Source organism: Chanodichthys erythropterus, chromosome 20 (assembly GCF_024489055.1).
Source record: "Chanodichthys erythropterus isolate Z2021 chromosome 20, ASM2448905v1, whole genome shotgun sequence".
In the NCBI taxonomy this organism is placed as follows: Eukaryota; Metazoa; Chordata; class Actinopteri; order Cypriniformes; family Xenocyprididae; genus Chanodichthys; species Chanodichthys erythropterus.
In genome coordinates, this window is record NC_090240.1 from 38,413,202 (window position 1) to 38,474,149 (window position 60,948).

Below are 60,948 nucleotides of genomic sequence, written 5' to 3' on the forward strand. Positions count from 1 at the left end.
CAGCGTCCACGAGGCGCGTGTCTGGAAATGTGAGCGTGATCTAGAAATATCTGCTCTTCGTGAAATCAGAGGAACACGTCTCGTTGCCCACACTTCCTGAAGATCTCACTTTCAAATAAATCTGCCCACTAAAGTCTGATTCAAAACACACAGGGGAAATTAAAATGACTATATTAAACTTTGTTATAATTAAAATTCATATCTGTGCCATGAAACAAGCTAAATTTACACAATAAAGGTCATGAGCGTTCATCTCCGTCTGTGGCTGCACACACACACACACACACACACACACACACACACACACACACACACACACACACACACACACACACACACACACACACACACACACACACACACACACACACACACACACACACACACACACACACACACACACACCACACACACACCACACACACACACACACACCACACACACACCACACACACACACACACACACACACACATACACCACACACACACACACACACACACACACACACACACTTATTCAACTATCTAAATGGTGAGAAATCCCTAACAGAATTTTTTCTGAATTTTTAGAATTAAAAAACTATTTACTTCATTATTCTAGTTTCTGTTGGTTTTATATACATTTATATATTTTATAATTTCACAGTAAACATTCTGCATTTTTAAATAAAAAAGCTGAATTTAATTTAATTCATATCATGTTACTGTTGTTTTTATATACATTTATTTTTATAAATCCTATAGCACTAACCCTAACAGAAAACTTTCCAAACTTTTACACTGAAAAAAAGAGAAATATTTACTTTTTTATACAGTTTTTCCTGTTGTTTATTAAAAAATATTATAACCCTAACATCCTGTCAGGTTTCTACAATAAAAAAAAAATTATCTACAAAGATTCTTTTACATTTATATATATTTATAAATACTATAACCCTACAAGAAAACCTTCTCAATTAAAAAAAAAAAAACCTTATTTACTTTATTTTATATCGTTTTTTTGTACGTTTATATATTTAATAAACATTATAACCCTTACAATCATAGAAAACTTTGATAATTTTTAAAAAATAGTATCTTTATGCGGTTTTTACAAACAAAGGCATCTCCAAAAGAAGGTTTTGAGAGGTTTAGATCACTTCTGGGTGCAAATTTGTCCCCAAAATATGGTTAAGTAGGTACAAAAACACACACTCATGTGTCCCATTTCAAAGCCAGCGGTGACGCTCAGCGCTACACAAATAGATCTTTATAGCGGCTCAGTTATATTCATTAAATCACGCAGCGTCTCGCCTGACGGCCCCCGCGCACTTCTGATTGGTTCAGCATGTTGGGAAGTTTGTTTAAATGCTGTCAGTGTGTTTGAGGAGATCCATAGAGAAACTTCAGCTCACAATCTTCTGTTTCACTACATTCACGTGTTCAATCACAGGTAAGACTGAATCACCTGATTTACTCTGTTTTAACTGCAACTGAAGAAATTGTGTTAATTGTGTTCATTGTTCGTACAGTGACTTTAAGAATGAAGATCGCTTTGCTGGTTTTGTGTCTTCTGGTCTTCGGACATGCTCTGCCTGTAAGTGACATTTTAGTTTTTCTAAATTAAATGTGCTGTTTAAAGTCTAATATCAGAAATATTTCATCTTCAGTTCACAAACAAAAATTCTCAATATTGTAATGTGAAAAATACTTTTCATTGTTGTTATGCAAAAAAAACTATAAATTATGGTAAAATGTATTGTACTCTACACTAAAAATAGTACATAGTTTCTGAACATAAATATTAACTTTTTCCACTCACAGTAAAGAGAATTGAGGGTGAATCATCTTGAAAACAATGTCATTAAAAGTGATGAAACAAATATCTTGACAGATATTTCTGTGTGAGATTCAGCCCAATGGACTATTTGCACGCAGCGTTCTTTAGAACTTCCGCATTAATATAATCCAGCTGGAGAACTTCCGGTGAGAGTCATGTGCTGGTGTGTTGAGCATCAGCAGTGTCATACTTAGTTTATAATCAGAATATAGTCACTTAAATATTCAGGAATAGCATTAATGTAGTTATTCAAACGTAAGACGGCATAAAAAATAAATAAATAAAGACGTTCCTCAGTGTTCCTCCTCGACTAAATTCAATTCGACCATCAGTTTCCACACTTTTATGTGCAAAAAAAGCACTTTAGTTAGATGAATTGAATAAATGTGTGTTTTCACAAGTGTGCTGAAATCATTGACTGACAGCTGCTGTGATTATAAAGAGAGAGCGGCGCTCGCTTTCTGTCGTTCATTCACAAGAAAAGTTATTGTTTTTCAGGAGATTTTCTGAGTATTTCATACTTCACATTGACAAAATGTATTTTTAAACCTAGTTATTTTATAATGTTTAATATTTAGTCAAAAGCGAAGTGAAAAACGATTAGAGGAAATGGCTGATATATGCACAAATAAATGCTACTTTGCCGCCACCTGCTGGTTAAAGTGCTAATTATTGTCTTTTTTAAATAAGTATTTTCTATCTAATGTTGAATTTCCTACATTTTTAAACGTTCGGTTTTACAATAGGGACAATCTCAGAAGGATGAACAAGTAATGTTTGTGGTCATCACATTAAAATAACATTTGAAGTGCTGGAGAATAATGTTTGTGTGTTTAATTACAGACAGCGTTTATAAACGATCCCAATAACTTCGTCTTTATTGCAATCAATAAAACTGGTTTACTGGCAAATTAGGTAAATGTGATAACTGCATTAAAATATGAATACAACATTATAAAGTCAACCATTGATAGTTTTGTGTCGATGTACAGCGACTACAGAATGAACAGCTGACAGTTCACCGGAAACACTCGAGCTGACTTAACCACAACCAGGAAGTAACCGTGCATATAGTCCATTGCTTGATGTTGTATATATACGACACATACATATTCTACTGTTATATTATTAGAATTTGAGGGGAAAATCAGAAAATGTTGCTTAATAAACTATTTTTCCCATGATACATCTAATTAGATGCAGCGACGGAGAGTAGTGCGATCAGAGAGCTCAGAAGATGACGGGGTACGAAACACACACACACACAACTGTGTAATCTAAATGGATGGAAATGTATATATGCAATTCAAATATTATTAATTCAAATCATAAATGTATAATTTTTTTAGTGTAGATTTGAATCAAATTATCGCACAAATCTGAGTTTCTGATGGTTTTCAGAGCGATTCCGAGGGAAACAGCAATGAAAAGAAGAAAGCAGAGGATGAAGAAGATGGAGGAGATGAGGAAGAGGAAGGAGATGAGGAAGAGGAAGGAGATGGAGATGAGGAAGAGGATGGAGGAGATGAGGATGAAGAAGAGGATGGAGGAGATGAGGATGAAGAGGAAGGAGAAAACGGAGAGGGGGAAGAAGGAGTGAAAGATGAGGAAGAGGGAGAAGAGGAGGGAAACACAGAAAATGAGAAAAATAAAGAGGAGGAAGAGGGAGATGGAGTGAGCGAAGATGAAGTACAAAAGAAAGGAAAAAACGAGGAAGAGGATGGCAGTGAGGAAGGAGATAGTGATGAAAGTGACGGTGGTGAGAGTGAAGACGGGACCAATGGAGATGAAGAACCAGCGACAGGGAAGATTTCAGACGTCAGTCATTCATGTGATAATTTCATACAGGAATATTCTGGCTTATTTTCATCTGAACGACTGTCGTGTGTCGATTCAGCTGAAAATAACTGAAATATTACAATAACACTGACTTAGTGCTGCGACCTCAAAATCGAATCCCTCTCTCCCACAGGATATGACATCATGATGGGCGGAGCTCTCACAGGAAGACATCATGAACACAGTCACTGTGAAGAAGATCATGATCGCTGATCCTGGAGTCAAAGAAGAAAATTACTGCAATTTCATATTTAACTTGCATGTAAATATAGACTGTATGAAATACTTTATACTCACCTCATGAATCTGAAGGAAACGGATGAATCAGATCATTAACATGGAAATAACTAAAAGTGTAAATAAACTAACACTTTACATGCTATTTTAAAGGTCATTATTACCATGAATAAATTGAAATTGTAATTTAGTATTAATTTTCACTTTGTCATTCTGTTTTTTGTTGTTTTTTAGTAGGCCTAACGTATATACCGTTTTAATAGACCTTCAGGGAATATGCCATATTAATTTGAGGGGCATATTTACGATCTTTACAATGGCACACACTGTATAATGGTCTAATATCACATACAATTTTCAAAACTCACAACTTTCCCAAATGTTTTATTGAGATTTTGTATAATAAAATCTTAGCTGAACAAGTGTTGTTAAAATCAATTAACGGAAGTGAGCTTGTCCCTCAAACACTCGTTTTCATTCATGACAGATGTTAAACATGGCACTACACTACTATTTTAGCGGCTAATTCATAATTAAATGTTTTTTAAATCAAAATATCACAAATTTAATTCGCCATGGCATGAAGCAACGATGTCTCTTACCCATAGCTCTTACCTCAGAAACTCTCCTCTCTTCGCGCGCTCATCGCACTGGCGCGAAAGTGTTTGCGCATGCGTCTTGTGTGCTAGTTCAAACTTTTATTATTATTATTATTATTACTATTGATAAAATAAAACGTTTCACATTACTGTCCTGGTTTTGAGTTCGTTTTTAAATACGCTAAGATTACTTTACCAATTTATTTTACAGCTGAACTTTTTCAGAGTTGCAGTTTGGTCCATTAGTAACCAGCAAAGTGGTTGTTATTTATCCATATTCAGAGTGTATTCCTTCGAGGAAGTTAGCTATGTTTAAAAAATTTATAAAAATAGTATTTGAACCGCCTCCCCTCAAAAAAAAAAAAACAGTTACCCTGACTGAGGAATATATTAACGGCTATGATGACGTTTATTTACATTATAAAACTCATTTTCACAATTCATTGTCTTATTCAAAATGTCACTAATGTATAATTAAATTAGACATGCTTTTGACTAAATAAAAGTCAATAATCTAATTTGTCATGAAGCAAACTGGATTTACCCATGGATTTACCTCAAACTCTTTGCGCGCGCTGTGTTTGCGCATGCGTGACTGCTCTGGTTTTGTATTCATTATAAAATACGTCGAGACTGCTTTAAGAATTTATAATTAAACTATAACATATTTCAAAGTTGCAGTTTGGTCTGTATGCTTCGGTAAAAACCCTCAAACTGCCTGTTAGTTACCATAGTGGCACATATTTTAAGATGACGTCTGATGTGTTTGAAAAAATGAATAAAACTGGTATTTAAGAGAGGAAAAACATTTTTATTGAAATGCACTATACAGCACTGTCTAAATCCCTTCAGAATCTAATGTCTTATCAATACTGTACCAATAGGTGACATATGCTCAACACATCACTCCAGTTTAACATGAGATGCACCTGATCTACAGGTAAAATGCTGTTCATGCCATGTCGTAATTACTGTAATTTCGAGATGACAACATGTGACGCTCTATGTAAACAACTAAATTAATCTGCATGTCAGAGTTGCCACATTTTCACAACAAAACCCTCCCAATTGCTACTCAACTAGCCCAAAACTAGTACAATCGTGTTTTTAGGGTAAAATCCGCCTGTTCTGGTTTCCCCTGGTAAAATTCATATTCCAGGGGCTAAATATCATGTTACTTGGGGTCGCTTCAACGCGCGAACATGAAAACAACCCCCGGCAACAATGTTAGCCTAATTCCGCGGGAAACTGCAGACTTGGCAACTGTATAAGTCGAAGCTCTCAGAAAATTCCTAGTTTACTGCATTTTACAAGTTGGAATCGCATTATTACGGTAATTACGACATGTCGTGAAGGCACCTTTATGATGTCACAGCCTGAGGGGTCATGTGACATCATAGAGTTGATTGAAAGCAGATGCTGCTTTTTGATTGGACGACAGTATGACTGTCATAATTATGAGAGTCACTGCTCTCGATAATTACTGCTCACATTCATAAGAATCTCATTATCACTCAGTAATAAAAAAAATAATCTCTTCTCAATCATAACTGTTAATTAACAAATTAATTTACGAGGAGATATTCAGTGGTCGCTTAGAGATCACCGGAAGAGACGAAAAAGTAAATCACAGTTGTGTTGAGCAGATATGAAAATACACTCAGAACCAGAAGCGATATTTTAGAGACGCTTAACGTGAAAAACGAGTAACAGTTTAATGGACGACTGGGGAAGAAAACGCTTGAAGGATTAGTTCACTTTCAAATTAAAATTTCCTGATAATTTACTCACCTCCATGTCATCCAAGATGTCCATGTCCTTTCTTTCTGCAGTTGAAAAGAAATTAAGTTTTTTGATGCAAACATTCCAGGATTATTCTCCATATAGTGGACTTCAATGGAGCCCAAACGGTTGAAGGTCAAAATTACAGTTTCATTTTCAAAACGTTCTACACAATCCCAGACGAGAAATAAGAGTCTTATGTAGAGAAACCATTACTGCTAAGTGTATTACTGCCCTCCACAGGTCAAAGTTTGAACTAATTGTTATATACTTGCACTAGCATATTGTATATGACAATTTAGTTCAAACTTTGACCTGAGGGGGGCAGTAATACACTAAGCAGCTTCTACACTGCCGGAATTCAAATAGAGAAGAAGAAGAGAGCTAGTTCAAGATGAGCATTTGTGGTTAAAATGTATATAATTTTTTTTTTTTTTAGAAAATGATGGTTTCTCTAGTTAAGACTCTTCTTCCTCGTCTGGGATTGTTTAACGCCCTTTGAAGCTGCACTGAAACTTACATCCATTGAAGTCCACTATAAGGAGAAAAATCCTGGAATGTTTTTCTCAAAAACCTTCATTTCTTTTCGACTGAAGAAAGAAAGACATCTTGGATGACATGGAGGTGAGTAAATTTTTTTCAGGAAATTTTAATCTGAAAGTGAACTAATCCTTTAACGTAAAATGATTGTCTTGCCACTTGGATTAATGATGTCCACTTGTGTTTATGACGAAAAATATGAAGCGTTTTTCACGTTAAGCGTTTTAGAATATCCCACTTTTCCGGGTTGGCTGGATAAATAAATGCTGAAGTTGAATGTGGAGCTCTAGAGAGGGTTGTCGATGTTCCAGACGTCTCCGCTGAGCGCGTTGGCGGCGCCCTGCAGCGTCCAGGTGAAGAGCGCCAGCTGCCGGCGGAAACGGGCCTCGTCAAACTGCTGCGGGTCGGAGTTCAGGAGCGACAGATGATTGGCCAGCGCGCTCAGAGTGTGATCTCCACGACCGTGAAACACGTGACGGAACGGCGTCTCGACCACCGAAACATACTGCGACAGGAAGTAATATTCCACCTGTGAACAATAAACAGCCAGTGTTTGTTTTGATTGTTCTGTTATCATTTACTCACCCTCACGTTGATTCAAACCTGTAGGACGTTCTTTCTTCAGTGGATAAACAAAAGATATTTTGTGAAATGTACAGTAATCTGAGGCTGTCCAGCTCCAGAAATGGACCATATAGTTGTGCACCGAAATTGCGGCAATTAACCCTTATAGGGTCTTTTTAGACCCCAAACAATGTTTGCTAAAATTAAAAAAATGTTCTCTTCCAAATGACATGAAACTTTGTACAGTTGTTAACACTTTCTAGATCTACAAATAAAGTAAATAATTGGAGCGATATCTTGTTTTTATGTTAGTGTAGAAAAAAAAATAAAAAATCACACTCAGAATCTGAGACTCCAGGCAGCAAAATGTAATTTTGTTACAAAATAATTGTTTTTTAAAAAACAAATATAATTTTACTTTGTTTATTAATGTTTTTACTTCATATTTGTGCAGGCTTTGGAGGATTTATCATATTTTTTTAAATGTATATAAATAAATAAATATTTTGTTGAGTAGGTTTTTTTGTGTAAAATTCACTTTTTGTGTAAAATTCACTTTATAAAAGACCCACATTTCTAACTTTCATTCATGGGGATCACATGGATAATTTGACATGGTTTAGTGTGAGATTTGTGTCCATCTTTTGGAAAATGCAGTTTTAAAAGTAAAACAATTAAAAGTAACGTAAAACAATTATCACTTTTACCAGTAAATGGCTACAGAGCTCCACTATTTGCTATGTGCTATTTTACTATCACAATTATGACAATAAAAATTACTTTTTGTCAAAGTTTAGCATTTTTTTGTACTAAAAAAAGTTTTTCAAAAATGTTGATTTTGAGGATGAATTTTGTCCATTTTCTAAGTGGGGTCTCATTATAATGTAACTATTGAAAAAAATGATTTATTTTTATTATAAAAATACTAAACTTTGATAAATACTTTGAAAAATACTTTTATTGTCATAATTGTGATTTCATAATATTTAGATATGAATCCAACAGAAAAAACTTGTGAAAAGACATCTTTCAGTCAGTCAAATAGCAAATAGTGGAGCACTGCAGCATCTACTGTTAAAAATGAATTTTTTTTTACTTTTAAAAGTGCATTTTCCAAAAGATGGTCAAAAATCTCACACTAAACCATGTCAGATTATCCATGAATGAAAGTTAGAAATGTGGGTCTTTTATGAAGTGAATTTTACATAAAAATCTTTTTTTGTATAAAAACTTACTCAACAAAATATTTTTTAATGTTCAATGTCGAGTAAATACATTGATAAACAGAGTAAAATTACATTTGTTTAAAAGCAAAAACAATTATTCTGTTACAAAATTACATTTTGTTGCCTGGAGACCCCAAAGACCCTGAGTGTACTTCCCAAACGAAGACCGCACAAGAGTTAAAAATATTCAGTAGAATCAGAAAAAAAAAAAAAAAAAATTGGTTTTGGACAAAATGGTTTTAGAGAACCAAAATCATTGACAGAAACATTTAATGATGCATTCAAGTTATTGTGGGAAGTCATATTTACGAGTTGGAAAGTCAGAATTACGACTTCAGGTGTGTTCAAATCAAGATGGACTCTGGACATGCTATAAAGTGCCTTTGAGTTTGGAATGACATGAAGGTGAGTATATTATTCTTTTTCATTGAATTTTATAGTGAATTATTCCGGTAGCTGTGTTCACCCTCATAATGCGTGTGTTGTAGAGTCTGGCCAGTCTTTCGTCCTGAATGTCGCTGTTCTTGATGGCCTCTTGCAGGTTTTTCGCCGCTCTGCTGTAATCGCCTCGTGCGCTGAAAACCCACTGCGGAGACAAACCGCGCGACTGACAGAGAGGAAGACAGAGATGGGCAAATCAGCTGAAAAACTGGAGTTTCCTTGGTGTAAATGTAGATTTACAGGAACAAATTTGCTGAAACTTGTCAATGTTTCCTGAAGCATTTGGGTTATGTACGTCATATAGGAACAATACAAGTCTATGATATGTGCTCACTGTAAACATTTTTGTCATTTTTGCAGAAAAATACTGTAAAAATGCTACAGTGTTACCAATGTTAATTGGTGAAAAGTAAGTTACCTAACCATACAGGATGAAAACTATGTAATTTTACTGTAAAATACTTTCAAATTTATGTTTCTTTTTTTTGCAAGTAAAAACTATGAATTACCATGTAATTTATGGTAAAAAATTGTAAAAGGACATTCTGAGAAGTCCCTGTGGGACACATCAGACATGATTATATTTTTTTAACAAATAATTTTGTTTCTTCTCAATTTTATCTATGAAAGCTCGTTTCCGTCACTTAATTAAAAACGTAATTGCAACTTTTATCTTGCAATTCTGACTTTATTTTTAAAATTCTGAGTTTATATCTCATAATTCTGAGACAAAAAAAGTCTATGAACTTGCAATTCTGAGTTTATAACTTTTGGTCTCTGAATTGCGATAAAGTCAGAATTGCGAGTTTGTAGACTTTTTTGTCTCAGAATTAAGAAATATAAACTTGGAATTGAAAAGAAAGTCAGATTCGCATGTTTATAGACTATTTTTCTTTAAAAAAAGAAATAAAAGTTAAAAAAGAAAGTCAGAATTGCGAGTTTGTAGGCTTTCTTCAGAAATAAGAAATATAAACTCGGAATAAAAAAGAAAGTCAGAATTGCGAGATAAAAAGACAATAACCTTTTTTATTTTTGTACTGTGGCGGAAAGAAGCTTCTGTAGTTATCAGTAATGTACATTAGTGTGTTTTGGGTTATATTTTGTAATTTAGTGAATGTTATTATAGCATTATAATATATATATATATATAGCATTATTTTAGTGTTGTGTTACTCTTATGGTGTTTTGTGTTTTCATCTATAGATGAGTATTGGCCGCTTACGATGCTTTCTATTGTGGCGGTTGTCAGGTGTGTACCTGTAGCTGCGCGGCGTGCAGGTTGAGAGTGGAGCTGAGCTGCAGTGCCGTGCTGCTGTAGCAGGTGACGTCCAGCGGCAGAATGTGCTCATGGGAGAGTTTCAGCACCATCAGACCCACCAGCTCAGTGACGGCACGACCCACCGACCCCAGACGCCCCTGCAGCAGCTCCTGCAGCCGGTCCACGCTGTCCAGCTGAGTGTTGACGAACGGGTACGAGCGAGCGTCCTGAACACACACATCACTGCTGTTCATAAAACATGCAGGTTACGAGAAATACTGCTCACATGCAAGATTTTAATGAAGTCTCTTCTGCTCACCAAAGCTGCATTTATATACAGTCTTTCAGACAAATAGTTTAATATGTGGTTGCTAAGGTATTCTGGGTGGTTGCTAGGGTACTCGGATGGCTGCTAGGGTGTTGCTATGCAGTTGTTAGGGTAAAAATATCGAACTTTCGAACAGTAGTTTGATTTGATTTCTGTGTTTTAGTCATTTGTTTCATGTGAATCATAAAAATACGCAGTGGAGTTCTTCATTTTACTTCGTTGAAATGCAGCTGCATGGCAGGAACTCCTCCGAACGTGGTGAAACTGTAGGCGCCGCTGTTCAGATACAACGGCTTCACTCTGCAGCACAAACACACACAGAATCAGAGCGAACATCTGGAGAACAGACTCATTAAGAAGACCAACGGTTTCCTCACATGTTCCTCCAGCTGCCCTGACGCTGCACCAGAGACAGAATCGACTGGCCCGTGTGTTTGGGATGCTCAACCTGCAACACAAAGTCTTCTCAAAACACTGTTCACGACTGTTTTCAGGTATGCCATAAACACTGTGAGAAGAAAGCGTAAGACACACAAACTTGTTTGATGGCTCCTTCGACGAGATCCGTGAGCAGAGGACTGGAGTAGACGGAGAGGTTATCATCACCTACACACGGGTTTAGATTATTCTGCTGTAGAAACACTCTCCCACGTGAGTGTGTGTGTGTGAGTGTGTGAGTGTGTGTGTGTGTGAGTGTGTGTGTGTGTGTGTGTGTGTGTGAGTGAGTGTGAGTGTGTGTGTGTGTGTGTGTGTTTTACCCAGGATGGCCTGATCCAGACTGAAATATGCCACAGCTTTCAGGTGCAGCATCGTCAGATAACCCTGAAAATACAGAGTCAAACACACATTCACAAGAGTCAACATGAGCCTCTATCTATCTATCTATCCATCTATCCATCTATCCGTCTATCCGTCTATCTATCTATCTATCTATCTATCTATCTATCTATCTATCTATCTATCTATCTATCTATCTATCCATCCATCTATCCATCTATCCGTCTATCTATCCATCTATCCGTCTATCTATCTATCTATCTATCTATCCATCCATCTATCCATCTATCCGTCTATCTATCCATCTATCCGTCTATCTATCCATCTATCCGTCTATCTATCTATCTATCTATCTATCCATCCATCTATCCATCTATCCGTCTATCTATCCATCTATCCGTCTATCTATCTATCTATCTATCTATCTATCCATCCATCTATCCATCTATCCGTCTATCTATCCATCTATCCGTCTATCTATCTATCTATCTATCTATCTATCTATCTATCTATCTATCTATCTATCTATCTATCCGTCTATCCATCTATCTATCTATCTATCTATCTATCTATCTATCTATCTATCTATCTATCTATCTATCTATCTATCTATCTATCCGTCTATCTATCCATCTATCCATTTGTCCGTCTATCTATCTATCTATCTATCTATCTATCTATCTATCTATCTATCCATCCATCTATCTATCCGTCTATCCATCTATCTATCTATCTATCTATCTATCTATCTATCTATCTATCTATCTATTTATCTATCTATCCGTCTATCCATCTATCTATCTATCTATCTATCTATCTATCTATCTATATATCTATCTATTTATCTATCTATCCGTCTATCCATCTATCTATCTATCTATCTATCTATCTATCTATCTATCTATCTATCTATCTATCTATCTATCTATCCGTCTATCTATCTATCTATCTATCTATCTATCTATCTATCTATCTATCTATCTATCTATCTATCTATCTATCTATCCATCTATCCATTTGTCCGTCTATCTATCTATCTATCTATCTATCTATCTATCTATCTATCTATCTATCTATCTATCTATCTATCTATCCGTCTATCTATCTATCCGTCTATCTATCTATCTATCTATCTATCTATCTATCTATCTATCTATCTATCTATCTATCTATCTATCTATCTATCCATCCATCCATCCATCCATCCATCCATGTGTTTGTTGTATTCGGTGTAAATGTTTGTGTGCAGTTCTGACCTCCAGCCACTCGGTGGCACCAACATTCCCAAAGTCTCCTCCATCCCAGCTGACGAAAAGCAAACTGCGTCTGGGGTAAAAGCCTGAAGACCATCAGACAGGTCAGTGTGTGTGTGTGTGTGTGTGTGTGTGTGTGTGTGTGTGTGTGTGTGTGTGTGTGTGTGTGTGAGGGTCAGATGCGAGGGTCAAATTTCTGACATTTTAGAGACACACCAATAATGGAAATGACTCAAAAGTTTATCATCAATATGACTGATTTATTTTTTTTGATAAATATCAATATCAGCCACAATTTTGATTCAATTATAGAAATTTGCCTGAACTCTGTATCAAAAGATCAAGTAAAAACTGACTCCTCGTGATCCGAGTCCTTTAATCTGTCAATTATAAAGTGTGTTTACCGTTTTCCACCATGTTGCTGAAGGTTCTTGCTAGCTCCATCAGGAGGGCCGTTCCGACTCCAGACTTCACGGCTCCGGGGCCCCAAGAATCCCTCTGGGCCCCGACAATTATATAGTGATCTGACAGAGAGAGGCAGGGATGACATTGTAACACACTCATCTGCTGATCCGCGGCTCACAAACACTCAACATGACGTACCGGGTTCGATTTTGCCCTCTATGGAGGCAAAGATGTTGTTGAGCAGCACCGGCTTCATGGTGTTATAGACGGCCATCTTCACCCTGCGCTCAGACGGCCCCGTGAAGCTCGGCCCCAAAACACACTGAACGTACGGCAACCGGCCCTGCCAACCCCGCGGGCAGTCGGGGCCGGACAACTGACTGACACACACACACACACACACACACACAAATACATCTCACTGTCACATACTGCGAATAAACATGAGTGAGGAAAGGGGCGGGACTGACCTCAGCAGCTTGGAAGCAACGTTGGCACTGATTGGCTGAGCAGGAATGATTGGCAGGCCGGAGGATTGGGTGGATGGGAACTGGGTGTGGTTAAAAGAGGGAAATCCAGGTGTGAACGGGTCGCCGGAGCCCAGATGCACCTGACAGGAAACAGAGCAGATGACATCACTAACTCTAAATGGTCCGGGAAACGTCTGATGTGACAAACTGCACACATAAACTCCACATGAAGCGAAAACATGATTATTTTTCTTATGAAAAAATTGCAAAGTTTAATTTATATGATTTTAACATTTTGAAATGTATTTATTTAACATTTATTGTGTTTATTATTAACATTTATGCAAATTTAACATTTCACCATTAGGGAAAAAGTGGCAAATAAAAAAGTTTGAAGCTCTTTTAATCTCTACTTTAAAACTAGAATGAATATTTTAATAGACAGTAGTATAAAAAAATATAAAAAACTGCACATATAAATACAGCATGACGTGAAGTATAATTTTTAAATATTCATATGAAAAAGTGCAGATTAAACTTCTTTTATAAATGTATTTATGAGGAGTAAATACAGTTTTTAATAATACATAATTAGGGACAATTACAGAGAAATTCTGGCAAATTTCAGCTTAAAAATCAGGAAAAAGTAACTAAATTTAAATCTTTTTTTTTTCATTTCTTTTCCATTAAAATAGATATCAGTATAAAAAATTAAATAAAACAAAAAAGACAAACAAAAAATCACATGACATGAAATATGAAGTTTAAACATTCTTCTGAAAAAGTGCTAGTAAAATATAACTTTAAAATGTTTCTATGAATTTAGTAAAGGGGTAAAAATAGTAAGAAAGGAATCAAAGTCAAGGGCAAAACTGAGTAATTCTGACAAATTTATCATTTAATTATTTAATTTAATTAATATTTAACTATAATTATTTAAAATGTTTGTTTACTTAAAATAGACAGCTGTATAACCAATGATTAAAAAATGCAAACTGCACATAAACACCACATAAAGTGAAATATATATTTTTTAATATTCATATGAAAAAGTGCAGATTACACTTCTTTTATAAATTTATTAATGAGGAGTAAATACAGTTTTTAATAAGAAATAATCAGAGACAATGACAGAGAAATTCTGGCAAATTTCAACACGTAAAAATTAGGAAAAAAAGTAATAAAAAAAAGTTTAAATCTATAATTTAAAACTAGAATTAAAATTGATATTGGTATAAAAAATTAAAATAAAAAACTGCAAACAAAAACCACATGAAATGAATTATGATTTGTGCTAGTAAAATGTAACTTTAAAATATATTTACAAATTTAGTAAAGGGGTAAAAATATTAAGAAAAGAGAAAGTCAAAACTGAGAAATTTAATCAATTATTTAATGAACTAGAATTATTTTTAATTTTATTACTTAAAATAGACAGCAGTATAAACAATGATTAAAAAAAACACAAACTGTACATAATTACCACGTAAAGTGAAATATGAATTTTAAACACATCAAAAAGTGATAGAAAAATTTAACTTCAAAATATTTTTATAAAATTAGTAAAAAACAATATTAAGAAAAGTCATCTGAAAAATCAGGCCAAATGAAGTATAATAACTAGAATGACTTTGAATCATTTTAAAAATGACGTTTTTACATACGTGTTCTGAGATGACGGCGTTGCTATGGAGACCGAGTCGCCGTGGATCCTGGGGTACGTCGGCGGGGTCGGGGTAGATGAGGACGCCCACATGCCCCGCCTCCTGCGCGTGCCACACCTTCTCTGCGAAGCTCACGGCCCCGCCCACCCGCGCCACGGCGATGGAGCCGTTGAGGGACACGCCCATCGCGCGCAGCTGCTTGAAGTCCTCGCGGCGGCCGTAGTTCACGTACACCACGCCTCCCTGCAACAACAACACACATGGAGGAACACACGCTCGGCTGCGCGGGTTTATGAACGGCTGCGGTCGTCGTGGTTACCGTGGCTGTTCCCGTGGCGCTGTAGGCGCAGTATCCCTCGCTGTCTAACATGATCTCTTCAAGCTCCGCCCCCTCAGAATCGACCAACCAGAGAGTGTTCCGCTGCGTCCTACAAGAGCAGAACAGTGCGTCAGAGAGAGAGTGGGCGGAGCTAAAGAGCTCCTTTGGTGTGATTTGCTGGCAGATACTCTCTGATTGGTGGGACTTTCTGAACAGCATTGTGGGTAATGTAGTTGATAGGTTGAGAATGTTGCGCTGACCTGGAGGGAAACTGCAGCGTGGCGTAGTGCGAGTCGGTCCAGGTGTGATCCATGCGGAGGTTCTGCAGGTTCTGCAGGATTTCTCTGGCCACGGCGTTCCCTTCTGAAGATCCCGGAGGATGAGACACCCGGCTCACGCGCCTGAACCAAACCCCCACAAAACACCATCACGGGTCAGAGGTCAACTTCACATTCACGTGTTCACGGGTGTCTGATGCTGGTTAGTGGTCACATGACATGTAGCCAAACTCATTTTTGAACATTTTTGATAGCCATTTAATAATTGATTTTTAGAGTTTTATTTTAAAATTTTGATAATTTTTAGTTTTATTTTAAAATATTTATTTGTTTTAATTGCACATTTTTATTAATTTTATTAGTTTTATTTTTAATTTGTTTTTCACTTCATTTTAATTTGACATTGTTTTGATTAATTAACGTGTTTTATTTTATCGTTTTATTTTTAAATCCTTTACTTTAATTTTACATTTCATGATTTAATTGAAATGTTGTATTTTCAGTGTTTTATTTTAAAACCATTTATTTGTCTTAATTGGATATTTTACAAATTACACTTTTTAGCAATGTTTTATTTTGATTTGTTTTGACATTTATTTATTTGACATTTTTAGTAAGCTTATAATTTTTGTTTTATTTTAAAATTATTTATTTTAATTTTCTATTTTTATGATTTAATTTTAGTAAGTGTTTATTTTTGATAGTTTTATTTTAAAATAATTTATTTATATTAAGTTCCCATTTTTATCATTTACTTTTAGTAAATGTTTATTTTTTATGATTTTATGATTTACATGTTTTTAACATTAATTTATTTGACATTTTTATGACTGAATTCTTTATTAGTAAGCATATTATTTTTAGTGTTTTATTTTAAAATTATTTATTTATTTTAATTTGCCATTTTATGACTGAATTCATTATTACTAAATGTTTTATTTTAAAATTATTTATTTAAATTTTTCATTTGCATGATTTAATTTTAGTGTTTCATTGTGATATTTCCTATTTTAAAATCCATATTTTAGTTTGACATTTTTACGACTGAATTAATTATTACTAAGTGTTTTATTTTAAAATCATTTATTTATTTTAATTGTACATTTTATAATTTCATTAATTTTATTAGTTTTATTTTTAATTCGTTTTTCACTTCATTTTAATTTGACATTATGTTTTGATTAATTTAGAAAGTGTTTTATTTTATCGTTTTATTTTTAAATCCTTTATTTATTTTAATTTTACATTTTATGATTTAATTGTAATGTTGTATTTTCAGTGTTTTATTTTTAAACCATTTATTTGTCTTAATTGGATATTTTATAATTTAATTCAATTTTAGCAATGTTTTATTTTGATTTGTTTTGACATTTATTTTATTTGACATTTTTTTAGTAAGATTATAATTTTTGTTTTATTTTAAAATTATTTACTTATTTTAATTTTCTATTTTTATGATTTAATTTTATTAAGTGTATATTTTTGATAGTTTTCTTTTTAAATAATTTATTTATATTAAGTTCCCATTTCTATCATTTACTTTTAGTAAATGTTTATTTTATTTTATTTTAGGATTTACTTGTTTTTACATTAATTTATTTTTATTTGACATTTTTATGACTGAATTCATTATTAGTAAATGTTTTATTTTAAAATAATTTATTTTAATTTTTAATTTGCATGATTTAATTTTAGTGCTTCACTGTGATATTTCCTGTTTTGAATTTTTTACAATTTTAATTCGACATTTTTACGACTGAATTCATTTTTAGTGTTTTATTTTAAAATCATTTATTTATTTTATTTTGCCATTAGTATGATGTAATTTTAATGTTTCATTGTGACAGCTCCTATTTCATAATTATTTATTAGAATTTTAATAATTTAATAAATTTCTAGTAGGTGTTTCAGTTTGAAATCATGGACTGTAAGGTGTGTTGACCTGAGTGTGCTCTCGATCCGCTCCTCCCTCAGGTACTTCTTCAGCATGGCTCTGAGTTCGGCCATGTACAGCACCCCTCCCTCGGGCGAGTGGGCCGCTTCCGCCGCGTCGTTCAGAGGAATCAGGTCCCCCTCGTCCCCGCACAGATGGCACATCCCACGGAACGCCACGTATCCCAGCAGGAACGCTGCAGAGGAGAGCGGACTCTGAGGATACTGTACTGATAGGAGTACCAGTGTGTGTGTGTGTGTGTGTGTGTGTGTGAAGACCTGTGCTGAATATCAGCAGGCCGGTCAGCGTGAGGTACACGGCTGCTTTCCTGCGGTCCATCTGCTGCTGCAGCATCATGGCCGTGATGTCACTGTTCAGCGTGGCCTCTGACCCCTCCTCCAGCGAGACCAGCTTCATTTCAACGTGAGGGACTCGCCGCCTGACTCCGCCCCCTTCCTCCACGCCCTCATCAGCTTGAGCTCCGCCCCCTGCTGCCTGCTCACACAGAACATTTAACACAAAAAATGAACAATAAACGGTAATAAACGTCCAGTAAATGTCCGATGGTTTCTCTGGATTAGACTCTTATTCCTCTTTGAAGCTGCATTGGACCTTCAAATGTGGAATGTTTTCCTCAAAAACCTTCATTTATTTTGACATTTAGACATGAACATCTTGGATGACATGGAGGAGAGTGAATTATTTTAATTCAGAAGTGAACTAATCCTTTAAGAGACTGGATCATTATTGCAGTGATTATTATGTGTCTAGCATGTTTTATGTTTGGCAACGGTACTTTGAACCCTAAAAGATGGAGTGTGTAGCTTTTCATTTCCTAAACAACCATGTAGGAAGACACATCATGGCCATATTCCAGGATGACGATGTGAAGATTCATCAGGCTTGTGAAGGAGCATGACGAATCAGAGCTTAAATTGGGTTGTGCTGGAGGACACTTTACAGAGTGCTCACCTCTTACACTGTCAATACAAGATCTTCAGCAAAAACTGATGGAAATAAAGATTTTAGTGTCACAGACGACCAACAGCATATCAAGATTTGGCTTATATATAGTTATATTAAAAAAAATTGACAAGAAAATGCCAAAATTAAAATGGAAAAAGTAAAAATAAACACTATTTAATAATATTAATATAATTATAATAGTTTCTCAATGATACTAAAGTTTGAACCAATGGCAAAACATTTCTGATTGTGATTTATAAAGAGCAAAATAACAGAATCTGCCAGAAACACGAACACGAGGAAGAACAGAAGAATGAATGAATAAAGCTCTTACCGCAGCGATCAATCCTGTGACCGAATCCATCATCCTACAACACCTGAAAGTCACACACCAGCCGTATCAGTTCATTCTCATTGCGGCAAAACTTAATTATTTCATACTTATTTTCTAGATCTCACGCCTGCGTCACAAATCAAACACATTCAGCTGATTATCCGAGTCATGTTGGAAATTCCTGGCATGTTTTTTACTGGGTCAATGAAGTCAACAGATCTGATGCAACGCCGGCCACGTTTGAGCTCATTTCCCATCAATCCCAGCGGTGATGATGACATTAGTCTCGCTCGTCTTCCTCTCTGTCTATCTCTACTGTCCAGCGACAGATAAACCAGAGACACGCCTGCCAACACCAGAGACGAGCAACAGACACGGGAAATGACCAAACACACACACACACACACACACATCCTTGTTTATACTACTATATATCCTAATTATTGTGAATATGTAATTGATTATTTCCAGGAGCTCATTGCTTCTTCTTCAGTTAAACTGCTAAGAGTGATTGTAAATTAATTGCCTAAATTATAATAATTACACAATAATAAATAATTTAATCAGAAGGGTCACATTGACCTGTTAAGATTTTGTTCACATCTACCTCGTAAATATACTTTTTGCTATTTTATTAAAGTTTTCACAGGTAAATCAATTACAATTTTATCAATATTTCAAGTGTAATTTATGAGATTTGTTGTATTTTGAATCCGATCTTTCTTTGTAAAAGTCATAAAGTTTATCAAACTGATTTCAAAGTGAAGGATTCATTAGTTTGAATAAACATTGAATCAAACACTATAATAACATCTGAGCTGATCATTCAATATACTTTATTTCTGACAAAACATCTCATGATGCACGGTTTCAGTAGTGACAGTAATGTGTTGGTAGTGACACGTCACATGACACAATTTAACTCACACACTAAAACACTAATGATTTGGATAACAGTACTAAAATTTAGTTTATTTTCCCCAAATAAATGATTGTGTTCATGTGGTGAAGTTTCGGTAGAGACAATTTTCGACACTTTTGAGCCGCTCAAAGATGATAAAGGTTATCTAGCACAGATCTGAACAGTTGAACACAGAAAAAAACTAAATTTTATGGAATAACTTCCAAAAAAAGTTTGCTTATTTGCAGAAAAAAGTGTTTGTTAGTGACACTCCTTAAAGCTCCACACAGATTCTCAGACTTCTGAAATATTAACTTAAAATCTCAGTTGGGAATCTCTGGATCAGTCGGAGTTTGATCTACAGCAGCCCTTCAGATGGAGATCATGTGACCAGAACAGACACAAATACACCGATCTCTAACCACAAACCAGTGCGGTTACCGGTGTCAAACCACCAACACTGACTAAACCCACCAGAAGCTTCTTCAGAGGGTCCTGGTCTCGCTTTGAAGCTTTATTTACTCACCTGCTGCACATATTGATTTCTATAGCAAACACACACACACAGAGCCAAGGACACACACATCTACTAGAGACAGAATTGTGTGTGTTTGATAAGAGCCGTTAAAATGAACAATATTCAACATTACCAGATCATCACGCACATAAATCTCACAATATTAAACACAAACACAGAGAAAGTGACGCGACGTGAGAAGATATCGGACCTCCAGAAACACAAACCAACACGTGAAAACGTCACGACAGCTGAACTCGCACGAACTCAAGCGTTATGACATGATCAATCAACAATGACCGCCAATCAATCACATGAAGAGTGAAATAATGCTCTTCTGAACATGTAATGTGTGACATACCTTCTGTCCTGCTGCTGCCTGTCTGATCAGTGACCGTACGTAAGCTCCGCCCTCTGTAAGGAGCTCCGCCCTAACATGCTTTGCTACCCTGTGATTGGTTAGCGGTGACACACTTCAAACTGAACTGACATGCAAGACATTCGAATCTATAAATCAAAAATAATTTATTGAACAAGAGTTTTATGTTACAATATTTACTGTGATTTTGTAACAAACATAATTCAGTGAACACACGAACGGCATCAGAACATTAAACATGTGAAACACAGAGCAGCATTTGAGTCATGTCGTGCGTATCAGTGTGTGTTTAGCGTGTGTGTATGCGTTGGCATTGTAACTGCAGTGCAGGTGTGAATTTGCAGATGAATTCTGTTTGTCCTCGATGAACCTTCCTCAGCTGAGGTTTCCCTGAAACACACACACACACTTCGTTTAGCATTTCTGTGTGTTATTCTCCAGACAGGTTTTGTATGTAGTTTAGGGCTGCATTAATAATCAAAAATATAGCTGCGGGCAGCAATTATCAGGGTTCAAGCGCTTTGAGACCTTTAAGCACATGCGTAAAAAGGTATTATGTTTCATTTAGCAGGCCTGTAACACACATATTGCGTATTTGTGAAACACCACGTGATTAAAGAGGCGTAAAGCTAGTGACCGATTTCTTATAAACAATGAGTCAAAAAGGCCCATCAAGATTCGTTCCAACCAGCCTCCGTTAACTTTGTCTAATAGGTGCTCAAAATTCATTGGCCGATCACGGCCACTAGGCATGTGACGGAATCAAATTTTCATGTCTCGATTAATTGCTGAAGTTTTTATCATGGTATTGAAAAAAGTTGCAAAAAAGGTGTTTAAGAACTGTTTTTGTAATAACTAAAAAACTCCTAATGTTTAAATACAATAATACAATACACAAAATATATATAAAGTAAAGTTTTCAAACAGATTAAAGTGCAAAAGAATTATAAAGAACAACAGGAAACACTTTACAATAAGATCTCATTATTTAATGCATTAACTCAGATTGAGCAACAGCTACATTTGTTACAGAAAGTGTTATTTTTTGTTAAAGTAAGTTCAGAAACACAACTGATCATTTCAAGTCCATTAAATAAGTTCTTTTGATTTTAGTAATGTTATTAATCAGTAACTAAGAATAATTAATGCTTTATAAGTATTTTTCATTGTCAGTTTAATGAATTAACATGTTAACTAATGAAGCCGTTTGTCTCAAAGTTTTACTGAACAATAACAAATAATCACAATCATTAGGGCGTGTTGCAGTCCAGATTAAAATATAAAATGTTTAAGTTTGAAAATAAATAGCCTATTAAGTCTTTAAGTATTGAGTATTTGGTGCTGAGAAAAACAACATTGAGAACATTGAAGCATTTTAAAAACTTCACTAGCAATTGCTTTGTTTCCGGGGTAACCGCTGCATTTCTGCTGTTCCATCAGCGCCCTCTGCTGTCAGAGAGTGAACGTGCACTTTCATTCAGCGCGTTTGTGCACACTGGGCTTGTTTACATCTGAGCGCAGAATACAGCGATGTTGTGCATTTTATACGGTTGATGGGGAAAGTATTCTTAATGCATTATAAATATTTTAATAATTGTTAATAAATTATTATTTATGGTATTTTGAAATTCCCACGACAACAATATCGTGCATATTCATTATCACGATATATCACATTACCGAATATTGGCACAAGTCTAGCAGCCATGTTCCTCACAGACAAGCATGGCTCATTGGACCAAAACACTTCATGCCAAATTTCAAGTCAATCGGAGTTATAGCTGTTTTTATGTTTTTTTATGTTATAGCGCCACCAAGTGTCTAATCGCCACAATTTTGTTACTGTGATCAAAGATTGAGTCCATACACAAGTGTACCAAGTTTGGTGAAAATATCTCATTCTGTTCATTTTATAGCCATGTAGTTACGGCCATTTTAGTAAAATTGGCTCCGCCCACTCCGAACATTTTGCCGCCCCTTAGTGACCGTGAATCGAAATTTCAACTGTTTTTGATAGCTTCTGATATTCAGACTGCAGAGAATATTTCTGCACTGGTTTGGTTCAGATCAGGCAAAAAACCTAGAAGTTCGCAAAAGTAAGTTTTGGACAAAATTCAAAATGGCGGATTTTTTTTTACAGGCACAAATGAAATCAGAGATATACGTTTTGTTCGTCTTGAGCCAAGGATTCCAACGATTAAAGCGGTTTAGGAGTTATGAGACATTTCACATTTGTGGGCGCTGTAGTGCCACCTATTGGCCAATCGGGGTCATTCCTTGTCAGTCTCTCCCCAAATTGAGATCTACCATCTGGCCAAGTTTCAAGTTTCACTTTCATTACGTGCTTGAACCCCTAATAAAGCTGAATTTGTGAAGCAGCTCAGTGCTGATTTAGCGCACGTGTTCACCTGTTCTCTGAGCTCGTATGCGGCAGGTGAGGTGAATCTGTCGACACACGGCGGCGCTGGAGCACACACAGTTCAGATACTGAACTAAAGAGTCGTCAGGGTCCTCGTCACACATCTGCAAACACAAACAGAGTGATCACATGATCACAGGAAAGTGCTCATGTAAGTGTGTGCAGAGTTGAAACGCTCACCATGTTGTATCCGCGTGTGTACACCTTCACGTGACCTTTGACCCTGATGTGCCTCTGAAGCCCCTCCCACTGACCTGCATTCAACATCAGCAGATCGCAGACTGTGTCAGACGAGAACCAGACGTGAGCTTCACCAGAACCGTCCTCCACCACCACCCTACACACACACACACACACACACAAATCAATGACTGAACTTTTACAAGTTTCCATCATCTACACACACACACACACACTTTCACTCACTTCGCCTCAGCCTGAAACACTGCGCTGGTCGAGTCACATGGTGGGTGAGTTCGGCCACAGGACGTCTATAGGGACAAAAAGGTCACAGGGTCAAAAATACTTCTGAAACAAAAGGACAGGAAGGAATTCTGGGTAATCAGCCTACATGTGACACGAACGACGACATCACTACCTGTCTGAAGATGCTTCCGCAGAGAGAACACGTCCACTGCAGCCGCAGAGACAGCACACGCACCACGTGACCTTTGACCTGACCCACCACACCCCGCTGCATCCTGGCCGACGCCCACTCGCCCAAGAGCATCATGGGAGGAGGAGACTGAGACGCACCTGACCTGCGGAACGAGGAATTACACTGAATCAACACATTTTCTCTCAGCTTTGAGTCTGTTTGTAAATTTGTGAGAGAAATCAAAGACATAAAGTCACTTATTTATCAACAGAATTCATTACCATAAATCACCTGTACACATTATTCTCAATACTTGAGCTCCATTTTAATCAAAGCAGAATAAGAACTTTTTTGTCTGTTAGAAACTGATTGGATCGTAGAAAGTGGGCGTCACAAACTAAATAGAGGCGGATCTGAAGATAATGATATGCACGCATAAATCAATCATAACTAATAATTTGTGCATTAGTGAAAAATAATACACAATAGCACATAAAATAAAGATAAATCATTCATAATAAAAAAATGTAACATTCCATTAAAAAGAAAAACTACAATACTACATCCTGTTTGTTACCTGGTTCAAATGCAGTGTAAATAACCACACATGTGTAAATAAGTGCGACTCACCCTGAACGGACTGAGCTCAGATCAGTGACGCTCACACGGCTGATGGGAAGAGAGCGGCAGTACACGTTACACGCTCTGAAACACACACACACACACACACACACACACACACACACACACACACACACACACACACACACACACACACACACACACACTCACACACTCAAGTCAAGGCCATTTATTTCTATAGTTTATCATGAACACATCGTTTCAAAGCAGAAAACAGAAAATCATGATGTGATTATAGTCACATCTATTAGAGCTGAACCGTAATATAGTTTCATTTTGTGAGGATATAAACCATCATAATAAAATATAATTAATATAATATAATATAATATAATATAATGAGACAAGTGGTTTGGAGAATGTATATATTATATTATATTATATTATATTATATTATATTATATTATATTATATTATATTATATTATATTATATTATATTATATTATGACAGTTTGGATAATATAATATAATATAATATAATATAATATAATATAATATAATATAATATAATATAATATAATATAATATAATGAGACAAGTGGTTTGGACAATATATTATATTATATTATATTATATTATATTATATTATATTATATTATATTATATTATATTATATTATATTATATTATGACAGTTTGGATAATATAATATAATATAATATAATATAATATAATATAATATAATATAATATAATATAATATAATATAATATAATATAATATAATATAATATAATATAATATAATATAATGAGACAAGTGGTTTGGATATTATATTATATTATATTATATTATATTATATTATATTATATTATATTATATTATATTATATTATATTATGACAGGTTGGATAATATAATATAATATAATATAATATAATATAATATAATATAATATAATATAATATAATATAATATAATATAATATAATATAATATAATATAATATAATGAGACAAGTGGTTTGGACAATATATTATATTATATTATATTATATTATATTATATTATATTATATTATATTATATTATATTATATTATATTATATTATATTATTATGACAGTTTGGATAATATAATATAATATAATATTATGTTATATTGTTATATTATATTACATTATATTATGATGTAGTTTGGATAATAGAATAGAATAGAATGAAACAAGTGGTTTGGAGAATGTATGGATTATATTATATTATATTATATTATATTATACATACAAAAAAAAAAGAAAAAAAAAAAACTCTTTGGATAAGACTAAGAAATGAATCAAATCTGAGTTCTGTATATAGTGCAGTGGTGTCCAGTCAAACACAGGGAAAGTTTCAGAAAATCGCCTGTTAGATCTAGAGTAAAATGATTTTTTAGCATCACACCTGGACACTTTTCGCTGAACATGATGGATCTGAAGTGCAGCTCCGACGATCAGACCGTGTGTGTACGGACCACATGACAGATCCAAATATACATCGATCACCTGACCTGGACATTCGCCATCTTGGACGGTCAGACGGACCCTCAGATCCTCTTCAGAGTTTGGATCTGGACGATTACAGTGAAGGAGATTTCTGTGAAACAGAGACTATGACTGGATCAGCAGCTGTAGAGGCAGAAAGTGGAGGCGGAGCCAAACCTTTAGCAGCAGTCAGTGATTGGATCTTGGGTTTTGTTCCGCTGTCCTCCTGTAATGAGATTCGCTGAGAAATGACTCCATAAAAGGAGACGATATCAGGGGCGGAGCTGTAAAAACACACAGACCGTCCCTCAGTGAGTGACAGAAGATGTGAACGTCTACAGATCTAAAGATGATGATCGTCACCTGCTGTGAAGAACTTCAGAAACGCTCATGAGCGCAGGAACACCTGACTGAGGATGAAGAAGACACGAAAACAGATTTTATTTCAGCTATTTTCATTTAGTTGAACTTGAGGTACTAAACTAAAGTGAACTGTACCTGTGCGTCAGGAAGCTCGTCTGTGAGCGTGTGCATACGCCACTGCGGCTGCAGCAGGAGGGCGGGGCTACTGAGCTGTGTGACTCCGCCCCTCGCTGAAACTCCTTTGGCTCTTAACACACTCACATCCTGAGAGAGAGATGACATCATTGTGTCATCACTTACTCACAGTATGTCATGCTTTCTTCTCTACAGGCTTGGATCGAATGTGAGTAAATGACGACAGAATGATAATTTCTGGTGTACTGTCTCTTTAAGAAAGTAAATCAATTATATCTGTAAACTAGATGAGTAGAGTTTGATAAACTTTCATGTTGGCTTGACAGTTTGAAATAACTTTGAAATGCTTGAAGTTTGTAGATTTTACTCAAAGTGATTAAAATATTATAAACATGTTTTAACACATTGCTAACGTCTTTTAGCATATTACAGACATGTTTTAACATTCATAGTATGATTTAACAGGTTGCTAGTATGTTTCTATCATGAATCAACAAATTGCTAAAATGTTTTATCATGTTTCTAGCATTATTTAATGTTGCTATATTATTTATATTTATATTGTTATATTATATTATATTATATTATATTATGATGTAGTTTGGATAATATAATATAATATAATATGATGTTATGTTATGTTATGTTATATTATGATGTAGTTTGGATAATATAATATAATATGTTGTTAACACAATTTAGCATATTGCTAGCATGTTTCTAGCATGATTTAACACATTGCTAGCATGTTTTCTAGTATGATTTACCTAGCATTAAATTAACATCCAACATGATTTAGCATGTTGCTTGCATGATTTAACACATTGCTAATATGTTTCTAGCATGATTTAGCATGTTTCTAACATAAATTAGCACCTAGCATGATTTAGTATGTTGTTAACACAATTTAGCATATTGCTAGCATGTTCCTAGCATGATTTAACACATTGCTAGCATGTTTTCTAGTATGATTTACTTAGCATTAAATTAACATCCAACATGATTTAGCATGTTGCTTGCATGATTTGACACATTGCTAGCATGTTTCTAGCATGATTTAACACGTTTCTAACATAAATTAGCACCTAGCATGATTTAGTATGTTGTTAACACGATTTAGCACATTGCTAGCATGTTTCTAGTATGATTTACCAAGTTGATAACATGTTCCTAGCCTTAAATCAACACCCAACATGATTTAGCATGTTGTTTGCATGATTTAACACATTGTTAGCATGTTTGTAGCATGATATAACAAGTTGCTAGAATGTTTCTAGCATTAAATTAACACCTAACATGATTTAAAATGTTGCTAACATGATTTAATATTGCTAGCATGTTTCTAACATGAATTAGCACCTAGTATATGATTTAGTATGTTGCTAGCATGATTTATCACATTGCTAGTGTTTCTAACATGATTTAACACATTGATAGCATGTTTCTAACAGAAATTAACATGTAGCATTAGCATTTTGCTACCATGATTTACCACACTGTTAACATGTTTCTAACATGATTTAGCACTATGCTAACGCATTTTAGCATTTTGCTAACATGATTTAACACATAGCTAGCATGTTTCTAAATAGCTTAAATAGCATTTTTGTATGTTGCTTTTGTCAAGCTAACATAATAGTAATTATTTCGGCTCTGAATTTCTCCGTCAATATCACATCGTCCGTTATTGTGGCATCACTGATTTCAGATTGAACTCTAAATGACATGTTAAAAACAGAACTGTGATGGCTGTATATGTCAGTCAGACGGTCTCTTCCTCTCAAAATGGCCGGAATAACAGACTTTAAGCCGAGAGTCAAATATCATAAACAATAAAACAGTGAAAGAAAGCGAGTCGTACCTCAGTGTTGAGTGCGATTAATCTGTAAACACATCCAGGATGAACGACAGGGAACCAGCGAACACACGAACCTATGAAGTGCAACTCAATCTGCAAAACACACACAGATCTTTTGAGTGAATGATTCAATGACTAATACATTTTTAACAGTCATTTGTCGCCACCTAATGGTGTAACGAGGTAATTGATACAATCTTTATTTGAAGCGTCAAGCAACTTTTAAAGATCTAATCATGCAGTTCCATCTAACATGACGGATGTGACTGATAACCCGATGGCTCTGACCTTCCGATGGTCTCCGTCTCGCTCTCGCTCCTGCGTCCTGCAGTTCTTGGGATCGTTGTCCCAGCGCTGAACGTCTCCCAGACACGTGGCTCGGCACACGAAGCCCAGCTGCAGTCTGTGAGCGTTACCGGAGCCGTTCTGGAGCGTCACGCCCTGCTTGGACTCCAGCCTGAGGAGCAAACTCACGCACGGCGCAGGGGTCAGAGGTCGCTTGGACTTGTGAGTGTCAGCGGAATCATCAGCTCTGGGTCTCTTAGCGGTTTCTGACGTCCCTCCATCACGGGATTTCTCTGGACGGTCTCGTCTCTCCGACAGGCGGCGGCTCATGGCAGCAGATGGACTGATGATGGTCAGATCATCCACACAGAGCTGAAGATAAACCCTGCAAACACACACACACACACACACACACACACCTGTGTAAAGAGTGGCTCAGGTGCGCTCATTTTTCATTTATTTTTAGTTCTTTTTACTGTTATTATTATTTTAATCACTTTGATTATATGAAAATTTGCTTCTTGAAATTTGTGCGTGTGTGTGTGTGTGTGTGCGTGTGTGTGTGTGTGTGTGCGTGTGTGTGTGTTTACCTGCAGTGTTTGTGTGTGATGTAACTCGGCTGATCCAGATGTTTGCAGGAAGGGAAATGTGTCTTCATGAACCTCTCCATGACTAAAGTACACTGCCGCACACACACTAGACAGCCTAAACACACACACACACACACACACACACACACACACACACACACACACACACACACACACACACACACATACTGAACATCTGTAACAAACATCTGAGCCCATTTACACACAACTGAATATCAATATTAGTTAAAAATAAATAAATGAAACGTAAATAGCAATATAAAAAATGACAAATGCACATAACAAAATGACTTAAAACTTACATAAAATAAGGCTAATCAAAAAATTTATAAAAATAAAACAAAAACTAAACTAACACTGTCGTTATATAAAACACAGTAATATTATGTTTCTAATAACAATGTTACTCATGTTGACCGTGAGTGTGATTACCCTGCCAGGCTGTGTCGACGTCTGAGGTTCTGGCTCCTGATTGGCCGGTTTGGACACACACACAGTCGAGCGCGAGCGTCTGGTCTCTGAGCTGCAGTGTGGCGCGGGTGGAGTCCGGCTCCAGAACGCCCACTAACAGCAGCGGCTCCGAGGACGCGTGCTCCAGCGGGACTGTGTGTGCGGACCAGGACAGAGGCGCGTTCAGCTCCACCGCCGTCATGTGAGCCGCAGACGGAGGCAGGAGAGCCGGCAGAGAGAGACACGCCCACACCTCACGACTCATCCAATCACACAGCTGCTTCACTGACCACAGCGCCACAGACGGCCAACACACACAGTACTGACACACACAGAGATTTACAACAACAGGAAACACGTCTGACACATTTCCCATAAGCACTGTTTTATTGAAATTAACACTACTGAACAAGAGTAAGGTAATGATCAATTAATTAACATTAATTCTGCGAAATGTTTACGCCACAACTAATACACATGATTTTTCTCCATCAATTAACTGATGCATTCTTCCATGGTAACAGAGTACGTGTGGGTATATTACCATGGTAACAGAGTATGTGTCAGACACGAGTTCTCTTTCGCTCTTTGTTTAGGGTTAAAAAAATGTTCGTAATAACTTTGTACATCGCATAGGTGAGTGCGTTAATGTGATATTTTTGAAATAGATGTAATTTCTTTTTATTTCTATTTTACTTTTTTTTTTTAGTAAGTAATTTTAGAAATTCAACTTCATCTAATATTTACATTTTAATTCAGGTTTTATTTTACTTTAGATAACCCTGGTAACAGGGAAAGTGTGTTACCATAGTAATAGGGTATGTGTCTGTTACCATGGTAATAGTATGTGTGGGGTGTGTTATTGTGATAACAGGGTATGTGTGCTTGTGTTACCATGGTAACAGGGTATGTGTGGGTGTGTGTTACTATGGTAATAGGGTATGTGTGCTTGTGTTACCGTGGTAACACGATATGTGTGGGTGTGTGTTACTATGGTAATAGGGTATGTGTGCTTGTGTTACCATGGTAACAGGGTATGTGTGGGTGTGTGTTACTATGGTAATAGGGTATGTGTGCTTGTGTTACCGTGGTAACACGGTATGTGTGGGTGTGTGTTACTATGGTAATAGGGTATGTGTGCTTGTGTTACCGTGGTAACAGGGTATGTGTGGGTGTGTGTTACTATGGTAATAGGGTATGTGTGCTTGTGTTACCGTGGTAACAGGGTATGTGTGGGTGTGTGTTACTATGGTAATAGGGTATGTGTGCTTGTTGTTACCGTGGTAACAGGGTATGTGTGGGTGTGTGTTACTATGGTAATAGGGTATGTGTGCTTGTTGTTACCATGGTAATAGGGTATGTGTGGGTGTGTTCCTGTGCTATCAGGGTATGTGTGGGTGTTACTATGGTAACAGGCGACTGTGGTAACAGGGTATATGTGTGTGTTACCACGATAGCGGTATGTGTATGTGTTACCGTGGTAACAGGGTATGTGTGTATGTTACAATGGTAATGGTATGTGTGGGTGTTACCATCGTAATGGTGTTTTATACCATAGTAACAGTATGTGTAGGTATTAGTGTGGTAATAGTGTATGTGTGAGTGTGTTACCATGGTAACAGGGTATCTGTGTGAATGCATGTTACACAGTAATGGTATGTGTTGATGTTACAGTGGTAATAAGTAGTTTGTGTGTGTTACCGTGGTATCAGGGTATGTGTGTCTGTGTTACCGTGGTAACGGTATGTGTGGGTGTTACCGTGGTAACGGTATATGTGGATATGTATGTTACTGTGGTAACGGTATGTGTGGGTGTTACCGCGATAACAGGGTATATGTGTGTGTGTATCTTACCATGGTAACAGTATGTGTGGGTGTTACCATGGTAACAGGGTATATGTGGGCATGTGTGTTACCGTGGTAACAGGGCACTGGTGCGGTTCCTGTATCATCTCTCTGTAAATGTTTCTCTTTTTCTGTGTCTTCTGTTCAGCGTCACACACAAAGTCCAACAGCCGCCCGGCGACCACACACACGCGCTCCGCTCTCACCCAGCGCGGACACAACCTGACACACAGACAGGAGCGAGGACTGTGACCATACGCTACAGTATTTCAGCGAGGGCTCTGCATGAACTAGGACAAATATCAATTGTGGATTATTTTTCAGATAAAAACATGAGAAAATAAAAAATTATCGTCACCTCTCTGTCACAGCGCTCTGGCAGTAGCAGAGCCACAGATACTGCGACGCACCCAGATTCTTCTCCAGCAGGAGGCACTGCAGCGGACTGTGTGACCCCGACACCTCGACCTTTGAACTCAAGGGGCTGAAGGCGCTGATCTGCAAGCTGGAGCGCAGACACGCACACAAGACGACTCGCGGAGCGAACGGGCAAGCGTGGTATGTAAAGTGGACATTATGAAGCTGCAGAAAAAATAAGTTTTTTAAATGTTTGGATGGTTAGTTCTGATGAAATCACATCTCTTTGTCCAGCTGATATCTACGTTTGCTTTCACATTATGACAAATACACTCACCTGAATCTCCGCCCCTGGCCTCAAGCCTCCGCCCCACTTCTGAGCCGGCTGATAGGCCAGACAAAGCCCCACCTGCCTGTCAATCTCATAAAGCCCCGCCTCTGCGTTCAAAATCTTCGTGACTGTACCCTGTCAATCAAACACACTGTTACTACAGAGACAGGGTCACTGCACAGGTCAAAGGCCAATTTGGCTAAAGTTTTGTGATTATATATCAATATGGCTATAAATAATAATGATAATAATAATAAAATTACTAAAAAATAAATATATATAACATACCTTAAAGCTGATGAGTGTGGAGCGTTTGACTCTGACTGCGGGGGCGGAGCCTGACGGCAGGTGTGTGTGTGCGTCTGAGGTGTCTGTGTGTGTCTCCGGCTCTTCCAGGCTCTCCTGCGGATGGAGGCGGGACTGACAGCTGTCGGACAGCACACAGCGCCCCTCCAGCCCCTGCAGGGAACACACACGCAGAGAGGAGATCCACACGCTCTGGCCGACACACACACACTGCCTCCAGTACTGATGCTTGGCTTCCTGCGGGATTATGGAAGATTCATCAGACTGTAGATTCACATTCATCTTGGACAGAAAGTCACATTCACTGCTGGGGTTAAACATGATTTATGTGTTATTAAACCTTCATCATCTTAAAGATGACAGAAGCACTGACCGTGATGAACACAGGCACTGAAGATCCTCCTTCACTGAGGATGAGGCAGAAGAAGCGTTTCCCACCGATCAGCAGCAGCGGACAGACGACGCTCACCTGCCCGCTGACGCACACGTACACCTGATCCTCACACCTGACACACACACACACAGAGCGCTAGAGCGGCACGATGATATGTTTAAAACAGAGATCATGATTCTCCTTTGATTCTGAACAGAACAACATGTCATTTACTAGAGGTGATTGAACGAATGATTCAATGACTCACTCATAAAGACTTCACTTGTTTCATTACTGGATGAATCAGAGTTTTGAACAAATCTCTTGAATGAATGATTCAATGACTCACTCATAAAGACTTCACTTGTTTCATTACTGGATGAATCAGAGTTTTGAACAAATCTCTTGAATGAATGATTCAATGACTCACTCCTAAAGACTTCACTTGTTTCATTACTGGATGATTCAGTGTTTTTGAACAAATCTCTTGAATGAATGATTCAATGACCCACTCATAAAGACTTCACTTGTTTCATTACCGGATGAATCAGTGTTTTTGAACAAATCTCTTGAATGAATGATTCAATGACTCACTCATAAAGACTTCACTTGTTTCATTACTGGACGAATCAGTGTTTTTGAACAAATCTCTTGAATGAATGACTCAATGACTCACTCATAAAGACTTCACTTGTTTCATTACTGGATGATTCAGTGTTTTTGAACAAATCTCTTGAATGAATGATTCAATGACTCACTCATAAAGACTTCACTTGTTTCATTACTGGATGAATCAGAGTTTTGAACAAATCTCTTGAATGAATGATTCAATGACTCACTCATAAAGACTTCACTTGTTTCATTACTGGATGAATCAGTGTTTTTGAACAAATCTCTTGAATGAATGACTCAATGACTCACTCATAAAGACTTCACTTGTTTCATTACTGGATGAATCAGAGTTTTGAACAAATCTCTTGAATGAATGATTCAATGACTCACTCATAAAGACTTCACTTGTTTCATTACTGGACGAATCAGAGTTTTGAACAAATCTCTTGAGTGAATGACTCAATGACTCACTCATAAAGACTTCACTTGTTTCATTACTGGATGAATCAGAGTTTTGAACAAATCTCTTGAATGAATGATTCAATGACTCACTCATAAAGACTTCACTTGTTTCATTACCGGACGAATCAGAGTTTTGAACAAATCTCTTGAGTGAATGATTCAATGATTCACTCATAAAGACTTCACTTGTTTCATTACTGGACGAATCAGAGTTTTGAACAAATCTCTTGAGTGAATGATTCAATGACTCACTCATAAAGACTTCACTTGTTTCATTACTGGACGAATCAGTGTTTTTGAACAAATCTCTTGAATGAATGATTCAATGACTCACTCATAAAGACTTCACTTGTTTCATTACTGGATGAATCAGAGTTTTGAACAAATCTCTTGAATGAATGATTCAATGACTCACTCCTAAAGACTTCACTTGTTTCATTACTGGATGATTCAGTGTTTTTGAACAAATCTCTTGAATGAATGATTGTAAGGGCTGCACAATTTGGCTAAAGTTTTGTGATTATATATCAATATGGCTATAAAATAATAATAATATATGATTCAATGACAATCACATATTTTAACAGTCACTCGTCGTCACCTACTGGTGTAACGATGTAATTGATTCAATCTTTATTTGAAGAGTCAAGTTATTCTCAGAAGGTGATTCACTCTCTTCCGTAGACATCAGTGTTTATATCCGAACTATAAATGTTTATCCCAGTATTTCTGTGATTATTTTATCCCACACCTCTGCCTCAGGAGCTCAGCCGCCCGCGTCACACTCATGACCTCACTCAGGGTTCCTCCGGGGTCAAAGGCCATGGCCTCCAGGGTCACGCACACTGGAGAGTCGATCACCTCTAGGTAACCCGCAGCAGGTGCATTCTGGGGGATGTAGTTCCATGTGGGAAACAGCATCAGCCTCCCCAACCAAAGACAAGACGACTCCAGCATCTGGACGACAAACAAATATGTATTTACTTATAAATACTTATTATTTTTTATGTTTCTGAAAGAGTCTCTTCTGCTCACCAAAGCTTCATTTATTTGATCAAAAATACAGTAAAAACTGAAATATTATTCCAGTGTAAATCAGCTGTTTTCTATGTGAATATATAGTAAAGTGTAATTTATTCCAGTGATCAAAGCTGAATTTTCAGCATCATTACTCCAGTCTTCAGTGTCACATGATCCTTCAGAAATCATTCTGATATGATGATTATGGATTAATATTTATGATTATTATCATATGTGCTCATGTGTTTGTGGAAGCACTTCCTGTCCACTCACCGTACACGATACACTCCCTCCGGCGTCTCTCACCCGCCAGACCCCGTCACTCGTCCCAGCGGCCCGTCCGTCACACAGGAAGCCAATCAGAAGCAGGTTGTCACGTGGGAGTGCTTTGTATTCGGGCAGCATTTGCTCCGCCCCCCTGGCTCGTTCCCGGTAGTGGGCGGAGCTCCAGCTGAGGCTGCTGCAGCAGGCGGTTCGCTGCTCTCGCGTCAGCTCCGACACGGACATCAACCTGACAGGAAAAAGACGTTTGTCATGGATATATCTGGATACATACAGTAAACCTGACTTGCACACTGCATTAAATGAGCCACATTATACAGAAGGACGTCACACTCACCTGTAGCTGACGGGCAGATCTGAGCTGTCCGACCCGACGGCTCTCTGGACCTTCGACACCACAGCCAGAGACAGACGCACCACAGACAGACCCAGAGACGAGTCGATGAGCGGGTGGAGCTGCTGTCTCACTCCCTCGAACACCTCCGACAGCCAGCGCTGCTCCTGCAACACACACATGACATCATCATACACATGACTAGACACACACACTATCTGTATATAAATACATTAATGTAACTGTTAAATAAATATAAATAAATAATTGTTAAATATATATATAAACATATAAATATAATTGTTAAATAACTAGAAATAAATATATAAATAAAAAGATAAAATTGTTAAATAATATAAATAAATGTAACTGTTAAGTATAAATATATAAAGTAAATATAATTGTTAAATAAATATAAATAAATATATAAAAAATAAATGTAATTGTTAAATAATATAAATAAATATATAAATAGAATTTTTAAATAAATATAAATAAATTGTTAAGTAAATAAAAATAAATATATAAATAAATATAATTGTTAAACAATTATAAATATATAAAAATAAATATAATTGTTAAATAACTATAAATATATAAATAAAAATATATAATTGTTAAATAAATAAATATAAATAAATGTAACAAGTATAAATAAAGTAAATATAATTGTTAAATAACTATAAATAAATATATAAAAAACAAATAGAATTCTTAAATGAATATATAAATAAATGTAATTGTTAAATAATATAAATATATAAAGTAAATATAATTGTTTAATAAATATAAATAAATAAATATTGAATAAATATAAATATATAAACGTGATTGTTATATTAATATATAAATAAATAAAATTGTTTAGATGTAATTGTTATGGAAGCCCATTTCACATAAGTAAAAAAATATGCTGTGGTAAACTGTAATTATGACACTAAAAAGTCTAAATAATAACATTTATAGTCAAAAATTATGACTTAAAAAAATCACTTATGGCATAAAAACTGTAAAGTCCGAATTATGAGTTTCTGTGTGATAATTGTCTTTTTATGTCATAATTTCAATTTATGTCATAATTATGATTTACAAAAAGATGATTTTTTTTATTATGTTGCGGAAATTTAGCATAATAAACGGACAAAATCAAAAACAACTGAGAGACTGTGTAAAGAAAAATAAATAAATGTACCGCTCTGCTGTGGTTTTTAAAGTGCTTTAGAAACTCCTCCATCCGTTTACACAAACACACACTTCCGCTGTCACTGACACACTAAAATATGATCAAATATAAGCACAAATAAATACTAATATTAACCAGTTTTGTGTGTGAGGGATGCGCGCGCTCAACCAGCCCGATCTTCTTCTGCGAGTGCGCATGGCGTCACGTGGACCAGGAGTGTGTGTTATTGCGCCTCCATGTGGAGCGGAGAAAAATGACGCCACAATCTTATTTTCTTGATCCTATTTTTTTTTTTTTTTTTTTCAAAACTTTTCTGAGTTCGCGAAGGGTTTTTTAAAAATGTGGTTTATATCATTTGTATCATAATTTTAAATTATATTTACAGTTACAAGCATTCGAACCGCACTGAGGGCTTCAGTCCGCCAATCAGATCTGCGGATTCCTCCGCCAGCTCAACCAATCAGGCGCCGACTCCAGGCAGTCGTGCGTTCTGCGCGTCACGCATACGCAGCACAAGTGATCACGTGGGACACACAGTAAGGAGGAGAGGCGCGCGCTGGTCTGCAGAGAATAAAGAAAAGGTTTGTTGGATTTAAAAACTACATTTTTGATCAGTTTAAACGCGTGTTTTCGTATTTAAACGCGCGCGATGCTGTAGTGTCACATTATCTGACGATGAGATCGCGGTTTAATGAGGTTTTTGATGGTTTGAGTGAGTCCGCGCGCGCGCGCTCGTGTTATGCAGTAACCGGAGCGCTCGCGCAGTTAAACCGTTTTAACGGGGATTCGGGCAGAAACGGCGCTCTGCGATCCGTTTCACGCGTGCATTGAGTTAATCTGGTGTTTATGGATGATAGAATGTGTTTGGATCGAGAGACGAGGGAGAGGGGGGGTGGGTATGGAGGGAATTAGGCGGGAAAGAAAAATGGAGGAATCTTTGTTCAACAAAAAGCCTCGACCAACTCAACAAAAGTGTTTAAAACATCGAAATCCGCCTGTTTTAGGTCAGAACTAATTTATGCATTTCAATGCAACTTATTTTTTTTACATGCATTTTATTTATATGTATTTTTTTTGTGAATTGCATCTTTAATGTAGCGTGTTTTCAGCGATTATAAACATTATATTGTTGGATTTGAGTTGTTAATGACTGATGTCCATATAATGCAATTATTTCTTCAGTAAAATAACTTTATTTACTCTAAATATTTTTTTTTTTAAAATTACAATTTTAAATGCGCAAACATTTAAATTAGTTTAAATGCATGCATTTCAGTACAACTTTATTTTTTAAAAATATTCATCATATTTGGTTTTTTAAAATGATATCATTTAATGCAATTGTTACAAATTGAATTATATTTTTATCAAGCATTTAAAATCAAAATTGTTATAGACAATATTAATCAGTTACTGGCCAAATGCTTCTGATGTATTTTTCAGATAACTTGCAGTGCTTCCCACAGGTTTGAAATATACTTGCGGTGGTAGCCGGGTGAAAAATCCTCCTATTACCCACAGCGCAAAAATGGTCTACTACATGTGACCAACAAATAATGTGTGATTTTGTTTTTGTTTTTTCTTAACAGTATTTTTATTTATTGAAATTTGATGGATCTCCTTTTCCGATGTTCTCCTTGCTGTCATATAGTGTCTTTTCTTCCTGTGGGGGAGGCTACAATAATTTACTATGAATTAAATGGAAATCAAATTAAATACAATTTATTGTGTAACCAAAATACCAATAATGCCCAAAAGAAAAAGAAAAAAACTTAATTTTCAATTATAAACACGTCTGAAATACACTGGGACTCTTATTTTGAAATGTCTATCCTTACAACCATCTAAAACATTTTATATAAAGGTCATTATGTAGGCATTGTAATAATTCATCAACTCGAGTTCATTAGTAATCGCTTGTCATAAATCTGCGCTTTTCATTGATTGAGAATCACGTTGAAGCGCGGTTGCGCGAGCTTGTAGAACGCACAACAGTGCCCCCTTGTGACTTTGCAACATGCAGCGCTCTTTGTGAAATATCCAAATATGCAGCGCACATGGGAATGTGAGCTAGTAAACTGTTCTGACGCACATAAGGAGCAGATACGAAACACGTGGGGCGAGGGAAGATTTTCAACTAGTTAATCAATCGAGGATACAAAAGTAGTAGATGATAAAAATAATAAAAGCATAAATGTGTTTCCAAATATACCTGGGCGGCCCGCCCAAGTAAAGCCTGTGTGTGTGGGAAGCAGTGATGTATAAGTGTGTATTTAATGCTTGATTTTCAGTAACTGTGTTATTTTCTGTCAGTGGATCAGTCATGGTGAAAGGAGACGTGAACAAACCCAAGGGGAAGACGTCTGCGTACGCGTATTTCGTGCAGACGTGTCGCGATGAACACAAACGCAAGAGTCCCGACGTGCCGGTCAACTTCTCCGAGTTCTCCAAGAAATGCTCGGAGAGATGGAAGGTGAGCGCTCTCGTTTGTGTCTCTCGCTCTCATGTGTCGTTGAATGAATCGCTCAACCGTTTCTCTGTCTCTCTGCAGTCGCTGAACGCTTCGGAGAAGAGCAAGTTTGAAGACAAGGCCAAAGCGGATAAAGTTCGTTACGACAAGGAGATGAAGAACTACGTGCCGCCCAAAGGCGTCGGCAAGGCGGGCAGGAAGAAGAAAGACCCGAACGCTCCCAAACGCCCACCGTACGTCCCGCACATGAGCCCAGAGCACACTGAAATACTCGTCTCAGTGATTTTAACGGCTCTTTCTCTGCGCAGGTCTGCGTTCTTCGTCTTCTGCTCGGAGTATCGGCCGACGGTGAAGAGCGAGAACCCCGGGCTGTCCATCGGAGAGACCGCCAAGAAACTGGGAGAGATGTGGTCGAAACAGAGCATTAAAGACCGCGCGCCGTACGAGCAGAAGGCCATGAAACTGCGCGAGAAATACGAGAAGGTGGGAGAAATTATTATATATTAAATTAGATAATTATAATATACTATTCCATTTATATCATTTCTTTTTTATTTTATAATTAAAATATATTGTGTAACTTATGTATAAAATTATATATATGTGTGTGTGGATAGTGTGTTATTATCATTAATAAACTAAAATATTTCTGTCATGTTAAATAAAATAAAAATATTAGTTGGGAAAACTTAATTTATTATTTAAAATGTATTAAAAATGACATTAGTTCTGCAGGGTTTCTGTGGGTCTTACAGTCTTAATTTGACCTTTACAATTTAAGGCCTTAAAAATGTCTTAAATTGGAGCAGAAAGTCTTAAATTAAGTATCATGGCATTGAATTAGGGTCATGTGATTACCGTGAGGCAGAAAACGGGTACAGACTCCCAGAATCCATTCATAAAACTGGAATTTACTGTATAATGCAGAATGTCACGGAATTTCTCAAGTTTTGGATGAATAAATCAAAAGTAGGACAGACACTCGACACTAGCGCTTGTTCGGGACTAGAGGATTTTTGAAGGATCAAGTGAGAGAGAATTTTACTTCCCCGACCAGACAATAGCCTGATTAAACCTCAGTAACACACACACACACACACACAACTATGGAATACACACCGAAACACGAGAATGATTCTGCATTCATTTAGTGTCAGTGGCGATTGAAAGAAACTCAACACACACCGGTAAAAAACTTTACACTGATTCCATAAACAAGTTTAGTCACTTACTTTTTAAGTGCAGTATTGATGTTTCTGTTGTTTCAGCAGCGAAACTGTTCCAAACAAAGATCACCGCAGAACTGTGGCGCGACTCACAGAAACACTGGTTCATTAATGAATGATTTGAAAGAATCGATTTAGTTTCATGTTTATATTTTTTTCCCAACATTTTTTTTTATTTGTATTTTCTAAAAATATATAAAACAATCTCATAACATTATTTAATGCAGTTGTAATTTTTCAGTGTATATGATTTCCTTTGATTGGTTACAGCCCTATAGTGTCGTCTTATTCTAATTACGTGTATTGATCAAATTTAAGAATTTAAAATGAAAGATGAAGCAAATATTTAATAAGATTAGGGGGAAAAAAAGTGCCCTCGAGGTAAATGTCACAAATGTAAATATGTCACAGATGAGAATATTGCTTCAGAACTTTTAAAAAATGGCTGTTAAATTGTATGTTTCATGATTTCAATTGATTTGACATGCACTAATAAATTTTAATTTAACCATTAAAACGAAGTAAAACTAAAAAATAAAATAAATATACTGATTTCATAGGGCCCTAAATTAAATTGCATGCACTCCAAAAAAGGAAGGGAAAAAAAACAGGGAAAAGATCTTCCTCGGGATTTTTGTTTTCAGGTATTAATATCTAAACTTCCTTAAATTAACTTCCAAGAAATGAACTCTTGTTTTTTGAGAAATGTTAAAGTGTTGAATTCAATTTATTGCTTATTTTCTTGTATCGGTCTCTGCAGAAACCGTTTTGATTGATATCAGATATTAAAAACTCAAATATGATGCATCATAAAGTTGATTTGGGGCTTGATGTTTATCTGATCACATGGGCGTGTCTAGAGTGTCTGACCTCTCTCTGATTGGCAGGATGTGGCGGCGTACCGCGCAGGGGGCGGAGCTTCTAAGAGGGGGCCGGGTCGACCGACGGGCTCAACTAAAAAGGTCCAACCTGATGATGATGATGATGACGACGACGATGAGGAAGAGGATGAGGACGAGGAGGAAGATGAGGAGGAGGAGGATGATGACGAGTAGAGAGTGTTTGTAATGCAGCATCACTGATGGGCTTTATCTTGTTTTTCCATCATGTACATGTTTGACGACTCCAGCAATAATGCAAGTGTTTTTTTGTTTTGTTGGGTTTTTTTTTTTTAGATTTCTTCTTATTTTTGTACACGTCCTGCAGTCGATCCTATAATGTGTAGAAGTGCTTTTTTTATAATAAATTTTTAAAGACATAGTTTGGGAAATTCATTATTCTTTGTGTTTCTGACTGTTTAGAGTGTTTAACTGACATTCCCAGAATTCACTGGGGTTTTAGTTTTTTTGGAGGTGATTGTGTCACATCTTGTTTGATGAATGTTTATTGCATTATTTCAGTGTTTGTGTCTGAGACACTTTATATATTAGCGTTTAATTCAGAAGTCGAGATGAACTTTGATCCATCATATTTTCCACCTGAATTAAGGCACCTCAGTATATTATACAGGTAAAAAAATATATATATATATTTTAGTATTTTAACATTTCAGTTAATAAAATACACATTTATTACTCTAAATTTAAGTTCAATCTGTAAAACTTAAAATGTTGCTATTATTAAACTTTTTAAATCTCATTAGAAAAAACATGTGGCATATGACTGCCATAATTCTGAATTTTATGTCATTTTTATGTGATAATTTTGGCTTTTTATCTCATAATTATGACAAGTCAATTTGAACTCAATTTCAACTTTTTGTCATAATTATGATTTTTTTACTATAATTTTTTTTAAAACGGTGAAAAATTAAATAATAAAATTAAATATGCATATTACAATTAATATAAATACAATTTGGATTCAGATAAATAATGCAAAAATAATAGATATTACAATAGATGTTTGAAATAAACATTAAAAATTAATACTATAGAATGAGTGAGTACATAAACGTAAATGTAACTTTACAGACACAATATTTTCCAAATACATTAAGTTGATTTAGTATACAATTTAACTTATGCATGAAATATAAGGATGGGGTCCCTCATATTTGATCATATTTGATGATTAAAACATACAAAAAACAGCTCCAGGTCATTTTTTGTATGTCCAATAATTAGATTTTGTAGGAATGTAGCGTGACTTACATCTGACCTTCCTCTGACCTCATTTCATCTCTTCATGATGTTCGTAGAGCAGAACCTGTTCATGCAAAAGACATTTTACAAAATGCAAACCGCCGCAGTGACTTTGTGTTTATTCTCACATCAAGCGGTACATGTTTGTCGTCCAGCACAGGAAAAAGAGCAACTGAAATAAATACATGAACGATAATGGCAAAGATACACTATAATAACCGATTCATAAAGGTGAATCTCTGTAGTGAAAACATCAACATCACGTGCAAAACATCCCACGAACACATTCATTCACACCGACTCAGAAACACGTCACTTTACGAGTCTTTAACTGCGTGTTTCTCATGATTCAAGTGTTTATACTGCCATTCAAACACTCACAGATAATATATATATATTCATATAGAGCTCACAATGTGTGTGATTTCAGAATTATTGCCATATCAGATGTGACTGACAGGAAATCTGTGTGATAATACTATCAATAATAACACTGCAGATGCTTCATATAATCAGATCCAGTAGAAACCATAAAGATTTAAGATTCAGAGTGACTCTGGAAGCAAATTAATGACACAAAAGAAAAAAATGCTTTGGTAAATCTCAATTATGAAATGTTTAAATTGTGAGATTAAAAATTTTCATAATTTAAACATTTAATGTCATACTTGTGACTTTTAATTTCACATTTATAATTACGACATGTCGTTATTGCAACATCTTGTCACAATTGTTAATGTTTTAGTGCATTTCAGCTTTTCTTCACATAATTATTACTTTTTAAGTGAAATTTGACTTTTTAGCTCATAATTGACAAATGATAATTTCAACTTTTATCACATAATTACGACAGTCGCAATTTCAACTTTTTGTCATTATGAATTTTTAAATTATTTTGACATCTCACAATCTCATAATAATAATTATGAATTATGTCATTATTACAACATTTTGTCACAATTATTAATTTTTTTGTGAATTTCAACTTTTCATCACATAATTGTCACAATTTCAACTTGTGTCAATTATGACATTTAAGTCAAATTCAACCAGACATAATTTCAACTTTTTGTCATAATTATGACTAAGTTTTCATCTTATAATTGCCTTAGTTTGTCACACAATTACATTTGTTTTATGTAAAAATTATGAATTACAAAAGCATTTCTTTCTTATGTGGAGGAAATTAATTAATTATTGATACATCTTTTAAAGAAATGCCCATTATTAATATTCATTATTATAGTAATATAACTATACAAATTATATTTTGCATAAATAAAGTCTTTTTTTAATAACATTAAGGAGTTTTGCACTGTGACAATATTTTCATGACAATTAAACATTTAATCCTAAATTCTCATTACTGTAATTTGTAAAAAATGTATCGTTAACCATTAACCGACATCAGTGACTTAAGGGGGGGGGGGGGGGATTCAGTGATTTACATTTAATTTGTACTCTATGAATGTACTTTACAACTGACAGCTTATAAATTCTCTGCAAATGCTTGTCATGAAAAAAAGTCACAGTGCAAATAAACGACTGTCCATTAATTACCCCAAAAAATAAAATATAATTATTTCTCTCTGTTGGTTTGAGGTGAAATACGAGCTGGACGTGATCTTCACAGGTGCGACGCGACGCTCACTGAACGCAAAAACAATCACAGCCAATCAGAACACACAATGCCACATGGGCGGAGCTAAACGTCAAAACACACCAGAAATCAAAACAAAACATCTTGTGGTGCTTCGCTTGCTGCGTTCACGGCTATTCAGGACGAAAACCCTCGAAGAGCATGAAGGAGATGAGATGCATGTGTCGTAGTGTCGCACCTGGTTTAGACGCTTCATCAGCTACCACGACAAAAATAATAAACTCTCCAATATGTTTCTAAACAAAAACTTATGGAAGCTTATTACCGACATGGAACAAAAAGATAAGAAAGGTAATTGCAACCTTTGATCTCATTATTCAGACTTTTAACTTTAGACTTTCACAATTTATATCTAATAATTTAGACCTTATTTCAATTCTGAACGCTGTAAAATTGCAAAGGTCAAACACGTCCGTCTAGCGCGTTTTTACATTGAAAAACAATAGGAAAAAAAGGAAATATTAATTGTAAGTGGGCAAGGAAATATTTTTCAAAATCGTGTATAAAATCAAAATCACAATATTGATCAAAAAATTGTGATAGTATTTTTTGTCCATATATCGCACAGCCCTAATACAAACAACTGTGAGAAAAAATGTGAGATAAAAAGTTGCAATTACTTTTTTATTCCGTGGCGGAAAAAACTGCAAGATGTAAACTCAGAATTCTGCGAAAAAGTCAGAATTGCAAGATTAAAAACTCGCAATTACTTTACAAAAAAATAATTCCGTGGCAGAAAAAAAAATGAATTGTGAGATGTAATCTCAGAAGTCTGTTAAAAAAAAAAAAATGCAAATTTTGACTTTTTATTTTTATTCCGACATTGTCATCATTTCAACTTTTTGTCATAGTAATAACTTTTTAAGTGAACATTGCAAATTTTCATTTCATTATTATGGATTAGTTAGTATATCCTAATTTTAACTCTTTTGTAAATATGACTTTTTAAGTAATCATTATGACTTTTCATATCGCACAGCCCTAATATAAACTGTGAGAAAAATTCATAATTGTGAGATAAAAGACACAATTACCTTTTAATTTTTTTATTCTGTGGGGAAAAAAACAAATTTTGAGATGTAAACTCTGAATTCTGCGAAAAAAGTCATAATCGTGAGATAAAAAGTCTAAATTTGAAAAAATTTTATCCTGTGGGGGAAAAAAAACGAATCGCGAGATCCAAACTTAGAATTCTATGAAAAAGTCATAATTTTAAGATTAAAAATTCAATTACTTGTTCATTTTTTATTCCATAGCGGAAAAAAACTAATAGCGAAATGTGCGAAAGTCTGCGAAAAAAGTCAAAATTGTGTGAGAAAAATTTGTAATTACTTTTTAATATTTTTATTCCAACATTGCCAATTTTAAATTTTTGACATAGTTACGACTTTTTAAGTGAACTTCACAATGACTTTTTAATTTTTTCATTCCACGCCGAGAAAAAAAAAAAACGAATTGCGAGATGTAAACTCGGAACTCTGTGAAAAAAGTCATAATTACAAGATATAAACTCCAAATTCTGTGAAAAGAGTCATAATCATGAGATAAAAACTCGCAATTTTTTATTTTTTTTATTCTGTGGGGAAAAAAGTTTTTTCTTTTTCTGCGAAAAAAGTAATAATTGCGTGATTAAAAACTCTTTTATGTTTTAATTCCGTGGCAGAAACAAGCTTCCACTGACGCTCGTCTGTCGACATACAGTACGGATTTCAAACGAAGGCCGGAGACGTTGAAGGCATCAAGCGACACACAGCGCGAGCTGTGCTGAAGAACATGGTCCATCAACCACTAAAAAAAACAAACGCTGCTACACTTCAGCCTGTTAGACGGCCGATTATACACTATACATGTTCATCAGCTGCAATCAATCGATCAGTTTGAACATTAAAAATAACCTTTCTCACAGCACGTGCTCACAAACGTCACGGCACTAACAACTAACCACTAAAACTACAGTAACTAGCATCATAATCTACTGTGGGGACGATCGCACACACACACACACACACACACGTACGTTAATAACCAGCTCACTTAGTTAACACAATCTTGGCATTTGTGGAAATACCACTTATTATTTCAAAAATAAGACTTTATATGCTGCTTTAGGAAACATCTGCAATCAGAGAAACCTTCATGAAGTTCAGCTCAGCTAGTTTATGATGGTTGAACATGGCTGATCATTTATGGTTGAGATCAGTGGGACCATCTCAGTTAATGTGCTGACTGCTGGTTGACCACCCTGTTGTTTTCTCAGCAGAAAACCGAAGTGTGTGCTCTGTGTTCATTATCCTTATTGCATTTTCATATTTCACTGGAAATTATGAAGTAGTTTGAGAATAAATAAATAAATAAATAAATAAAGTTTGGGTTAACCCGCATTAACAAAGTTTCCCAACCACACTGCAAAACAAAACAAAATTTTGTCCTATTTTTGAGTAACACTTTACAATAAATTTCCATTTGTTAACATAATAAAAAATACTTTTATTGATCTTAGTTAATGTTAATTTCAGTGTACAAGTTATTATTATTATGGACCTGAGTTAACATGAACTAATAATGAAGAGTTGTATTTTTATTAGCATTAACAAAGATTAATAAATACTGTGACAAATGTATCGCTCATTGTTAGTTTACACAATAAATAACTTTAACTAATGGGACATTCTTGTAAAGTGTTACTATTTTTATCTTGGTTTCCAGTACAAATATCTAAACACGCTTAATTACATTTACCTCAGACACCGTTACTGACGATCCTCATTTTGGCTGCGTGAGATTCTCCAGCTTTGTTGTTGTTGAGCTGTTAAAGCTCCGCCCTCTTCTGGAGCAGCAGCTCATTTGCATTTAAAGGGACACACACAAAAACAGCGTGTTTTTGCTCACACCCAAATAGGGGCATTAAGCAAAAACTTTTTGTCATAGTAATAACTTTTAAAGGGAACATTTCAAATTTTCATCTCATTATTATGGCTTAGTTAGTAAATCCTAATTTTAACTCTTCTGTCATAATTATGACTTTTTAAGTGATCATTATGACTTTTCATATCGCACAGCCCTAATATAAACTCGCAACTGTGAGAAAAAGTCATAATTGTGAGAAAAAAGACGCAATTACCTTTTAATTTTTTTTTATTTTGTGGCGGAAAAAACGAATTGTGAGATGTAAACTCTGAATTCTGTGAAAAGAGTCATAATCGTGAGATAAAAAGTCTAAATTATATATTTTTTAAAAACTAATAGCGAAATGTGCGAAAGTCTGCGAAAAAAAGTCAAAATTGTGTGAAAAAAATTCGCAATTACTTTTTAATATTTTTATTCCAACATTGTCAATTTTAACTTTTTGTCATAATTACGACTTTTTAAGTGAACGTCACAATAACTTTTTAATTTTTTAATTCCACGCCGAAAAAAAACAAACACGAATTGCGAGAACTCTGTGAAAAAAGTCATAATCATGAGATAAAAAGTCACAATTTTTAATTTTTTTAATTCTGTGGGGAAAAAACAAATTGCGAGATGTAAACTCAGAATTCTGCGAAAAAAGTAATAATTGCGTGATTAAAAACTCGCAATTACTTTTAAAAAGTCACAATGACCTCTTTTATGTTTTAATTCGGTGGCAGAAACAAGCTTCCACTGACGCTCGTCTGTCGACATACAGTACGGATACAGTACATTAAGCAGAAACTCGCTTCATTGTGACTGATTTCTATTTCAAATTCAAAGTTATTTGGCTTCTCCAGTAAATGTATCGTGATTTAAGAATATTTGTGCTGGAAAACAAGACTGAGGAAGAACACCAGTTTTTGCAGTGCCGGCGCAAGTTTAGGCTCAAATGCATCAGCAGGCAATAAAATCACGGAAAGTCTTTTCTGGCAGGATCCGGCAGAACGTGAGTTAGAAGAAAACCGTGATTTAACGTGTGTAACAAACAGCAGCAGCGACGGGATCTGTCCTCGTTTGTGGAGCGAGATCCAGAACTTTCCTAAAAGCATGCTGGGATAGAGCTGGACTAAGTGAGGTTTATCAGAAGAGTGAAGCGAAGGCAAAATACAAAAAAATAAAACTGAAATACGAGAAAAAAATATAAAGAGACTCATGATTCACCACGAGTCCAGGAGCGCAAACACACACACACACACACACACACTGAGCACTGTTTCTCCACTCAGACGTGACTCCGCAATGTCTGTAATCTTCATCATCATCATCCTCCGAGTCACAGGAACAGGAAGTGAAGCTGTAGCACAGATGCACGATACAGGCGGCTGTTGGGCTGCTAGGCAGGAGCAGGGGTGGGCGGAGCCTAGTGAGGCAGAGGCACCAGGATGTCCACGTAGTTGACGGGGAAGAATCCTGATTGGCCGTTGATCATGCCCTCGTACCAGTTGTCGTCGATCTGATTGGTCAGAGTGATGATGTCGCCCTCTTTGAAGCCGAGCTCGCCCTCGTTCTCCGGCTCGAAGTCGTACAGCGCGCGACAGCATGGCTGATCCAACGGCGCTGAGAGACGGACAGAAAACTCGTCACTCTTACAGACTAACTGTGATACGAGTGCAAATTTAAAAATTAATGTACTGTACCTGATATTTGTCCAAATTAATTGATATCGAATCGAAATTGAATCTTATGCTTGTGAATCAAGAGTTAATCGTGAAATTTGAGTCAGTGCCCAGCCCTACACCCCTGTGTGTGTGTGTGTGTGTGTGTGTGTGTACCTGGTGAGCGCGCAGGTGATCTGGCAGAGTTGATTCCTCCGTTGTGATTCTCACTGGGCAGGTGAAGCTCCATGCGCGGTTTAGGGATGAACTCCTTCCGCGGTTTGTTGGACATGTCCTTTATCCTGTAACACACACACACACACACACACACACACACACACACACACACACACACACACATATATTGTAATCAAGCACATGTTTATAATTTAAAGGGTTAGTTCACCCCAAATAAAGAAATTTCTGTCATTAATTCCTCTCCCTCATGTCGTTCCACACCCGTAAGACCTTTGTTCATCTTCAGAACACAAATCAAGATATTTTTGATGAAATCCGAGAGACTCGTCCATAGACAGCCATATAATCAACACTTTCAAGGTCCAGAAAGGTACTAAAGACATCGTTAAAACAAAACTAAAATAACCACTTTATTCTACAATCTCTTCTCTTATGTGTCATTATCTTACGCAGGTGACGCAGTAACACCGTGAAGCTTCCGTGTTTACGTCCGAACGCCAGCTCAGTATTGGCCAAAGCTGGTCATGTGATGAGCACGACACGTGTGTGAAGCCAGGCAATAATGAGTCAGCATTCTGACGATGAACCTGGAAGCGCTGGACGTAAACAACACATGAGAATGACACAGAAGAGAAGAGATTGTTGAATAAAGTCGTTATTTTTGTTTTGTTTTTGCACACAAAAAGTATTCTCGTCTCTTCATAACATTAAGGTCGAACCACTGCAGTCACATGACTGTTTTAACGATGTCTTTAGTTCCTTTCTGGACCTTGAAAGTGTTGATTATATTGCTGTCTATGAACGAGTCATATTCCTCTCAGATTTCATCAAAAATATCTTAATTTGTGTTCTGAAGATTACTGAAGGTCTTACGGGTGTGGAACAACATGAAGGTGAGTAATAAATGACAGAATCTTCATTTTTGGGTGAACTAACCCTTTAAAGGGAACATTTACAGGCACATCTGATAATCTACAGTGTTTACTGTTGTGAATGAATGTCTCTCCCAGTGGATATACGTGTCACATGAGAGAACCAGGTGCATTATGGGAGTGTGGAGCATCAGCTGACCTGTCTTCCAGCTTGCTGGAGAGCTGCTGCAGGATCTCAGCGGCCTGTTGATGATACTCCACCTGAGCCTGAACCAGAGCCGCCAGCTGACTGACCTGCTCGATCTACACACACACACACACACACACACACACACACATTAGCACACTGCAGACTGTGCACTATATACTCTAACAATGTGTATATCTGCAATGGACTATACGTATGGAGCGTTCTTTAGAACTTCCGCATTAATATAATCCAGCTGGAGAACTTCCGGTGAGAGTCATGTGCTGGTGTGTTGAGCATCAGCAGTGTCATACTTAGTTTATAATCAGAATATAGTCACTTAAATATTCAGGAATAGCATTAATGTAGTTATTCAAACGTAAGACGGCATAAAAAATAAATAAATAAAGACGTTCCTCAGTGTTCCTCCTCGACTAAATTCAATTCGACCATCAGTTTCCACACTTTTATGTGCAAAAAAAGCACTTTAGTTAGATGAATTGAATAAATGTGTGTTTTCACAAGTGTGCTGAAATCATTGACTGACAGCTGCTGTGATTATAAAGAGAGAGCGGCGCTCGCTTTCTGTCGTTCATTCACAAGAAAAGTTATTGTTTTTCAGGAGATTTTCTGAGTATTTCATACTTCACATTGACAAAATGTATTTTTAAACCTAGTTATTTTATAATGTTTAATATTTAGTCAAAAGCGAAGTGAAAAACGATTAGAGGAAATGGCTGATATATGCACAAATAAATGCTACTTTGCCGCCACCTGCTGGTTAAAGTGGTAATTATTGTCTTTTTTAAATAAGTATTTTCTATCAAATGTTGAATTTCCTACATTTTTAAACGTTCGGTTTTACAATAGGGACAATCTCAGAAGGATGAACAAGTAATGTTTGTGGTCATCACATTAAAATAACATTTGAAGTGCTGGAGAATAATGTTTGTGTGTTTAATTACAGACAGCGTTTATAAACGATCCCAATAACTTTGTCTTTATGGCAATCAATAAAACTGGTTTACTGGCAAATTAGGTAAATGTGATAACTGCATTAAAATATGAATACAACATTATAAAGTCAATCTTTGATGTTTTGTGTCGATGTACAGCGAGTACAGAATGAACAGCTGACAGTTCACCGGAAACACTCGAGCTGACTTAACCACAACCAGGAAGTAACCGTGCATATAGTCCATTTGGACTTAAAATGTAAACCATTATTTTGTGAGGTTTGCATTAGCGTGACCGTACGTCGTTCTCCAGCAGGTTAAACATGCTCTGCTCCGCCACCTCTTTAGACTCGTCAAATTTCTCCAGCGCCTGCTTGATCTCATCGTCCGTCACTTTCCCCTGACGCTTCTTCTTATAATCGAAGTCCAGACGACGACCTTCCATCTTCTTCAGATGGTGCTGCGGGAGAAACACACACGTTTACACGCGTTCATCCCTCTCTCTCTGCCGGTTAACGGACTCGAACCGCACCTGAATCTCTTTGAGGTCTTTCTCGTGCAGGTTCTGCAGCGGGTCGATGAAGTTCTGTTTGACGTTTATATCTAAAGCGTCTTTCACCTCACCGAGCTCACGCATGGATTCTCCGGCGTCCAGCAGAGCCAAGCCTGAACACACACACAACTCAATATCTTCTTCAGAATGAATACTATCTTTCCAACATAAGTTTGCAACTGATTCAATTTCTGATGTTGTTTTCTACACGGTAAACATTCATGACTAATTTTGACTCTTTCTTGGTTGATTGAATGCTGTTATTTAACCAGGAGGAGTTACCGAAGCTGGACTCTTCTCCGAGCTCGCGGCCGAACCTCGTCATGGCGTCGCCCAGCACCGTCTCAGCCTGCGGGTAACCCGGACCCTTATCCTGACCGCGGATCTTAGACATGGTGTTGATCATGCTCAGACGCGCCCTGGACGCTGAAACACACACACGTTCAGAAGAGCTGCTGATCCACAGAATCTCACACACACACACACACACACACAGACACACACACTCATACACACTCACACACACACACACACACACACACACACACTCATACACACTCACACACACACACACACACACACACACACACACACACACACACACACACACACACACACACACACACACACACACACACACACACACACACACACACACACACACACACACACACACACACACACACACACTCATACACACTCACACACACAGACACACACACACACTCACACACACACACACACACACACACTCATACACACTCACACTCACACACACACACACACACACACACACACACACACACTCACACACACACACACACACACACACACACACACACACACACACACACACACACACACACACTCACCAGGGTTGGGCTGCAGGTATTCTGTGGTTTTGGTCATGATGTCAAGCACCGCTCTGCTCGTGGTGTCCACTTTCTGCACACCAACAAACACACAAGAGTTCACACCAACATAATACACACTACAGTCAAAAGTGTGGAAACTTTCTATTTTTAATGATTTTGAACAAAGTTTCTTATGCTCATTAAGGTTCCATTTTATTCCAAATTATGGTTTTCTATTTTAACATAATATAATTTATTTCTGTGATCAAAGCTGAATTTTCAGCATCATTACTCCAGTCTTCAGTGTCACATGATCCTTCAGAAATCATTCTGATATGATGATTTATTATCAATGTTGGAAACAGTTGTGCTGCTTAATATTATTTTATATTAAATTAAATTATTTATATTTATATTAAATTATTTTATATTATTATATTATTATTTTACAACCTGTGATACTTTTTCAGGATTCTTTGATGAATAACAAATTAAAAAATATCAGCATTTATTTAAAATATAAATCTTTTGTAACAATATACACTACTGTTCAAATGTTTGGGGTCAGTAATTTTTTTTCTTTCTTTTTTTTTGAAAGAAATTAATACTTTTATTCAGCACGGATGTGTTAAAATGAGATAAAGTGATAGAAAAGATTTATATTGTTAGAAAATATTTTTATTTTAAATAAAAATTTATATTTTAAATAAATTATGATATTTTTTTAACTTTTATTCATCAATGAATCCTGAAATAAGTATCACAGTTTCCAAAAAAATATTGAGCAGCACACATTGAAAATAACTAAGCAGCAAATCATCATATTAGAATGATTTCTGAAGGATCATGTGACACTGAAGACTGGAGTAATGATGCTGAAAATTCAGCTTTGATCACAGGAATAAATTACACTTTACTATATATTCACATAGAAAACAGCTGATTTACACTGGAATAATATTTCACAATATTATTGTTTTTTCTGTATTTATTATGAAATAAATGCAGCCTTAATGAGCATAAGTTCAAAAACATTAAAAATAGTAATGTTTGCACACTTTTGACTGCTAGTGCATGTTTTGCATGCTGGTGCTGATATGATTCCAGCAAGACCACAACAAAAACCAATCACGTCGACGTGCCAGCGGGCTTCAGCATATCATTAACTGACCGCACAAGAGTCTCAAAAGAAGATTATCCCGATATATTATTCTGTTGATACGTACAATCGGGTAGATTTAGCTAAATGATGTGTTTTTATCGTTATGTGTCTGACGTTGTAAAAGCGATATCATTGTGCAGCGTTTACCTCAGTAAGCTGACCGAGTGGATCTCTGAGCTTGTGCAAGTGAGTGGAGGCGAGGCTAATTAGCATATTCATAGATCTGTGTATATTAATGAGTGTAGAGTTACATTAAAGCTATTTTAAGGCAGGAACATTTTTAAATATGTAAACTTCAGATGACATTGATTAATAATATAATCATAACATCACCTTTTCTATAGTGCTTTATATGAATCAAAGCAGCTTTACTGTACCAACCCACCTAACAAAAATACGTTCCAAGAGCGTTTTGCTAACGTTCCCGTTCCCGTGTGTGTGTGTGTGTGTGTGTGTGTGTGTACCTTTTCCATTTCTTTGAAATCATCGTCCAGTTTGGTTCCTTCAGCTCCTCCCACCTTCTCACTGACTTTCTACAGGTGAGAAACACACAATATAAATACAATATAAAAATGATTTTCTTACTCTGTATCTTTATCTTGTTTTCTAAACATTCAGAAACAGTTTACAGTAAGCTTGTTAACATTAGTTGTGTACAATGAAAAACACTTCCAAAGCATTTAATAATCTTAGTTAATGATCATTTCAGCATTTACTAATACAATATTGAAATCAAACGTTGTATCTGATGAACCCAAGCTGGCAAGAACTCTTTTTATTCACTAACTTTAACAAAGATTATAATAATAATAATGTGTTGCTCATTGTTAGTTTATGCATTAACTGACTGTAAAATGTTTCCAAGCATGCAATTTTGCATCTCCTATCTTGATTTAAGTCTTGTTTTCTAAATAATTCATCAAAATTAAGAGCGTTTACACTTAAAACAAGAACAAATATCTGCCAATGGAGTCAGAAAAATCATTTAATTCAACAGAAATCAAGATGATTTTACTGACTCCATTGGCAGATATTTTTAAGCTTCATTTTGACACTTTTCTGCTTCAGATTTTAAATTTCCAGTAAACGTATCTTGATTGTTTAGATGTTTGTATTGGAAGAAACACTTTCTGCAGTGCGACTGGATGACTGTAAACTGCAGATGCATCACTCTGATATTAATTATGGGCTGTTTACTTGTTTTCCTCCACAGAACCAGTGAGGATCTTCACAACACAGAAGATAAATGTGACGAAACACACTAATGATTCATTAACAATGTTGAGTCATTATTACTTTAATATCACACACTATATATATATATGATGCTCTTGTTTTATTCCAGGCTCTGAATATCACTGTGAAAGTGATGCTGCGTGAGATGGACTGTGTGCACGAGAGCCAGTTTCCATAGCAACAGCGACCTGATGATACCATCCGACAGAAAATAGAGATGTACGACCCCCATCCGTCTGTCTCTCATCACATCCACACATCCGAGCGCTGAATGTCATTCTACTATATCATATTTTCAGACTTTCCTGTGTATTTTACTGTTTTACTGTATATAAGTTTAGATTTCACTTGAAAGATTAAAATCAATAACTGTCTGAAACCCAGAAAACAGGAAGTGGAGAAACTGATGACATCACAAAGAACACCTACAACATTCTCAGGAAGCAGTCAGTGTCCATTCATGTGAGTCACATGACCAGCCCAGATCTCACAGAGACAGATGTCTGATTGAAGGCATTAGTAATTAGTGATCAGAACATCTACTCATTACTGAACTCATTAATATCCAGTTTACTTGATCAGATATCACAGATATTTGTTCTTGTTTTAAAGGGTTAGTTCAGCCAGAAATGAAAATAATGTCATTAATTACTCTCCCTCATGTCGTTCCACACCCGTAAGACCTTCGTTCATCTTCAGAACATAAATTAAGATATTTTTGATGAAATCCGATGGCTCAGTGAGGCTGGAGCAATGACATTTCCTCTCTCAAGATCCATTAATGTACTAAAAACATATTTAAATCAGGTCATGTGAGTACAGTGGTTCAATATTAATATTATAAAATGACGAGAATATTTTTGGTGCGCTAAAAAAACAAAATAACGACTTATTTAGTGATGGCCGATTTCAAAACACTGCTTCAGGAAGATTCGGAGCGTTATGAATCAGCGTATCGAATCATGATTCGGAGCGCCAAAGTCACGTGATTTCAGCAGTTTGACACGCAATCCGAATCATGATTCGACACAACAGATTCATAACGCTCCGAATCTTCCTGAAGCAGTGTTTTGAAATCGGCCATCACTAAATAAGTCGTTATTTTGTTTTTTTAGCGCACCAAAAATATTCTCGTCATTTTATAATATTAATATTGAACCACTGTACTCACATGAACTGATTTAAATATGTTTTTAGTACATTAATGGATCTTGAGAGAGGAAATGTCATTGCTCCGGCCTCACAGAGTCATCGGATTTCATCAAAAATATCTTAATTTGTGTTCTGAAGATGAATGAAGGTCTTACAGGTGTGGAACAACATGAGGGAGAGTAATTAATGACATTATTTTCATTTTTGGGTGAACTAACCCTTTAAGATGCTCTTCTATTTTAATTCGGAACATAGTAAGCGACAGCGTTAGTAGTATAAATACTGTCCACATGTACTGTTACATCATCATCAGTCAGAGTGATACTCTGTGACGTGATCACTGCACATGTCAATCAGACGCTCACTTCCTGTGTAAGTGGGCGGTTCTTGATAGTCAAAAGTGTTTCTGCACGAGTGTAACGTACACACATCTCTCTCACTCATGTCTAGATCAATCCGTCAGTCTGAAACGCCTGTTATGTAAGAAGACCGATATGAACTGAGAGAAGCTCTAACTGTCCGTCCATACTGTGTGTGTGTGTGTGTGTGTGTGTGTGGACAGTATAAATTAAAGATGTGCAGTGCAGCAGGTTTACTCTGAGCATGTATTATTCATCTCTCTCCTCTTGTACGTGGTTTTCATATGTTAGTCGTATCTCAACACACTCCTGACGTGTTTATGATGTTCAGATCAACTCAATCTGTTCACAACTGTGTTTATTTATATAAAGATAATAACATATTCATACACAAATACATTTACATACACATAAATATATGCAGACACACTGTAAATGCATTAATTAATTATTTAAATATTGATATCACAATATATTTTATAAAATAGTAAGACTAGTATCATGATTAAAATTATAATTATATTAATATAATGTATAATAAATGTACCCTATTAAAATTTCATTTGCTTCTGTTTTGTTTCTCTGCTTTACTTTACTAAAAGTATTAATACATTAAATTAAGCATTAATATGAATTACCCGAAGCAGATCTGTACAGGTGGACAGGGTTGGGGAGTAACGAAATACTTTGTTGCGCATTTAAAATACAAAATTTGAGTAACTGCATTTCATTAGTTACATTTTAAATGGGAGGTAATCAAATTACAGTTACATCCGAAAAGTATTTTAGATTACCAAAGTGATTACTTTTTACTTTACTGAATTTTATTGTAATTTATTTAATTTAAACATTAATGTAAACAGTGATTCTCCAACTCAGTCTGCAAAAGCTACAGTTCTGCTCATAAGTTTCATACCCCTTGCAGAATATGCAACATTTTAATAATTTTAAAATGGCATGTTATTTTTATTTAGCTAGTACACTCCTGAATAAGCTATTTCACATAACAGATACTCCACAAGACCAGCGTTGCCAAGTCCGAGGTTTTCCCGCAGAATTGGGCTACTTTAACACTGTTGCCGCAGGTTTTTCATGTCAAATAACATGATATTTAGCCCCTGGAATGCAAATTTTATGCGACTGGGCTAGTTTTGAGTAGCAATTGGCTGGGTTTTGTTGCAAGAACCTGGTAACCCTGCACAAGACTGAATTTATAAAAATTGTCCCATTAAAAAATTGACATACCCTTGAATCTTAACTGCCCTGTCAGTACCTGGAATAATTCTAATTTCAACTTATTTCACAATTATGACTTTTTTTCTCGCGATGGCGAGTTTGCATCTTACAATTCTAATTTTTTTTTTTAATTGATGTAAACTCACAATTGCAAGTTATAAAGTCAGAATCGCGTGTGATAAAAACGTGCAATTCTGACTTTTTTCTCGCAATTTTTTTCCTCAAAATTGAGTTTATATCTCAGAATTCTAAATTCTTTTCTCAATATTGCAAGTTTATATCTCACAATTCTGACTTTATAACTCGCAATTGCAACTTTATATCATGCAATTGACCCTTCGCAGGGAGTTTGATTGACAAGCGATCTAACCAATCAGAACGCTGAATCCACCATTTTCGACAAAGCAGTCAGGAGTTAGATTAACCTCGGTGGACTTGAAATTGAAAAATGGTGTGTGTACTGACGTCTTTCCGAGTTTGAAACAACATTCCTTCTGATGTTCATTCATGTTTATTTGATGCTATAAATGAACTAGTAGGAAGAGATGATCGGTTCACGAGCCGCTTGAGATGAGCCACTACAGAGATCTGTCACGACACATTAAAGAGCCACAAAACGCTTTTTATTGTCTGAATTTATTAGAAAAACTACACAGTTTTAAAGCTGGGACGTTGTTTAATATCATCAGTAACCTGCTCCGTCTTGTCTGTCGACGTGTTGTCAGTGTCCTCTTTGCTCCGCGATGCATTTTTCACTGCGTGTGGCGTGACAGCGCCATGGCTTGTCGGACAAAGCAACAGAAACTAAGGGGGGCGGGTCTTTGCAAAGAGTCAATTCTGAGAAAAAATGTAGAATTGTGAGCTGAAAACTCACAGTTACCTTTTTTTTTGTTACATAGAACTTCATATTAAAATAAAGTATTTCGATTAAGTTACAAAACTTGGGTAATCTAATGGAATACATTATAAATTACTTTTTAAAGCATGTATTTTGTAATCTGTAGTGAAATTCTTTTTAAAAGCCCTGCAGGTGGAGCTGGGGAAGGTGGAGGGTTTCTGAAAGCGCACTGCAACTGTTACAGCAAATGCTGGTCAGTATTTAAAGGTTGAGCAGCGAGCTCATTGGCTACTGATACAGCAGGAACCAATCAGCTGTGCCCTATAGAATGATGTGACTGTGAGCAAACTGAGTTATGGACTACGCCATCTAGAGTTTCATGACAGAATTTTGTATTTAACTAATGGAACATTATTGTAATGTGTCACCACCAATTATTAAAATATTATAATACATATTTATTAAACATATAATTTAATGTTCCAAATAAAGCACATTTGCTGACATCATCTCGTCTTGTTTAAACACACACACACACACAATGTGTGCAAGCATCCAGTTTCACACACTAATCTTTCCAGATCTCGAAGCATTATGAGTGATTCTAGACTCTCTTTCTACTTCTGCTGTTTGTCTGATGAATTCAACATTCAAAATTTATTATCCAAATCCAATGCAACTTTAATTACCAGTGAAGACTGAACTAAACCACTAATGTGACATTGTTTCTGTTCCCTTTGAGTATTGATTCATGTTGACGTGTGCGCATTAAGGACAGAGTATTGATTCACATTTCTATTTCTGGTGGGCCGGGAGCTATTTTAAACAAATATGTGCCATGGCATGTATTATCAATAATCCTTACTTGGATAAAATAAATGAATAAATGTAAAGTATTTGATGTGACAAGCTGACAATCATCATTATAGCAAAAAAAAAGTAATAAATGTTTGTTTTCTCTAGCAACAATTTGTATTCATATTTTTTTGTAAATTCTATCAAACTAACCATTTAAATTTATATTGTAAAAGATTTTTTTTTTTAGATTTCAAAAGTATTTTCAACTGTTTTTCAAAGGCGTGAATGTTTAATGTTTAAAATATTTTTATATTTTATTTTTATATTCGAGACTTTAATGTTTGTTTCTACACAGAAAGTGACTTTAAAAAAAAATAAACACAAATATTAGTCTTTTTCTCCTCAGGTGAGCATCATTTCAGCGCGCGCGGCCGATTACATAACGCGCGTGAATATTCGCGATCACGTGACGGTGCCTGGTCACCCGCAGGTCTCGCGCTGTTTTCATACATTCAAAAACGACCACACTGACTGCAGATAAGCGCCAACAAACTCGTTTTCTGAACTCTGACTCAAATGAAGAGTGTGATGATTGATGACTGATGGTTTCATAGAGACCAAACCCATCATCATCATCATCATCATCAACGCGAATAACGGACGGATTCAGCTCTTACCTGAGTCGCTTTGTGAAACTGCTTTTTCAGCCCCGCCACAGACATTTCCGCTCTTTGTTTATTCCCTTCCGCTCCTCTTTAATGAAAGGGTTTTTTAAGAGGCTTTTGAGGTAAAAAAAAATATCCGTTACGGTCGCGCGGACTCGCCGAGTGTCTGGACCGATGATCGCGCGCGTGACGTCACACGACCCGCCCTGAGCGCGCGCGGATGGTGAAGAATCAGACATGAACCAATAAATCATCGTTTGCGCGAGTTTGAGCTTCAGGAAGACTTTCAGCACCGCGGACAGCAGCTGATCACATGAGCTCTGAGGACACGTCATGAGCATCATATAATCACTTCTCTTGAGGGAGACCGGGGCTAGTTGTCACATAGTTTGCGTACTCCGTTTGTCTCAATTATTTATATTTTTACAAATTGGGTTTTTTATTAGTAGCAACATTAATTAAGGGGTTCACCCAAAAAATGAAAATAATGTTATTAATTACTCACCCTCATGTCGTTACAAGACCTTCTTTGATCTTCAGAACACAAATTAAGATATTTTTGATGAAGTTTGATGGCTCCGTGAGGCCTGCATAGCCAGCAATGACATTTCCTCTCTCAAGATCCATTAATGTACTAAAAACATATTTAAATCAGGTCATGTGAGTACAGTGGTTCAATATTAATATTATAATGCCACGAGAATATTTTTGGTGCGCCAAAAAAACTAAATAACGACTTATTTAGTGATGGCCGATTTCAAAACACTGCTTCAGGAAGCTTCGGAGCGTTATGAATCTTTTGTGTCGAATCATGATCGCTTGTCAAACTGCTGAAATCACGTGACTTTGGCGCTCCAAACCGCTGATTCGACACACTGATTCATAACGCTATGCAGGCCTCACTGAGCAATCGGATTTCATCAAAAATATCTTAATTTGTGTTCTGAAGATGAACGAAGGTCTTACGGGTGTGGAACGACATGAGGGTGAGGAATTAATGACATTATTTTCATTTTTGGGTGAACTAACCCTGTAACATGAACAATTAAGAAATACTTCTAAAGCATTTAATAACCTTAGTTAATA

The 60,948-nt window shown here is 36.1% G+C and overlaps 4 protein-coding genes across 7 annotated transcripts; 1 reads left to right on the forward strand and 3 right to left on the reverse strand.

The window, feature by feature from the left end:
• Window positions 1-6,536: 6,536 nt before the first annotated feature.
• On the reverse strand, window positions 6,537-20,948 carry tfr2 (transferrin receptor 2). Of its 3 annotated transcripts, XM_067370588.1 has the most exons (18): window positions 20,813-20,948; window positions 19,034-19,076; window positions 18,012-18,228; window positions 17,743-17,929; window positions 15,783-15,923; window positions 15,523-15,631; window positions 15,204-15,446; window positions 13,540-13,679; window positions 13,268-13,449; window positions 13,069-13,188; window positions 12,668-12,750; window positions 11,393-11,456; window positions 11,173-11,240; window positions 11,012-11,082; window positions 10,850-10,934; window positions 10,306-10,533; window positions 9,074-9,214; window positions 6,537-7,346 (listed from the first exon to the last, which is right to left on the reverse strand). In XM_067370588.1, exons 2-18 carry the CDS (start codon window positions 19,064-19,066, stop codon window positions 7,104-7,106), a joined length of 2,355 nt encoding a protein of 784 aa, XP_067226689.1. In that variant the 5' UTR covers window positions 19,067-19,076; window positions 20,813-20,948; the 3' UTR covers window positions 6,537-7,103. The 3 variants fall into 3 exon arrangements, with proteins under 3 accessions (XP_067226689.1, XP_067226688.1, XP_067226687.1); XM_067370587.1 differs by lacking the exon at window positions 20,813-20,948 and having other exon boundaries at window positions 19,034-20,802; XM_067370586.1 differs by lacking the exons at window positions 19,034-19,076; window positions 20,813-20,948 and adding an exon at window positions 18,578-18,999.
• Window positions 20,949-21,083: 135 nt separating this feature from the next.
• On the reverse strand, window positions 21,084-36,925 carry ctc1 (CTS telomere maintenance complex component 1). 2 transcript variants are annotated; one of them, XM_067370585.1, is made up of 23 exons: window positions 36,759-36,925; window positions 35,570-35,727; window positions 35,224-35,461; window positions 34,682-34,887; window positions 32,857-32,989; window positions 32,466-32,720; window positions 32,184-32,312; window positions 31,848-32,071; window positions 31,561-31,711; window positions 29,627-29,966; window positions 29,174-29,288; window positions 28,587-28,968; window positions 28,302-28,391; window positions 26,441-26,569; window positions 26,306-26,352; window positions 26,120-26,226; window positions 25,863-26,028; window positions 24,478-24,552; window positions 23,848-24,010; window positions 23,676-23,740; window positions 23,430-23,586; window positions 23,239-23,353; window positions 21,084-21,220 (listed from the first exon to the last, which is right to left on the reverse strand). In XM_067370585.1, the coding sequence occupies exons 1-23, from the start codon at window positions 36,798-36,800 to the stop codon at window positions 21,120-21,122; spliced, it is 3,588 nt and encodes a 1,195-aa protein (XP_067226686.1). In that variant the 5' UTR covers window positions 36,801-36,925; the 3' UTR covers window positions 21,084-21,119. The 2 variants fall into 2 exon arrangements, with proteins under 2 accessions (XP_067226686.1, XP_067226685.1); XM_067370584.1 differs by having other exon boundaries at window positions 35,570-35,733.
• A 322-nt stretch (window positions 36,926-37,247) lies between these two features.
• hmgb2b (high mobility group box 2b) lies at window positions 37,248-41,699 on the forward strand. The gene is made up of 5 exons (XM_067370754.1): window positions 37,248-37,330; window positions 39,063-39,222; window positions 39,301-39,452; window positions 39,528-39,702; window positions 41,333-41,699. The coding sequence occupies exons 2-5, from the start codon at window positions 39,073-39,075 to the stop codon at window positions 41,498-41,500; spliced, it is 645 nt and encodes a 214-aa protein (XP_067226855.1). The 5' UTR covers window positions 37,248-37,330; window positions 39,063-39,072; the 3' UTR covers window positions 41,501-41,699.
• Window positions 41,700-47,083: 5,384 nt separating this feature from the next.
• sh3gl2b (SH3 domain containing GRB2 like 2b, endophilin A1) lies at window positions 47,084-60,001 on the reverse strand. The gene is made up of 9 exons (XM_067372252.1): window positions 59,875-60,001; window positions 54,043-54,111; window positions 52,435-52,507; window positions 51,845-51,988; window positions 51,542-51,675; window positions 51,311-51,469; window positions 50,066-50,169; window positions 48,974-49,098; window positions 47,084-48,758 (listed from the first exon to the last, which is right to left on the reverse strand). Exons 1-9 carry the CDS (start codon window positions 59,917-59,919, stop codon window positions 48,562-48,564), a joined length of 1,050 nt encoding a protein of 349 aa, XP_067228353.1. The 5' UTR covers window positions 59,920-60,001; the 3' UTR covers window positions 47,084-48,561.
• Window positions 60,002-60,948: the final 947 nt, after the last annotated feature.

What these genes read in the sequence shown, in the direction of transcription:
- tfr2 (XM_067370586.1), bottom strand. Translation starts at nt 18,631, where the DNA reads ATGAATCTTCACATCGTCATCCTGGAATATGGCCATGATGTGTCTTCC. An exon ending in GCGCCACGGGAACAGCCACG is followed by an intron (nt 15,447 to 15,522) that starts GTAACCACGACG and finishes TTGTTGTTGCAG; the next exon opens with GGAGGCGTGGTGTACGTGAA. An exon ending in TGCAGCTGCATTTCAACGAA is followed by an intron (nt 10,534 to 10,849) that starts GTAAAATGAAGA and finishes GTGTGTGTTCAG; the next exon opens with GACGCTCGCTCGTACCCGTT.
- ctc1 (XM_067370584.1), bottom strand. Translation starts at nt 36,800, where the DNA reads ATGGAGGAGTTTCTAAAGCACTTTAAAAACCACAGCAGAGCG. An exon ending in TTAAAAACCACAGCAGAGCG is followed by an intron (nt 35,734 to 36,758) that starts GTACATTTATTT and finishes TGTGTGTTGCAG; the next exon opens with GAGCAGCGCTGGCTGTCGGA. An exon ending in GCTGAGCTCCTGAGGCAGAG is followed by an intron (nt 32,990 to 34,681) that starts GTGTGGGATAAA and finishes TGTGTGTGTCAG; the next exon opens with GTGTGAGGATCAGGTGTACG.
- hmgb2b (XM_067370754.1), top strand. Translation starts at nt 39,073, where the DNA reads ATGGTGAAAGGAGACGTGAACAAACCCAAGGGGAAGACGTCTGCGTAC. An exon ending in AATGCTCGGAGAGATGGAAG is followed by an intron (nt 39,223 to 39,300) that starts GTGAGCGCTCTC and finishes GTCTCTCTGCAG; the next exon opens with TCGCTGAACGCTTCGGAGAA. An exon ending in AACGCTCCCAAACGCCCACC is followed by an intron (nt 39,453 to 39,527) that starts GTACGTCCCGCA and finishes TTCTCTGCGCAG; the next exon opens with GTCTGCGTTCTTCGTCTTCT.
- sh3gl2b (XM_067372252.1), bottom strand. Translation starts at nt 59,919, where the DNA reads ATGTCTGTGGCGGGGCTGAAAAAGCAGTTTCACAAAGCGACTCAG. An exon ending in AGTTTCACAAAGCGACTCAG is followed by an intron (nt 54,112 to 59,874) that starts GTAAGAGCTGAA and finishes TCTCACCTGTAG; the next exon opens with AAAGTCAGTGAGAAGGTGGG. An exon ending in CGGAGAAGAGTCCAGCTTCG is followed by an intron (nt 51,676 to 51,844) that starts GTAACTCCTCCT and finishes GTGTGTGTTCAG; the next exon opens with GCTTGGCTCTGCTGGACGCC.